This window comes from Heterocephalus glaber, unplaced genomic scaffold, assembly GCF_053883595.1.
Source record: "Heterocephalus glaber isolate CG9 unplaced genomic scaffold, H.glaber_assembly_v1.0 deba00001733, whole genome shotgun sequence".
NCBI lineage: Eukaryota > Metazoa > Chordata > Mammalia > Rodentia > Bathyergidae > Heterocephalus > Heterocephalus glaber.
Window position 1 is genome coordinate 7,691,985 of NW_028258444.1, and position 72,089 is coordinate 7,764,073.

At 35.9% G+C, this 72,089-nt stretch overlaps 1 pseudogene; it reads right to left on the reverse strand.

The window, feature by feature from the left end:
* Nucleotides 1–29,782: 29,782 nt before the first annotated feature.
* Nucleotides 29,783–30,138, reverse strand: LOC101710611 (V-type proton ATPase subunit G 1 pseudogene; annotated as a pseudogene).
* Between the last annotated feature and the right edge of the window lie 41,951 nt (nt 30,139–72,089).

Genomic DNA, 72,089 nt, shown 5'->3' on the forward strand with positions numbered 1-72,089 from the left:
TGAAACCTAGCTTCTTTAAATATACTGTATTCATCAGAGACTAGAGTAAGCAGGTATCATTCAACTCTTTTAAGGAAAGGCTTTTCTATAGTTTGCTCTCCCACAAAATCAGATTAAAGGAGAAAATAGGGAGAAATAATAGAGAAATTAAAAAACCAAACACTGATAGTAGGCATTAGCCACCAAGGCTTTTACCTGTTTTTGGAGGTCAAACCCTCCCTTACTCTTTCCTGGGGTCCAATTATTGTAGATTGATAAGTTAAGTAGATATCTTGTAGGCAGTTAGACAGGGCCACCTTCAAGGAATCAGTCCTCAAGGAGCCAACATGAAAAACAACTGAGGTAGATTCACTGGTTAAGATTATCTATAAAAAGAGGCACTACTTCCCCTAGAGATAAATAGCAGTGATTGATAGTCTAAATAAAAAATTCCTTATATGTGACTTGTTTTCCCATTTGATCCCCATTTAATCAATATTACCTGGGTGACTGTACTTGTAATCTCATTGGTTGGTCATGGTTTTGTCCCACCTCATACCCACCTTATAAATTCCATTGGGTCTTATAGTTTTGTCCCACTTTGTACCCGCCTCACCACATGGCTTTGCTCTATAAAACATCTTTTAAAAGTGGGGTGGGTAAGCAACCCACTTTCTGGTCCCCCTTCTGTCTCTCTTAGACAGAAGCTTTCTTTCTCTCAATAAATTTTTCCTACTCTTAACCTCTGTTGTTCCTAAAATTCATTCTTCAATTTTAAAAAACACAAACTTACATTTCGGATACCTAACAGGTTTGGGAGTTACATCTCTTCCCCTATATCACAATCTCCTCACCATACAATCTCAGAAGTTCCTTCCTCCAGCCTAACAATCATCTACCAACCAACTTATTACAATTTTCCATTGACAGTTCTACTTCTTAACACTGGTGTCTTCGTTTCTCTGAAAGTAAGAATTTATTTGCCAAAAAAAATTTATTTTCACATACTAATAAGATAGAGAAATGCTGTTTCCTCTCAGATAACCATAGTGTATTTGGTTAGCAGCTTCCTGGAGATAATAGTCTCACCTGTGTTTCCTTACTCAGAGAAGTGGCCAGCCCAAGAAAGATTTTCCATTCCTGGACAAGAATTTTGGGGAAAGCAGACTATGGCTAGGCTGTTCATTGCATTATACTTACCTTGTTGGTCTAGATCACCGGTCTTGAAAGTTAAGTCAAGTCATATTGAAATCTGGAACACTTGGACTATTGTGCATGTTGATCTGCTTACTAATAGAATTGCCATCACCCCAGAAAAGAGAGCCAAATGCATCTCCTCACTCATAAAGAGCAATTATGAAGTAGGATTCAGACAGCTGTAAAAAGTGAAAATTGATATTTTCTTTCATAGACATCTACCTACAGGATTAGAAGAACCTTACATTAACCATTTCATAACACTCGCTAGGAAACAGTTGACTCCTTTCTTAAATATCTTAACCAAATGTTCACTTGTTTATGTGTGAATACTTCCAGTGATAGGAAACTTAAAATATCTTTAAACAGCCTATTTTTGCTTCTGAACAGAAAATCTGGGGAAAAATTGATACAAACAGTACAGATATCTCATATGCAATTGTCAAAGTGTCTTTCACTGGAAAAAAGTAAAGACTTTTATGATTAATAAAATAATACATTTATTGTATCATACTAATTGAAGGTGTGCTTCTGAATCTCTTTGGCTTACCTACAACAAAGAGAAAACTATAACAAAAGTAATTGGATTAAGGATCTTCGGAACTGATTTTATAAACTATGACCAACAAGATGCCAGGGAAAATGAGACTTGAACAATAATTTGAAGATTACACAGCCAGAAGCTACATTAGTATCTCAGCAGCAAGGACGAGAGAAGTCCATATACCCCATTTTTATGATTTCACCACAGAGACAAGACTCAAGAATTTTATCCTAACCACCTGGCAAGAAAAACATTGCATACTGAGGAAAGAACGACATAACACAAATGATTTTTAAAAACCTTATTTTTGGAGAAGTTGAGTTACAGTGAAAATTCCCTAAGGAAAATGTTTGATGTGACATAAAATACAATTGCATCAGTATATATTTTTTGCTAAAATGAAAAGTTAAATATAAAACCCTTTCTTCCTTCTTGACAATGAACAGAATAATTAATGAAATTTTAATAAAACTATTATTCAATTTAGTGCTTAGAAACTATAGGTCTAGTACATAGTTCTGGTGTTCTCAGGGCCCTTTAGATATTTTAAAAATATCTATCCAAAACTTCCTAATTTTTATTCATATATAGTATATAACATAGAATGTATTTTTAGCTGATTTTATTTTCAATTAATGCTGATTAGAAGTTGTGATTTACTGTTGTACATCTTTGATGTAAAATAGATATATGAACTATTAATTCTTGAAAATCTCTTTGCTGGACAAAAACTTTGGTAAGATGTTATCTATGGATGAAAATGATTAATTAAACTGAAAATATGTTCCAGGAACTAAGTCTTCCTATAAAAACCAGAAGAGAATTCATGTATGAGAAATCGATAGCTGTTATTAAAATAATAATAAGATATTTAGGGAAAGATAGGTAGAGACAGGATCGAATGCTCAAGCAGAATATCATCTATTAATCCCCTCACTTTCTTCTTACTCTTCCTTTCCCTCCTTTTTTCTCTTTCCCCCATTTGTGCTCCAGCGTGCACACACACACACATACACACACACACACCATTAACACACGTACAGAAGTATACATGTACAAACAGACATATAGACATCTACTTGCACTACTGGTTGTACTAATGGCCGCTAGTCTCCCATCACTGGACTTTGTTCTGGCAGGAGACTGGGTAGGAGGAGCTTATGCTGCACCAATGAAAACAGTATATACAGAGGAGTAGGCACTTTGACAGACTTCTTTCTGCCAAGAAAGTGGTACTTGATCCTCCAGCATAGAACAAAATCCATTAAAAGCTCTAATTACATAACTAGTAAAAGTAATACTTTTCAGGAGACAAGAGAAGTTGAAATTCAAACTTCTGTTTCAAGTCAGCAAAACATCAGTGGAATTCACTCACAGTAAAGATGACTTAAAATGTGTAGTTCATTATTTAAAAAAGAAAACTTATATAAACTCCAATTTATAAAAACACATAAAATCAGAACACATATTTATTAGTAAATATTTATTTCAAAAGATCAATCATGAAATCACATTTACTTACTAAATAAAAGTGGTAAAATTTGATAAAACACTTTTGTGTGAACATTTTTCTTTTAATTTTTTTCAAGTTTGATTTTATTAAAAAATTGAAAATAATGCAAATATTTTTGGAAACTTATGTAGTACCTCAGCAGAATATAGTCTGAAAATCACTAATTTAATTGTTTAAGATACTTTAAGATTATGACCACCAGACTCTTAGTATTGAAATAGCTATCATCATACAAACTGAGCCCGTGGATTCACAAAGTAAAACAATGAAATCGTGGACAGAAAGCAGGTTTAACGGGAATGTTTATTGGGAATATAAGAAGAGGAAAAAGACCCTGGTTGGGAGGGGTCCCATAAAGTTGGGTGCCAGGGTGCTTTCTTTGTTTTTGTTTTGGTCTTTTATGGATAAGCAGAGCTAAGAATTTGTTTAATATCCAGTTATTACCTATTACAGGTAGCCCTATGAATTTAGAATAACCAATTGGGTTTTAGGCTTCGTAATGTAGAGTTTAAAGAAAATGAGTTACTCAGCTGGCAGAGTTCAAAGAAAATCTGTTACTCTGCATTTATAAATATCTCCAAACTCAGCCCAAAGGTAGAGAGCAGTTATTAGCTGTCTAAGAAATTTTATTTCCTGTGAGTTAGTGTTCTTAACTCTTTATCATTTTCCCCTGTGTTTGTTTTTACATTTCTAACCTTAACTAGCTGCATGGCTTGAATTATTTCTTAATTTGGTGCCTGTGCTATTTTCTTTGTAATCAGTTAACTCTAATTGGGTCTTGTTCCTTGCTTAGTTAATTAGCTTATAAGTAGGTAGTTGGTGGTTGGTAATGGACTGAAGAAAAATAATTTCAGATATTGTGGCTTCAGCACCATACTGTATAGGTAAGTGTTATTTCTGGGGTGTGACATGTAGGGCATGGAGAATCCTGGTTGTAAGAAGGCATGTGCAGCCTTTACAGGTGAATGGCACATTTCTATATCTCAATTTGTGTTGCAGTATTAACAATATTATTCATTTGGTTATCTCTAGTTTTTGCTTCATTTTAAAATAATTTTTATAGCCATTGTAAGAAATGTTTTCATGCCAAGAGAAAAATACTTTTCAGAAAATTTAGTTACGTTAGACAAAGAATCTTCTATAATAGGGTCATTATTGAGGAAGTGAAAGATATTTGGAAATGGAAAAATTTTATTTGATAACGAGGTAGCAACAGATTAGTAGGATTTGTAAAATCAATAAAGTGGCTTGACAAAGATATTCCGGAATTTTTTGTAAGCTGTCAATATTAAAGGTATAAAGAAGTATTAAGTTGAGTCAGATATCAGGAGTCCCAGCCTTTGTTCATCCATAAACACATCAATTTAACAATAATATAGAAACCAAAGACATCTTTATGAGAGGTCTAGAAGCTAGGTGAGCACAAAAACAACAACAGCTGCCTTGAAGCAGGTAAGAAGAATACTTTCAGTTTACCAGAGTCAACCTACCTACAGAAGGTGGCAGAGTAAGCACCCAGAGAGATCATCTCAGCCCACAATTTCTCCCTGGAGGCAAATATTGCTCTCTATATTTTATTCTAAAAAGTGATTGGGATATGCAACATCTGGTATAATAAAATTTTCTGATTTGTTACCATAGCAGCAACTTCTTCAATAGCTAAATTCTTTGTCACTAGGGTTCAGATAATAAGGAGTATATGTTTGCATGCTTCGGGTGTTCCCTGGTTCAATATCACTTCCTCCCTTCATAGGAGATGAGGACATTTCCAGAGTGAACTTTTTACCGCCCTTCTAAATCATCTGTACCTTCTTTTTATCCTTTTTAATTATGAAACATATGTTAATAGGTTCCAGAGGAGTCATGATGAGAGCAAGGATAGAAGTGAATGACAGAGGAAATAAGCTATTCCAGTTTGTGGGAGACTGCCCTGTTGATTATGCTCAAAGCAGACTGTAAGCAGTGCAGGCTGTAAAGAGTGAAGCCCACAACTGGCTTGTTTTAAGAAGTGAGTCCAGCCAAAGCCTACGTGACTAATAGAAGCATTGTGGTTGGCGCACAAATCAGTACCATCCCTCTGACAATGGCCACAACAGAGGCCAGAGAAACAGTCCATGAAGTTGTGGGGCTCTGACATGAGATAACATGGCAGCTGAGGTCAGAGTGACTGTTACCGAAATTCCATTCCCAGAATTAAGACCTTCTTAACTGAAAAGACAAAGCTGTTAACCACAACCTATATCTGGTCTGGTCTGTTCCTAACACAACAATGCTTTGTCTCTTCTTTTACAAACCTTGCCTGCCTGCATCTGCAACTTATCCTTAGCAATCACATGTACACCCTCACCCCAACCTTACAATGACTGGGTCACCAATAAATATCAGCAGTTCTGGCTATTCAGGGTCTTTGCTTGTTCAGCACTGACCTTCCCAGTTCCCCATTTCACTTTCATTCTGTCTTGAGTCTTTCTTCTCTCCTTGCATTGTAGCACTGACCAGATCAGGATCCTTTGCCGGGCTCAACATTACCAATTCGCCATTACCAGTTACCATTTCCTGTTTGTCTTAGTGACTAAAGACAAAAAGGAAAAAAGTAATGAAGAAAGATACGATATCCCTGAGATCTACATGGGGAAGTGAATTTCTATGGTGACAAAATGAACTGTATTATTTACAATGTCCTGAAAATAACTTGTGTATTTTATCATATACAAGCAGATTTTGCACATGCAGATATTGATCAACATATAAACCTAAAGGTTTAATGACTGCTTAATTGTGAAACTTACACATGGAATTCAGAGAGATCAATCCTAACATTGTAATGTTGCCATACTCATCTTTTCGATGTGAAAACTTTGCCAAGGCCAATGTACTACCCACTCCCAATATATACTTTCTTGTAGCATTCTGATAAGAACTGAAGAATATATTTTTTAAAAAATCTTTCTTTAGTATTAGTCTAAAAAGATTCTATATTTTTTACCCTTCAAAACAACCCCAATGGCTTTAAAGTATATACTGTAAATAGTTCTCAATATTCATGTAATTTAAAATTTTATCAAAGGTATAAATTTGTGTCAAGATGGAGGGAATGAAGCAAGTAAAAACAAGAAATAACTATACATTAACTGTTGTGCATTTTTTTAAAAAGCTATAAATAAACAACTAAATCAAATTTTCTCACACCTTCTTGTGGGTTATCCTGTTTTACAGGGTTTCTCAACCATAGCAGTATATTAGAAATTTCTGGACATTTTATAAACAAAACAATGTAAAGTCCCTATCCCTCAATCAATGAAATCAGACTGTCTAAAGTTGAGGACCTGGACATGAACATTTCTTAAAAATTCTATGTTATTCAAATATAGCAGCCATAGTTGCTTTTATACTAACATTGAAAATGCTGGTAATTTTCTCTTGATAAGTGATTACATTTCCCTACTGAAACTTTATATGTATATGAAAAAGAATACTTGTAAAGATTTTAGTAGCTTTTATTATATGTTTTTGATTTGTTTGTTTATTTAAATTTATGTATGTTTAACTTTTTAAATCAAGCTACTAATCAAAAATAAGCTGAAATGAACAGTCAATCAAACAAATGGAATTTAAATTTCATCCAGGTCTTCTATGTAAAATATATGTAACTTTTAGCCTGTCCCTTAGCTACTATAAAATGAAGCCAATAATAAAACATAGCTTCACAGGGGGTTTGCAACATTTAAAAGAATTTACATTCCTTTTGTACCAGCACATAAAGGTAAATTGTACTGAACAGTTACAGCTGCAAATCTGCTTCACTCCAGTTCAACAATTTGAGTTTCAGTTTTAGCCCAAAATTCCAAGACCAATCATTTTTGTCTCTCAAGAGTATAATAACATGGGCTAAAAGGTTTGAATTCCTTGATAGACTAAATCAAAAGATAAAAGCTACACTAATAAATTCAATAAACACTCATCACCTTGTCAAGGTGAATTTTGTTAAAGCTTCCACTTAATTATTTTTATATGGAAGCAATTTTTATTGTTTGAATTTCATTAAGTTCACATTTGGAAGGCATGCTCGCTTGATCTCTGAGACATGAAAAGTGTTCAGAAGTACAATCCTCAACACTGCAAAGGAGTACATGTCTAGCTCTACTCATTCTCCACTTCTACCTACTCTCTTCCTCCTCCTTCTCCTCCTCCTCTCCTTCTTCTTCTCCTTCTTGTCCCCCTCCTCCTCCTCCTCCACCTCCTCTTTTTCCTTCTCCTCCTCCTCCTTTTCCTTTCGAGCTACTAGCAGTTTCTCAGGTAACCTAGGTGTAAGTGGCACATTCTAAAATCTAAAGAAATTTGAAGCCCTTATTAAACTAAGATAAATAAACCTGTTATTAACCACTCAATCAACACATGAGTTCATTTTTTATGTGTTGATTGAAAAATATGATGAATACTTAAGTTAAATTATCATTATAGTAGAGACTACATTGCTGTTAATCCCCCTCAAGATATTCCCCTTCTTCAAACACTTGTCCCATTATTCTTCATTCTTCTCACTTTCTGAAGCAGTTCTGCAAGTCCTCTTTTGTGTCTCCAAGGTGTGATCAAAGGTACAGAGAATGCTGTTGTCATGTGCTTTCCAATGGAAAGGCAGCCTTGTGAAAACATTACACTGTATTATCATCCATCTTTCACCAGATCTGATACTGCGATTTTTGACTCTTCCCCAAAGTCATACTAACCACGAAAGGTAAATGTTCTTAATCAATTTAGCGCATCAAGGCAACATCAAAGCAAAAGTAAGAACAAGAGAAAGGACTTCCAGAACTGCTTCAGAAAGTGGTAAGAACAATGGGATGAGTATGTTCAAAGTGAGGGGGAGTATTTTGAGGAGCATTAATGGCACTATATCTTTTATTAAGATAAAATTTTTATTTAAACTCTCACTGTTTTTTTCTACTACCTTGCATTAAAGATTTTTTCATATCTAAAAAGTGACTAAGTATGAGTCATTTTTGGAAAAATATATAATTAGTCATATTTAAGAATATATATGCACAAAGTTTTGTCTATCAAGTTTAGTACACAGTATATTCACTTTTTTCAGTCAAACAAAAACCTTATGATTTTACAGCCTAGTTAAATAAATCTTACATTCATCTTCAGCTGTATAATTATCTATATTATCCATTAAATAAAATTTCATTACATATCCTAAGCTCATAGCTCTATAAAAATGCCACATTTCAAAATATAAAAATGGAAAATACTCATATGTGACAGATTAATTAATTCTGTTTTGATCATCAAACCTTAAAACCAGTAAGTATTTATGTGAGCTTACTTTATACATCAAACAGATTTGAACCATACATATTTCACTCATATTTCTGACAACTTGTTACAGCAATATAACAAACTTGAAAGAATTAAAGCCTATTTTAGGCAGACAAAAATGAAGTACATAGAAATAATGAGCCCATAAACCTAGCTCTACTAATGCAGGCTAGGAGTCTTCTAATACAAACACATAGGAAAAAAAAATAGAAGTGGTGAAATACGGTAAAATCTCATTAGAGGAGCAAGATGAGTCAGGTGGTCACTAAGAATGTACTTAAAGGTCTGGAATTGTTAACTCCAGAGTAGAACAGGTTTGTCTGCTGATCTTGTGGTACACTGCTCTTAAATATAATGGCTTGTACTGTCCTGACATGGGACACTACTGGTTGGACATTACACATCCATATTTCACCAGCCTTTGAAATGACTCTAATCAGAGGTGATGGTATAAAAGTTCACTTGCGTATTAGTGGAAATACTCCCTAAAAGCTATAATGTTTGTTAACAATTACATTCTGCAGTACAAAATTGTGTCCAACATTCTATTTTCTCTAACATGTATTTGAAATCAAAGTTTTTCGTTTTGGCTACCTTACACAAGTTTTTAAAACTTCCATTACAGTCATTCTAAATTTATTTTGTGCCACTGTAACCAGTTGTTAAAAATATTTATAAAATCAATGAGAACATTTAATAAAAAGAATAAATCAGCAATATAAACCTTAGAAGTAAAGATTATTTACTAGTCCTTAAAAATATTAAATAACAATTAATAAAATTCAGCTATAAATAGATTTTCCCTATTTCTTAAAAGATATTTTAGTAATAATTTCTGGGTATTAAAACAGAATATTTCAAGAAGATTTTCAAACTGCTCACTAGAAAGTAGGTACTTCTTGTATATCCCAGATAAATTGTGGGATTGGTGTAATGTTTTCTCAGCTAAAAGTCTACCCATAATATTGGTGGGTGAAATAAAACAAATGTCCATCCTTAGCATAATTTATGTATCTGCATTGTATTTTATTTGTCTGTGTACATATTGGCCACCCTCACTGTTCTAGGACCTCTTTGAGAACATTGAGCATCTTTTCATATACTGAGGAAAGTGTTTTATTGAAATGAAAAATTCTCAAATTGTATTTGCATTTGAGCATAGATACATATTAATATTCAAACCCAGGTGTATTTGCCTGAGAAACACAAAATTAATTTATCATCAAAAAAATTAGCCAACATAATTCATTTGTTAACATACTTTAAAATATGCTAACATACTTAAAACGTAAGAATCATGTAATCATCTCAATAGAAGTTAAAAATAGTAAAATTCAACTTCTTCATTACTGATGAAATCTCTTCGTTAAATGGTAATAAAATGAAATTTACTTAGCCTTATTAAGATTACAAAAATCCACAGAGCTAACCAATTGCATATACAGTTGTGAAATATTAAGAACGTTTTATTGAGATTAGGAACAAGTTGATAACAACTATTGTGATTCCTATTCAATCTTTAACTAGAATTTACACATGGAAATAAGTAAAGGAAAAAATAAATTTAAAAAAAAGGATTTGAATGGGAATAAACACTATGAATAGCTTACACATGATAAAATTATCCACATAGCAAATCCTAAAATAACCAGATGTAAACTATGAGAATCAATGACAGTATAACAAGTTTTATGGATTAAAATATCAATACACAAAATCAATCAATTACATTCTATAAATAAGCAACAAGAAGAAAGTAAAATGATTAGAAAAATAACATTTAAGATAGCATCAAAAATATAGAGAAACTACAATTAAGATTAACCAAGTAAATCCAAAATTTCATAGATATTTTATAAATTTTATGAAAAGTAATTTTAAAACACAAATAAAGGGAAAATTACCATACAGCTGGGACTTCTGTATTAAAAAGATATCAGTTCTTTCCAAATTAACCTATGGATTTAATGGCAACAGTTTAAACACACTCAAAGAAGGCCAAGATGAGAATATCTATTTCCTGTCTAATTTCAAGTCATTTCAAAAAAGAAGCAAAAAGAGTACAAGACTGGCAATGGAAAAGAATAAGGAACCAATGGAACAAGAACACAGGAGTCTGGAAGCAATACAGCACACACAGATATTTATAAGTATAAGAGGAAGTCTGATGTGGGGTAACGGAGTCTTCACTGGTTCTGGGACAATACCTTCTTTATATTATCTTATGCCTCTCAAAATCAACTTCAAGCAGACTAAAGATTTAAATGTGAAAGACAAACCTATAAAACATTTTTAAAATGATAGATCTTTATAGCAGAAATTTAAAGATTTTTATGTTATAAATTAATACAGAAAAGGATCAATAAATTTGACAATAACTTAGATAAAAACTTATGTTCAACAAAAGCTACTAAACAGAGAGGGAAAAGATTAACCAGGAACTATTACAAGTATTTTTAATACACATAACTGAAAAATCAATACAGTAAAATCAGATCCCAATAGAAAAATGAAGAGACATCTTGAACAGGTCAATAAAATTGAAAAGTCAATGATGAGGAAAAATGCTTAGTTGGATTGATAGTCAGAGACATGAAAGAAAATACAGAATGAATTAACATTTCCTACTCACTAGATTGGCAGTTAAGAGGGTGAGAAACTGGCTTTATTTTCTGGTGAGCCCTGGCCAGTTCAGTACAGTGCCACCTTACACTGGCTTTGCTCTCCTGCCTGCCTGCTGCATTTCCTTTTGGTCCTTACCCTTCCTGCCTTAGGGCTCATTCTCTCTATGGCCCCAACAAACCCTTTTCCAGATGAACTATGCTTTACCTCAGCATGATTTTCTAGGCAGTGTAGGCAAGGACAGGATAATGGCATAAGACAGAAATTCTTTTCTTTGATAGCTACTGACAAATTTTTGTTTTTTGCTAATTTTCTCCACTGTGTTAATTACTGGGGATGGAAAATTCTGGGATTAGCTTAATTTTGCCATCATCGTCTAGAAGTCCCTGATTGTATTTGACTTTATGTTTGCATGTAGGTCAGCCTCATTAAAGTGTCAGCTGCTTAGGGACAGTGGTCTTCTAGGTATCCTGACAAGCCCTTTGGACAGACAGAGTAGAGGTAGGTGTCCAGCATTTTTCACTGTGCATAACAGAGTGAATGATCAATAGAGATTTGCTGAATGAATGACACATAAGCAAGCATATAAAGGAGTATCACACAGAATACACTAACAAGGAAATTCTCCTCCACTTCTAATAATAAAATATGAAGAAATAGGTTTTAAAGTACATAGAGATTAGATAAAATATAAGGAAAATTGCCAGGTTAAATAATAACTTTCTTCCTGAAGACTTTTTTTTAAAACAAGATTTTGCAAGTCTTTGTAGGAGAAAATTTGAGCATTGTCATATTTAAGTAGAAAAAAGACCAAGCCTCACTAATGTTCCCTACTGGCTGTGAGAATCTTTGTTTCTGCATTCACAGAGGGAATACAGATCTCATGTGCTGATGGCAGAAACTTCTGAAACTCAGAAACTCTGAAAGAAAGATTTCTGTAGAAAGGGATTTTTCTCTCCAAATTAACTCAGTGTGGAAACATCATAAGAGAAATAAAGATAAATTCTTATTTTCTGAAAGCTATGTGCAGTAGGTATTAGTTCATCCTCTTTTGCTTAAGCAAGAATACTGCTTCCCATCCTATAGGCATCCGCCTAAATATATTTTTATTACCATAACAACTGGTAAAAAAAAATCATCTCTGAAATACATGTGGATTACATAGCCGAAGCAAGATTGATAAGGAAAAATTGCTGCATAAAAGCTTAAATTTGAAAAGTAGGAGAAAAACTCAGAAAGGTTATTAAAAGATATGTCCTCTAAGAATACACTCTTCAAAGTGCTAAGAGATTTTTCTTTAATGTAACAACTTTTATCATTTTATTTAAGTTTGGAGAAAAATTTGCCTTTGATTGAAAAAATATTTTCCCCATGTCTTGGGCTATACAGAATATTAACTCAACAATAGTAAAGCAAAGGGATATATGAAAGGGAGTTGCCTTTTTGTCCAGCTTTATAATCTTCTGCATTGAGAAAACTAAAATGGCAAAGAATTTTAGAGATTTTCATGGTTGCAGGAGATTACAGATTTGAACAAGACTGGTACTGCTGTGGGCACCCGTATTCCTACTTGAATTGGATTCTGTCATACAAACTCCAATAAAAAAAGGAAAACTCAGTTTCTAGTGCCAACTACAAACCTGGACTCTTACTTATGTGACAATTTTTCACAGCTTTAGCTTCTGGATAGAAATTTATGTGTGGGTGCAATTTCACTGTGAGCAACGTAGCATGAAGGAAAAGAGCCAGATCTGGACTCAGATAAACCTGGGGTAAAGTCTTGACACTGTCTCTTACCACCACTATGAGCCGGACTAAGCTACTCCACTACTCCTTTTGCTCTGTTTATCATGATTTCCTTTCATTTTTTACATTTTAGTTTATCAGTACATATGTGTACTACATAATATGGACATACTTTGTGGGAAGTTGCTATAAGTACATAGAACATTTTAATCCCCTTTATCATTCCCTTTCCCTTCTCTCCCTCCCCCCTGCACCCATCCCTTGGTCCCTTCCCTCATTTTTTCTGTTTTTGTTTTTTGTACACGTTTTTCTTACATTCCTTGGGTGGAGTTGGTCTATGTACTCCACTACTCTAAACTTCAGTTTTTGCATTGGTATGTTGTGAGAAGTAAATAAGAATAAATACTAGGTCTTTTATGTTAATATTTAATTTTATGTTAAATATTTAATTATGAAATAATTAAATATTGAATCAGTAGGGGGTGGTTATGCTAGTGATTGAACCCAGGACTGTGCACATGCTAGATGAATGCTGTACCACTGAGCTACATTTTCAGCCTAATTTAGATCTGCTAAGCCCCAATTTACTTATTAGGACTCTAGGGGTATTTGTTAAGCTTAAAGTTAGAATACCTAATCTCAAGACATTTATTGCAACTCAGGGTGAACCTGCTGTGCACATATAGCCAGCAAACTAATAAGATTAGCTCTGGGGTAATATAAATCTGCAATACCAGGTAAATATAGCACGTAGAAATCATTTCTGATTTATTAACTTGTGTTCTGTTGTAGCAATATTTTCCTCCCTATTTTTTTTGGCTGGGGGGGGTGGCGGTACCAGAGATTGAACTCAAGATTTTCCGCTTGCAAGGCAAGCGGGCAAACCACTGAGCTAAATCCCGGGTCCTTCTCCCTATTGTCTTTAAGATGTCTCAAGTTGCCTCCTTTATTTCAGTAGATGTTTGTGAAGGCTTTCTAAAAAGCAGTAGTTCTCAGCAGACTATTTCCAAATTTTGCCTCTAGAAATCAAATATTTTCAAGAAATTCATGTGAAGAGGTAAGAGAAAGAAGTATTCGTATGAGAAAGCAGTAAGGAAAAGAGGCAGATAAGGGATACCAAACATAAGGCATAGGAAGAGAACAGAGATTAGAGGTCCTGCATTTGGTGCTCTATCTAGGGTATCTACTGTACCCCAGAGAAGAAAAAGGACAACGGAGGGGAAAGGGTATGTGGAGGCCTTCAGCAATTTCTTTGTTCCTGTAGAATTCAAGTTTGCTCAACTCAGCAGACCTCCCATATTAAGGCAGAGAAATAACAGAACTGGACTGGAGGTAAACATTTGCCCTGGACAAATAGGTTTGCATCTCAGCAGAAACTAATAGACTGAAAGGAAATTCTGAAATCATTTTTCTCTGCTTAAAACAATTAAGATTTTTGCATGACACCGAGAGAAGGCAGATGAATATTCTAGTAGTTACTGAGAAAGATTATTTTCCACCTGGAAGGGGAGAATGTGGGTTGAGAAACATATGACTTGTTTTAAAGAAAATAGAGTAATGTTAGACTTCCCCTATAGCTATGGTTTAGATTAGGATGAAGTATTACAAAACCCAGAAAATTCAATTGGCAAAAAAGTTATCAGGATTATGTGGGAAAAAAGGGGAGTTCTGTAAAAATGACAAAGTTCAAGAGATATAAAGATCTGGTTGACTAAAAGTTTGTTCAGAGATTAAGGATAAAGTCTACTGAAGCTAAATATAAAAAGGAAGACTCGATAGTAGGAAAATTTAGCATCATAGTGTAATAGACAGATTAATTGCCAATAAAATCATTCAATTACTAATCCTCAGGAGCAGTGAACAGGTTGCATTATGTGGTAAAGGGTTTTTTGAGATATGACTGAGGTTAAGAACTTGAGAGAGAGAGACCATCTTGGCTTATTTAGGTGGATCCAGGCCATCAACATGGATCGTTAAAGAGGGAAGATCTTTCCTGTTGTCTTGAGAAAGCTGAGGAAATGGATCAAAGAAAATGCAATGTTGCTGCCTTTGAAGATAAAAGAAAGAGGCTATAAGTTCAAGAACTGTTACTCTACAATGTAGAGATATTATCAGAACATCATTTTGTACACCATAAATGTCAGGTAAAAAACCCCCAAACCATGAGCAGACTAGGCACAACAAGCCTTTATTGCAGGGACGATCTGCCGGGCTGTCTCCGAACAAAGGAGAGACAAAAGCAATATGGCCAGGATGGGGAGCCCTTCTTATAGGAGCTGGGGTGGGGTTAAGTGAGGTAGTGGCTAGGGACCCGAGGAGCCTGTGACGTCACTAGTTGCTAGGAGGAGAGCAAGTATTAGGTTACTCTTTTGATGGGAGTAGGGGCGTGTTGGAAAGAAGGTAGCTATTATATACAGCAGCCCCCCTAAATTGGAGGGAAATCTATCCATAAACATATACAACTTTTAGTCGACAGTAAAGACAAGTTTTTAAAAAAAGAAATATATTTTCCTTCAGTATTACTTCTTCTAAAACCGTTTGTTAAACAAACATGTGCTACTCCCTCTGGTACTTAGTCCTATTGCTTTATGTTTCATTAAGTGTATCTTACTATATGTCCTGTCTCTCCCTCTGCTGTATCTTTTAAATTTGACATTCAATTGCTCCTCATAATAACTCTCCAATCCCTGATTCCATCACTATACTAAACACCTACAATAAGTGAATTAGATGTGAATTTGATTATATTGGGCTAAACCATATTCTCTATGAACTTTATTACACTAACATTATCTTACCATAACATGATGTCCTAAGAAAGATTTTTCTTGTCATTTATTCTTAATAGTTTTCCAGAATTATATGGGTACTCTCTCTGACAGTATATGGGAGAGACTGTTGAAAGATCAGGCTAAACAGCAGTGTTATTTGCTGAAACTCTATAATATATGACATTGATGCAAAAGCCCCAAAGCTAGTCAAACTCTTGTCTTTCAGGAGACTCATTCTGACCCTTGCAGTGGAAGAGGTTAAGGGGCATGGTTGGCTAGAGATGAAGTGCCAATAGTAGAGATGCTGCTGTGAAAGCATGAGGCATGAACATGTTCCCAATATTCAAACAAGAATGTCAGAATGGCAAAAGCCTCTCATCTAGATATCCCTTGGGTTAGTCAGCTTTCTTTCACTGTAAAAAAAAATACCTGATATAATTAACTTATAAAGCAAAATGGTTTATTTGTGTTCACTGTTGTGGAAGTCCCAGCCCATGAGCAACTGATGCATTAGCATTGGGCCTGGGATGAGGCAGCATGTCATGGTGGGAAACACATGGAGGAACAAAACTGTTCCTGGCCACTTCATGGCCAAGAAGCAAAAGGGGTGGGGCTAGGGCTCCACACTCTCCTTCCAGGGCACACCCTCAATGACTTAAAGCCTTCTTCTTAGGACCTACCTCTTAAAATTGTACTACCTCTCAATAGCATCCCACTGGGATGCTTTTGACATATGGCCTTTGGGATACATTGCAGATTCAAAACAGCTCTTTCATGAAGAGATTTCCAAAGTTACTTTGTATCTCTCAAAATATATCTAAAGTATATCTCAAAAGCTTGGCCTAAGACAAGTCTACTTGAAGACAGCTTTTTTAAAAAAATTAATTTTATTGGTACATTTTAGGTTTACAATATAATGACATTTATCATTGGAGATTTGTATCTTTACATAATCTCTCTTGGTTCTTATTTTTTTCCCCATTCCCCTGCCCTCTCTTCAACCCCTCTACCCCTCCCTATTTGTGATACCAGTTTTAATGTGTTACCTTGTAAACTGCCCTTATGCTTATTTTTCTGTAGCTTTTCCCCTTGGAATCATAAATTTAAACTTTTATGAGTTTTTAAAATGCATTTTGTTCCACACAGCAGCAAGGGTTGAAGGAGTCTAATACACAAGGAAATCTAATTCTAGTCTGGGTTCAGCTCCCTTTAAATGTTTGCCTCTCTATTAAATAGACAATATTGCAATATTAATATCATTTTAAAGCTTTGTTTATGATACATTTTGAAGAGAGAGAAGATCATAAGTACTAAAAGCTTTGGTCTCCCTGGAAATGGAGGGAGGGAGAATCTTGCCCATTGAAAGCATTACTGTTTCTTCTATAAACTTTCCCCCCAACCTAATGTTGCTTGAAGAGAATATTATTTAAAAGAGCTGCAGAATCTACTAACATTGAATTCCAAATCTACACACTGTAAGAACAAGTTTAATGAAACTTTTAATAAAGTTTTTCTTTGTAAAGTATAGGTGAATCACTTTACTTTGGCTATCAGTTATGGCTTAAGTGTAATCATATACTTAGCTCATGTTGAGGCCATTTGTAGCATTGTAAAACAATGATATTGGACGCCATGTAATAATCTTCTTAGCTTCTTTGAATGAAGGCAGCCATCTCATCAAATTCTTTCACTTCTAAGAGAGCATTTTAGGCATCAACTATATTGTAACAGAGCCAGACAACTCAGCCACAAAGAAAAAAAATGCAACAAATATTGATAATTACCTACTGGAATGCAGTGGATAATTATAGGACTCATGTAGTCCTAATTATCTCAAAAGCCTAACTTTATACAATCAGAAACAGTTAGCAATCAAAGGTATTACACAAAATCATAAATCCTTAGATTGGTGAATTGTAAAAGAGATAAAAAGAAATTTAATCTTGGTTAAAAATAGCACAGGTAATAAGAATATTTACCTGGTGCTTTATCGGGTTTCTACAGTCTGTAGACTCAATATCTTGATAACACTCACCCTGACGGTAGCCGATTTCTTGTGGTCATGAATTTCTTTATATATGCAGCAGATTTCTACAAGACTTTATACAAGGTTCTGATTTAGAAACTATGTATCTGAGAGATTCACTGGCCTTATTCTTTCTTTCATACTCCAAGTTGGCAGGAACAGTCTCTTTCTTCTCTGATTTATCTCTTTCTTTTCATTTTTTCTGAAGTTCTGTAGGGGGTTAAGAGGTTGGGAGGAACAGTTTCTAGTAGAAACAAGGATGCTTTAAATGGGCAAGATTCTCCCTCCCTCTCTTTTGGGGAGGCCAAAGCTTTATTACTTATTATCTTTTGCATCTTTAAAATGTATCATAAAGAGAAAATAAAATATTAATATTGCAATATTAATATATTAAAACAATATAAACCAGAGATAAGTTTGGTAAGAATTAGGGCCTTGCTTGAGAAAGAATTATTCCTGTAAGCATCATGAGGACACTCAGCCAATTCTGGCTTCATATTTTAGAGTACATATGATAAAGGAAAATTGTAGTGATAATTATCAGCTATATTAGTTGCTCATCTGTGGTCTGGCAAAGCTTTTGGAGTTAAATTTAAATCCTCTGAAATTGTTTGTAATTGATACAATAGTAGCTGTTATTTATACACCTCCTATATGTCATTCTTCTGCTTTATATCCAATACTTTTAATCATTCTCTTGCAAAATAGTATTTATATTCTCATTTTACAGTCAAAAACAAGCTAACAAGCCTGCAAAGGGCTTGCACCAGGATTTGAAACCAGGGTGACCCTGGAGTCCGTGCTTGTTCCTTGTGTCACGTGCCTGTTGTGCAGGAAGCTGCCATGGGGACAACTGCTCCCATCCCACTTTGTACTAGGCCTCAGGGATCTTATTGCTGAAGTTAATGTGCATGGTTTTATCGACTCTTCGACATTTTCATCTAATAAATTTCAGAGAGCAATACTGACATTTTCATCTCAAAGAACCCAACTTCCATCCCTCTGTTCTGGGTCATCCTTTCAAGAGGGCACCACAAATGCCTTCTCAGCCCTGAGGAGCTCACCACACTCCCTCTGTGACTCCACTTGGCTGTGCTCTGCTGTGACCCTGGAAGATCACCTTCAGACTCTTCCCCTCTCTTCATTCTTACTTTCGAATTTCAATCACATGCCTTGCTTCACCCCTACTAGTGAACAAATCTTTAAGAAGTTTGCCTAATGGCAAGATCTTCCTCCTTCCACTACTTAATCCTTAAATGTAGGTACAATTCCTTCCTTTTCCTCCAGCAAAAATAAAAATGTGTTCCTGCTGCTGCAGGTTCTCTCCTCACAACGGATGCTAGCACGTACTTTCCTTTCTGTGATACCACTCCTACTTTCACATTATTTATCTTATCTACCCAGTCTAGTCTGTTATCTCATTCTCAAAAGCAAACAAGCATGCTTTAGTATCTTCCATTTTTTTCATTTTTCAGTACTGAGCCCTGAACTTGGGCCTTCCCACTTGGCTCTATCTCCAGCCCTTTTTATTTTTTGTTTTGATATAGCATCTTGCTAAGTTTCTAAATTTCCCAAGCTAGGCTCAAACTTGCCATCCTCCTGCCTCAGCCTCCTAGAGTGCTGGGATAACTTAGTCATTAGACACCACATCTGGCTCCAGTATCTCCCATTTCTTAGAAAACAAGGCAATGAAACATCTTCTTTTAATAACATTCTTTTTGGCTACAGCTCCATTCCTCTCCTCTCCAGAACTAAACGCTTACTACAGATCTATTTACTTATCCATCTCTATTCTTGATCTCCCTTTCAGACTCTTACTTTAGTTTAGTGTCCATCCCCACTACTTTCCTGAGACTAGCAGTGATTTTGCCAGTATCTCTGTTACTGCACTCTAAACACATTCTGCACTCTAAACACATTCTGCACTCATCTTATTTGACTTTCTGTAGCATCTGACAGAAATGGTCATGCAGTCTCTTCAGCTGAGAAACAAATGATTCACTGTCTTTCTTCCTCCTTATCCAACTACTCCCATCTGTTTTTCTTAGCTCTGTCTTTTCTCTCTAAAGCCAAATTGTTGAGTGCAGGTTCACTCAGGGCTTAGGGTTGGAGTGCCCATTTGTACATTTCTTTTTTTATACCCTGTTATTCTCATTACATTAAATCACCCATTCCTGTGAGTTTAAATACCATTTTTATGAACAGAATTCCCAGTTTTTCATCTCAAGCCCAGATTGTTTCTCTCCAGACTTACATATCTTGCTGCCTACTTGATGTTTTCATTGAGATATTTTATAAAACAATGAAAGGGAGTAATTTTTGCACAGCATTTCTTCTGCTTAACAAGGCAAATGTGGAGAGAGGTAGTAGCTTAGGATTCAAAGAAGGTGAGTAAGACTTTATGGTTTACCAGTTCTCTGAATTGGATTTATTCAATTTTTCTTTCCCCTTTGTTCAGATTTCTCTGGGAACTGAAACACTGCACATGCAAATGGCTGTAATTGCAAAGGAAATGCAAATGAAGAGCTATAATCACTCAAACTAAATGTTTGGAGCAAGTTTAAGCCTTTCTTAGTTTGAGGGCAAACTCAACTTCTGAAATCATCACAACATTTCCTTCTTGAATTCTTTTCTGATTGTATAAGTTAAACAGAATTTGTAGCCAAAGTGAAGAACTCAGTCATCTAAGAGTCAGCTGCAACACTACCAACACATTTAGCTCCCTGCCTTCTTGGAAGGATAGCAAGGGAAGAGAATGTCTGGTTCTTCCCTAAACAAATGAAGACACACTTCTTACCAAAGGAAGTACACATTCTGAGTCCCTAGACTGGTGAAACCACAAAATTATTATTGCTAGATTGGTAAGTCCATAGTTTCCTAAGAAGCTGATAGCATTCAAGTCTTTTCTCCCATGAGATACAAACATGCTTTAAAATCATTTGGCATTTCCAGTTTACTTACCAAGCACATAGGGTAGAGAGTTTATAGACTATTCTCTTCACATCCTGATTGTTCTAAAACTGGCCATTTCATACATATTCTTACATAAAAACTGTAGTAATAACAGTTTCTAACTTCCCATTAAGAAAACAAAGTACCTAGGATCATTCATTCAACAGACATATTTTGAGTAGCTAAATATCTACAATGGGAGCTGTATGAAGCATAGAAATGAACAAGATAGTGTCCATGGTCTCAAAGAGCATATGGTATCAAATTAGTGGCACTTCTACAAATATAAATGTTGTTGTACAGGAGTGGATACCATCCATTTCTGTTCTGTGAATGGCAATTGCAATCTTCTAGTGGTTGTAAATATAGATCAACCTTAGTTGCTTTCATTTTGTATTAGTCAGCTTTCTCATCACTGACACACAATACCCAGCATATACAACTTGAAGGAAGAGAGGTTTAATTTGTTCACAATATCAAAGTCTTTCAGACCAGAGTTGGTTGGCTCCAAGGTGGGAATGTCATGGAAGAAGTGTGTGGTGGAGCAAAACTCTTTAGTTCATGGCAGCTGGGAAGCAGAGCACCCAAACAGTGCCAGAGTGAAAGGGGGAAGGGACAAGGCATAGACCTCAAGACCTCAACAACTCACCCTAGAAGGGTGCTCCACTAATCCCCAGGCATGGATCCTGAAGCTAATTAGCTTGAAACTCTACCCTAATTGCCACACCTTTGAATTCACATCTAATTTGTCAGCCATTTTGTTAAACCTACCTTTAAAGTATATGCAGAGCCTGACCCTGTCTCACTCTATTACCACTAACCCATTATAGTCCACCATTGTATCTTACCTGAATTATTTATTGCATTAGTGTTATAATTTGTCTCTCTCTTCAACAGGAACCTGAGGTGGATTTATTTGGAAGGTAGTATGTAATTTTCTACTTGTAGTTTTAAATTTTTTTTTAAAAAAGAGAGTTGCCCAAATTACATAAGTCATAAAATCAGTACTACCTGAATCATTTTTTTCTTCCCTATGGTGTATTTTCAATATAGCTGCCAAGGTGACCATTTTAAGACCTCTGCTTAAAATCCTCCAGTGATACAACATCCCATTCAGAGTAGAAGCCCAATATCCTACACAGTCTATGATGCCTTTTGTGATACTTCCTCTGTGCCCCTGGCTTCTCCCTCTACAAATGCCCACCTTGATTACTCTGCTTTAGCCACACTGCCCTTCTTGCCATTTCTGGGAAATATCAGGTACATTTTGCTTTTATATTTGTTTTTCTCCCATCTGAATGTTCTTCCCTAAGCCCCCCATCTTTGTTATCAATTACTACATTCTTTGACCATCCTATTTAACTTTAAATCTCTTTTAAGTTCCCAAATTTCCTGCCCTACTCTCCACATTCATTTTCCTCTGTAGAAATCACTGTGATCCTGTGTGCTCTTTATTTTACTTATTTTTCTTGGTTATTATTTGTATTTCCCACTAAGATGTTAGCTCCATGAATGAACGCCTTTTTCTAAATGTGTTCCAATGTCTCCTGCATAGAATAGGTGCTCAGTGACTAGTCTGCTGAACTAAGAGAAAAGAGAATCACCTCTAGTAAGAGAGCTGATGAAGCATCCATGGAGAAGTGTATATGGAGGCTGAGTGTTGATGGGCTCATACAATCTGAATATATGTGTGATGGTTAATTTTGATTGTCAACTTACCAGATTGAGAAACACCAAGAAAATTAGCTTCCAGGTGTGTCTTTGAGGATGTTCCCAGAGATCACTAGAAGCGAACTGAGGGGAGAGACTCAACCTGCATGCAGGCAGTGCTGTACAATAAGCTGGGGGCTCAGATGGAACAAAAGCAAAAGAAAGAGCAAGCCAGTCAGTGCAGGTTCTTGCTCTCTCTGCTTCCTAGCCCATGAAGGGAACAGCTTTGCTCCAAAACATATTCCCCTCAATGACATTCTATCTCACAATGGCAGACAAACAAGGAAAGCAGGTGACCATGGACTGAAACCTGTGAAACCATTAGCAAAAATACATATTTTGAGGTCGCCAGGAGCCCTGCTCCATCCAGCCCATGCCAAGCACACTGGCAGAGGCCAGCCAGAAGGTGAAGACCCCTCGCTGCTGGCCACGCCCATGGAAGCAATCCATTTAGCTACATGGGCACCTTCAGGACAACCCCCCCCCCCCCCGCTGGCCTCTTGGCTGTACCACTACCTGGTTCCACACTACAAAGACACAGGGGACACCAGACCACCGTACTGGATAAGTTGGAGGGATCATCACCTCCCATTGGAACCTGGACTATCTTCAAGGGAAGGGCAACTGGAACCTGCAGTACAACCTTGCAGAGTTCAACCCTACAGGAAGACAGGGAGCTCAACTAGAGACTTGTCCCCAGAACTCTGACTGAATCCCATGGGTCTGTGACTGGCTTGCTGAAACTCATTGACTTATATCTGCAAACTGCTGCCCATGTTGTCCATTTTGACAGCAGAGACATACTCTGAAGGAGGTCCTTCATTTTCATTTTTATTTTTTATTTCCAAAATTGTTATTATTAGTTCATTTTTGCTTTTATTTTTAATTTTTTTCCCCACTCTTTTCAAATTTTTATTTTTCTCTTCTTTTTTCTTTCTTTTCTCTTTCCTTTCTCTCTCACACTCACTCTCTTGCTGTCCCACATTGTTCTTCATCTCCCTTTTTGTTCCTGTTCTGGCCCTAATTCAGATTTCTTCTTTATTTTGCTTTTCTTCTCTTTTTCCTTATCTCACCTGTGTCCTCCAGCCTCACTGCTAACCTTCCCCTATCCTTCTACCTATCTATCCCTCCCTCCACAACTCCTTCTAACTCCCCATCCCGAAGGGTAAAGTTCCTATATTGAAGAGTTTATTCACTATAAACATATGTTGGGTTGGTCCTCAACTTTGATTTAATTCACACAGTTAAAAGTGATAGACTAATAACTACCACAAATTGTCATTTTCTAAGATATACTTGATGCTATGGTGTTGCTGATTGTATCACTTGGGCTAAGGTGTTGTGATTGATCTAATCAGTTGTCCTTCCTGGTATAATGAAAATGAGCTAGCCTCAGAGTCATTAGAGACTCAAAATCTAAAGACCAGCTATATCTGGAAGACACCTCTGAGAAGCAATCATTCCATAAGGGTTCTAACTACAAGCAACAAAGATACTTACAATAAGCAATTTTGAAGTATCAACCCAGGAATTAAATGAAGGACAGTACCAAAAACAAAACTGAGAAGACATTTAAGCAAGGCACAAACCCAGAGTTCCACCCTACCTAGGGTAAATTCTGGAGGAAATGAGGTGGAAAACTCTGATAATCAACCACCTGGACATCCTGAACTGATAGCACAGGAAGTAACAAAACAGATGAATGAGGCTCTACAAAAATTCAAAACAGAAATAATCTCCCAGATAACTAAAGATATGGTGAGCAGAGTGACAGACATGATTAGAGGCTCTAGATCAGAAACTGATAAAAAATAAAGATGAGCTCAGAAACATGCTGGAAGCCATGAATGCCCAGCATAAGAAAGAAATGGAAACCATGATCACCCAACATAGGAAAGAAATGGAATCCATGAAACAGATTCAAATAGATATTCAGGAGATTTAAAATTCCACTTAAAGTATGCACAGCAGATTAAGGGAATCTGAAGATAGAATAACAGATATAGAAGACAGGATTGCAGTTGAGGACCATGAAAACATAGATTTTTTAAAAACAGTAAGAGACCACGAGAAATCAATCCAGCAGTTGCTAGATGATGCAAAGAAGAATAACATAAGACTGATAGGAGTCCATGAAAAAACAGGAGAAAGTACAATTGACATAAAAAAAACTGTTCACAGAAGTAATAGTTGAAAACATCCCAGACAGAGGTAGAGTATTGCACATTCAGATAAGTGAGGCATATAGAACTCCAACTAGCCATGATCAAAAAAAAATCTACACCTTGACATTTAATAGTCAAGCTCCCAGAAACCCAATAGAAGAACAAAATCCTACAAGCAGTTAGAAAAAGAAACAAATCACCTACAAAGGAAAGCCCATCAGAATCATAGCAGACTTCTCAACAAAAACCCTCAAATCAAGGAGAGCCTGGTATGAAGCATTTCTAGCCCTAAAAGAAAATAACTTCCAACCTAGACTGTTGTATCCTGCAAAATTACCTTTCAAAATCAATGGGAAATTAGATACTTCCACGACAAAGCACACCTGAGAAATTCCATGAAAACCAAAGCAGCACTACAAGCAATTCTAAACAATATCCTAGAAAAAAACAATGAAGGTCACAATTCCATGAGGCCAAACAGAGGGAAGCCACCAGACAAGGTAAGAAACTAAAGGGAAAGGGGAAAAAATAAGAAATAAAAGAGCCAACAAAAGTGAAACATCATGACAAGGATGAGTCAATATCTATCAATTATAACCATCAATGTTAATGGCCTCAATTCACCAATCAAAAGAAAGAGACTGGAAGAATGGATTAAGAAGCAAAATCCAACAGTATGGTGTGTACAAGAAACACATCTAACTCAAAAAGAAATTCTTAGACTGAAAGTTAAAGGATGGAAAACATTTCTCCACACCAGTGGAACCCAGAAAAAAAGCAGGAGTAGCAATCTTATTTGCAAAGTAGATTTCAAGCCAAAACTAATTAAGAGAGACAAAGTTGGTAACTACATTCTTGTGAAGGGAACAATCCAAGAGGAAGAGATGACAATCATAAATATATATGTACCAAATAAAAATGCCCCCAACTATACAAAACAAATGTTAATGGACATGAAAAATCAAATAAGCACTAATACATATGTAGCGGGGGACCTCAATACCCCACTATCACAAATAAACAGATCATCTAGAAAAAAATTAACCATGAAATTCTAGAACTGAACCAAGCTATTGAACAAATGGACTTAATAGATGTTTACAGAGTGTTCCACCCCACAAAATCAGAATGCACATTCTTTTTGGCTGCACATGGGTCATTCTCCAAAATAGTCCACATGCTAGCTCATAGGACATGTCTAAGTAAATGTAAAAGAATTGAAGTTACCCCCTGTATATTATCAGACCATAGTGCAATAAAATTGGAGATCAATAACATAAGAAACTGCAAAACCCCCACAAACACATGGAAACTGAATAACACCCTGCTGAGCAACCAGTGGGTCACATAGGAAATTAAAGAAGAAATTAGACAGTTTCTACAAGTAAATGCTAATGCCAGTACAACAAACAGGAATCTATGGGACACAATGAAAGCAGTTCTACACAGGAAATTCACAGCAGTGAATGCCCATATTAGGAAAACAGAGAACTCAAGTAAATAACCTAATGCAGAACCTCAAGCTCCTAGAAAAACAAAGCATAGCAAACCCAAATTCTCTTACAAGAGAGGAAGTTATAAAGATCCGAGCAGAAATCAATGCAATGGAGACTAAGAGAATGATACAAAAAAATCAATGAATCAAAGAGTTGGTTTTTTGAAAGAATAAATAAAATTGATAACCCTTTAGCCAACCTTATCAAAAAAAGGGAAAGAAAAGGCTCAAATCCATACAATTAAGAACGAAAAAGGTGAAGTCACAACAGACCCAGCAGAAATCCAGAGGATCATCAATACCTTCTTCAAGAACCTGTGCTCTAATAAAATGGAAAACACAGAAGAAATAGGCAGATTACTAGATACATATGAATTGCCAAAGTTAAATGAAGAAGATATAGAAATTCTAAACATTCCAATAACAATGAGTGAAATTGGAAATATAATAAAAAATTTACCAACAAAGAAAAGCCCAGGTCCTGATGGCTTCACTGCTGAATTCTATAAGATATTTAAAGAAGAACTATCACCATTACTCTTTAAACTCATCAAGGAAATTGAAAGGGAAGCAAGGCTTCCAAATTCATTCCTGGAAGCATTACTTTGATTCCAAAACCAGGGAAAGACCCAACCCAAAAAGAGAACTACAGGCCAAACTCCCTAATGAATATAGATGCAAAAATTCTCAACAAGATACTGGCAAACAGAATACAGAGGGTCATGAAAAAGATCATACACCCTGACCAAGTTGGATTTATCCCAGGGATGCAAGGATCATTCACCATTTGTAAATCAATTAATGTAATACACTATATTAATAGAACCAAGGACAAAAACCATATGAACATCTCAATAGATGGAGAAAAAGCATTCGACAAAATCCAACACCCATTCATGATAAAAATCCTACAGAAAATTGAAATAGAAGGTCTTTATCTCAACCTGATTAAGGCTATCTATGAAAAACCAACAGCCAACATCATACTAAAAGGTAAAAAACTGAAAATTTTCATGCTAAAATCAGGAACAAGACAAGGATGCCCACTATAACCACTCCTGTTCAATATAGTTCTGGAAACATTAGCCACAGCAATTAGACAAGAGAAAGAAATAAAAGGAATAAAGATAGGAAAGGAAGAAGTTAAACTGTCATTATTTGCTGATGATATGTTACTTTACATAGAAGACCCAAAAAATTCTGCCAAAAAACTTCTAGACTTAATTGACAAATTCAGCAGAGTAGCTGGTTATAAGGTCAACACTCAAAAAACAATAGCCTTCTTGTACACAAATAACAGACTCACTGAGAGAGAAATTTGGGAAACAATTCCTTTTACTATAGCATCCAAAAAATGAATTATCTAAGAATCAATCTAACAAAGGAAGCAAGAGACCTCTACACTGAAAACTACAGCACTCCGAAAAAAGAGATAAAAAAGGATATAAGCAAATGGAAAGACATCTCTTGCTCCTGGGTAGAAAGAACCAATATATAGAAAATGGCCATATTTTCAAAACCACTATATAAATTTAATGCAATGCCAATTGCAGTTCCAGCAATATACATCACAGAGCTAGAGAAAACAATCAAAAAATTCATTTGGAACCAGAAGAGACCTAGAATAGCTAAAGCAATTCTAAGCAACAGAGATGTGGTAGGGGGTATCACAACCCCCAGCTTGATAACTACAAAGCTACTGTGATAAAGACAGCATGGTACTGGCAAAAAAAACCAGACCTGAGGATCAGTGGAATAGATTAGAAGATGTGGAAACAACTCGAGACATACTCAGCCACCTCATTTTTGACAAAGGAGCCAACCACCCTCATTGGAGGAAAGATAGCCTATTTAATAAATGATGTTGGAAAAACTGGGTTTCAACCTGCTGAACATTAAAACTAGACCCATATCTATCACCATGCAGTAAACTAAGATGAAAGTGGATTAAAGATCTAAATATTAAAACACAAACACTAAACTTGCTGGAAGATAAGTTAGCTAGAACTCTTGAAGACATTGGCAGAGGAAAAGACTTTATGAACAAAACCTCAGTAGCATGGGAACTAGCAGAAAGAATCAACAACTGGGATCTCATCTTATTAAAAAGCTTCTGCACTGCAAGAGAAACCAACAGAGCTAAGAGATAACCTACAGTCTGGGAAAATACTTTAAGCAGCTGTACCTCAGACAAAGAACTACTATCTAGAATATATAAAGAACTGAAAAAAATCAGATCTCCCAAATTCAAAGACCCAATTCAAAAATGGGCATCTGAAATGAACAGATATTTCTCAGACAAAGAAGTAAAAGCAGCAAATAAATACATGAAAAAATGTTCAACATCACTGGTCATTTGAGAGATGCAGACGAAAACAACACTGAGATTCCACCTCACCCCAGAAAGAATAGCTGCTATCATGAAATCAACCAATAACAAATGCTGGTGGGGGTGCAGGGAGAAAGGAAACCTTCTCCATTGTTGGTGGAAGTGCAGACTGGTGCAACCACTGTGGAAATCAGTGTGGAGATACCTCAAAGAACTAGGGCTGGAGGTCCTATTTGACCTAGCTATTCCCCTGCTGGGTACCTTCCCAAAAGAATTAAAAGAATCATACCACAGTGATATATATGCACCCATGTTTATAGTGGCTCAATTTGTAATAGCTAAAGCTTGGAGATATCCCAAGTGCCCATCAACTGGAAACTGGATAAAGAAGATGTGTTTCTTTTGATAAAATGGAGTACTACTCAGCCATAAAGAATGAGAAACTAGTGACATTTATAGCTAAATGGATGCATACTGAGGTCACACTCTTTTTTTTTTGAAAATGCATGACAAAGTCTTTACTTTTACTAGTAAATGATTATCAATACACCAAATAATAAGTAACAAGTTCTTGAGTCCTATCATCTAGTAAACTTTTTTGTTTTGTTTTGATTTGAGACAACGTCTCACTATATAGTCCAAGCAGGCCCGGATCTTACTATGTAGCCCAGGCTGACCTCAAACTTGTGATTCTCCTGCCTCAGCCTCCTGAGTGCTGGGGTTACAGGTGTGCACCACCACACCCAGCTCATCTAGTAATTTTGGTTAAAATAAACTAAGAGCAGCTCAAGCATGTATACCAGTATTAGCTGTTCTAATCCTTCCTCCAAATATACTACTTTGAATCTGGCTGCTGCGTCATACAAGTTACAAATAACTATTTACTTCTTTTTCATAGATAAAGCTCCTGACCTTTACGAAAGTATAAGGGAAAAAGAGTTATTTAATCCCTTCCTTTCTTTAAAGAACTGTTTTTTCTTTTTCTTACTAAATCTAAGAATGAAAAAGTCAACACTGATATACATGTTGTTTGAGCTAAAAGGCGTAAGAAAACAGACAACATATACTCATTAAATTTCTAAGAAATACAAGGTAGGGGCTGGAGATTTAGCTCAGTGGTTTCGCCGCCTGCTGCGCAAGCGCAAGGACCCGAGTTTAATCTCCGGTACCTAAAAAAAAGAAAAAAGAAAAAAAGAAATACAAGGTAAAAAGATGACATCTTTGGAGAAAGTACTAAGTTTGTCTAAAGAAGCTAGATATGCTACTCTCCAAAAAGTGAAGGGAACTATTTATTACACAACATAAGAAATAATTTAATGCATTTCTTAAGAACAGAAATCGACTTTGCTAAAGCTTCATATTCCATGAGAGCATCCACAATGCTAAGCCACAGAACAGGTGTTTCTTTCTTTTATCCGTTGGTGCAGTAGTTTTCATGGATTTCTGGACGGATGTCACAGAGAAAGGCCAGGAGGTTATCCAAGAGGTTATTCTTCTCTGTTCTGCTGGAAGTAGGTCTGGACCCACCCTCTCCTGGGTCTCCCCCTCCACTTCACTGCTGCAGCTGCCATGGGGCACTAAGGCCGCAGCTTCTTTGGCCTTGAACTCTTCCTTCCTCTGCAGGCGGTACTGTTCAACCTCAGCCTGAGCTTCTTCTGTGGCCTGCTTCAGCCTCTGGTTCTTTCACTTGTAGGCCGTGGACACCTTCTCTGCAGACTGCTTCTGGCGCTGCAGCAGCTGCTGGATTCCCTGAGACTGGCTGGCCATGGCTGCTCGAGGCGACATGCTTAGGTTAAATATATAGGACACACACGTGTCAATACCGAATAGTTTCTCTAGTGTGAGAAACAGAAAGTGTAAATAAGGGTTAAAATGATTTAAATGAATAATTGATAGTTTGGAAATAGGAAGAAAAAAAGGTCCAAAGAGATAGAGGTGGTTGGAGGGGAAGGGGAAAGGAAAGAAGGGAAAGGAAAAATGATGAGAAAAGAAAAAAAAATGGAAATGAAGCCTATGCAAATAGGGAAGGGTGGAGGGGGTGAAGGGTGCACAGGTAATGGGAAAAAAATAAGAAGGAAGATGCATCATGTACAGGTACAAGCACCCAATGAGAAATGTAAACGTATTGTATACCTAAAATGTACCAATAAAAGAATTTAAGGAAAAAATAATACATATTTTCTCCTTTAAGTTGACTTCCTCAGGTATTTTGTCTCAATAATGGAAAACTGAGGATACAATGTGGAAATGAGGAAAAATGGGAAGGAGAGCTCAGGCAAGGCAAAAGATAATACTGTGCCCTATTCTAAAAAAGGGGCATTTTGTGGAAGTTGAGGATAAAGGACTTTTGCTTTCCACTTTGTCAAAATCAATATCATATAATCCTTATAATTTTAAAGTACTTTTATAATCAATAAAAGCATTAAAGACATTTCTGTTTTATAAAAGAGAAAAAAGTGAGGAATGTGTATAACATATTTTGAAACAGCAGTTTTTATAGCTGTGAGGAAATTATAGATGTCAGTTGAGATTATATTGGAAAAATTAAGTTTGTGTAGATGGAAGAATCCTTAATTTTCCAATTAAATCACAACCAACCATATCTATAATTTTATAAATTTAAAAGATTGCTGTTTCAAACTATGCTACATTTTGTATTATTAATACATCCTTTGAGCTTCTCATCATCACTCTCAGACTCAAATGATTTAAGTCTTAATGTTAACAAAATGCTGGGGTCATGCCTCACAATGACAAAGAATATAATCATGGATTGAGGAGGTAAAATATAAGCAAATTTATTTAAAACATATAAACATAAGGAAGGAAAACATATAAAGGCAAACAAGTAGAACTCCTGATAGCCGGGAGGAGGTCCCGAGCAGAAACCTACTAGTGATATAGGGGGAAGAGATGTAACTCCCAAACCTACTGAAATGAGAGTTCGTACCCCCTAAAATCAAAGAATGAATTCTAGGAACAACAGAGGTTAAGAGTAGGAAAAATTTATTGGGAGACAGAAAGCTTCTGCCTAAGAGGGACAGAAGGGGGACCAGACAGCGAGTTGCTCACTCACGCCACTTTTCAAAGATGTTTTATAGAGCAAAGCCATGTGGTGAGGGGGGTACAAAGTGGGACAAAACTATAAGGCCCAATGGAAATTTACAAGGTGGGCACGAGGTGGGACAAAAGCGTGACAAACCATTAAGATTATAAGCACAGTCACCCAGATAATATTAATAAATGGGGGTCAAATTGGGGAGCAAGTCACATAGCAAGCATAAAAGGATTTTCTTTTTTAAAAAATTCTTTTATTGGTACATTTTAGGTATAAAATATAGTTACACTCATCATGAGTATCTTGGTTCTTATTTTTTTCCCCTTCCCCTGCCCTCCCTTCACCCACTACACCCTTCCCTATTTGCAAAGACTTTGTTTCCATTTTTTTCCTTTTCTCATATTTTTTCTTTTCCCTTTTTTCCTTTTCCCTACCCTCCCACTTCCTCCATTCCTTTAGACCTTTTCTTCCTGTTACACAATATCAATTATACATTTTTAAAATTACAGTATCAAGATCTAGGAGACATTACCACAGATTTTACAGAATTTTAAAGGATATAGAAAGCATATTTCCAAAATCTGTTTTGAAATAAATTTGGCAACTTCTAAGAAGTATCTTGGAAGACAAATTAATGAAACTAACTCTGGAGGAAATATAAAATTTGAATAGCACCTATTAAAGAAAGTATATTCCTAGCTTGAAAACCTACCTATATGACAACAGCAGGCTCATATACATTTTAACTGATAAATTATATCAAACATTCAAAGCAGAAAAAAGAAGGAACACTTCTCCCCTCATTTTAGGAACTCAACATTGTGCTAATCCTAAAACTGGATAAAGATAATAGAAGAAAAAAGTATGAACATAGATAGAAATTTGTTTAACAAAACAAACTATTGGAAGTCAGATCTGGCAGGATGTAGAAAGTGGTTTTGTTATAGGGATGGCAGTGTTGGTTCAGGATTGGAAGATCCACCCCCAAAAGTCATCATTTTAACAGAGGAAAGGAAAAAACCATATGATCCTGTCACTATTTGGAAAAAAAGTATTGGATTAAATTCTATAGCTGTTCATGGTAAAAGCTATCAGGAGACTAGAAGTAGAACAGAAACTTCTCAACAGATTAAAGACATGTACTCCATACTTCCAGCGAGAACATCTTATATGAATGGGGAAGATACAATGCTTTCTCCTTAAGGTGGGGAGCAAGGGCAGATATGCTTACTCTTCATTTGTCCATTAAACTTTGAAACCTAGGCCCCACCAAAATAGTCTGGCAATAAAATGACACAATTAGGATAGGATTGGCAAGGTAGAAGCAAAATCTTTATATGTAGATGAAATGATCATCTACAGAGAAAATACTAAGAAATCTCTAGGAGCCCCTAGAACTTGTATTTGAATTTAGCAGGACTAGAAAACACAAACTATATATAAAAATTCAAGTCTGTGTATACTTGCTATAAATGAAGAATTGGATATTGAAATTTAAAAGTTATGTAGGAGTACAAAGGACCTAGAAAAGTTAAAAAAAAAAACTTAAAAAAAAAAAACAGTGTTGGAAGATGTTTAGTACCTAATTTTAAGACTTCTTCTAAAGCTACAGTAATCAAGGCAGTGTTGGTGTAAGGAAAGACACATGGATCATTGGAATAAAACAGAGAATCTAGAAATAGAACCACACATATATGGTCCACTGAGTTTTGAAAGATTATTTAACATTAGCATTTTATTTTATTTTTTTTATTAAATTCTTTTATTGGTACATTGCAGGTATACAACACAATTACATTTCTCATTGGGAATTGTACCTTTACATAATGCATCTTGGTTCTTATTTTTTCCCCATTCCTAGCCCTACCTTCACCCCCTCCACCCTTCCCTATTTACAAAGACTTTATTTCCATTTTTTCCATTTCTCATCATTTTTCCTTTCCCTTCTTTCCTTTCCCCTGCCCCTCCCACTACTCCTACCCCTTTGGACCTTTTCTTCCTATTTTACATTGTCGATTATTCATTCTAATCATTGATGCATTTTAGGTATACAATATAATGACATTCATCAATGGAAATTTGCACCTTTACATAGTCTCTCTTGGTTCTTATTTTTCACCCTTGCCCAGCCCTCTCTTCAACCCCTCCATTCCTCCCTATTTACAAAGATTTTGTTCCTATTTTTCCATTTTCTCATATTAATCCCATTCCTTTCTATCCTTTCCCCTAGCCCTCTCATTTCCTTCCCCTTTGCCCCTTTTCTTCCTATTTCACATTACCAATTATACATTTAGTCCTTATTTACACTTTCAGTTTCTCACATCAGAGAAACTATTTAGTATTTATACATGTGTATCCTATTTATTTCACTTAAGAGTATGGCCTCAATGTGCATCCACTTAACTATAAATGTCTCTAATTTCTCATTTTTGATGGCTGAGTAGTACTCCATTTTATTAAAAAACCACACTTTCTTTATCCAGTCTCCAGTTGATGGGCATTTGGGTTGTTTCCAAGTTTTAGCTATTACAAACTGTGCTGCTATGAACATGGGCACCTATATATCACTGTGGTATGATTCTTTTTATTCTTTGGGGAAGATCCCCAGCACTGGAATAGCAGGGTCAAATGGGACTTCCAGTCCTAGTTCTTTGAGGTATCTCCATACTGATTTCCACAGTGCTTGCACCAGTCTACACTCCCACCAGCAGTGAAGCAGGGTTCCTCTTTCCCCACAGCCCCACCAGCATTTGTTATTGGTGGATTTCATGATAGCAGCCATTCTTTCTGGAGTGAAGTGGAATCTCAGTGTTGTTTTCATTTGCATCTCTTGAATAACCAGTGATGTTGAACATTTTTTCATGTATTTATTTGCTATTTCTACTTCTTTGTCTGAGAATGTCTGTTCATTTCAGATGCCCATTTTTGGATTGGGTCTTTAAATTTGGGAGGTCTGATCTTTTTAAGCTCTTTATAGATTCGAGATAGTAGACCTTTGTCTGAGGAAGAGCAGGTGAAGATTTCTTCCCACATTGTGGGTTGTCTCTTCACACTGCTGGTGGTTTCTCTTGCTGTGCAGAAGCCTTTTAATAAGAAGGGATCTCATTTGTTGATTGTTTGTGCTAGTTCACGGGCAACTGAGGTTTTGTTCATAAAATCTTTTCCTACACCGATGTCTTCAAGGGTTCTACCTAACCTCTGTTCCAACTGGTTCAGAGTTTCTATTTTAATATTTAGATCTTTAATCCATTTTGATTTTAGTTTAGTGCATGGTGAGAGATATAGGTCTAGTTTTAATCTTTGGCAAGTTGAAGCCCAATTTTTCCAGCACCATTTATTAAAGAGGCTATCTTTCCTCCAGTGAGGGTGTTTGGCTCCTTTGTAGAAGATGAGATGGCTGAGTGTGTCTGGCGTTGTTTCTGCATCTTCTAATCTATTCCACTGGTCCTCAGGTCTGTTTCTTTGCCAGTACCATGCTGTTTTTATCACAGTAGCTTTGTAGTAGAGTTGCAGGTTGGGGATTGTGATACCCCCTGCCATGTCTCTGTTACCTAGAATTGCTTTTGCTATTCTGGGTCTCTTCTTGTTCCAAATGAATTTTTGGATTGTTTTCTCGAGGTCTATGAAGTATGCTGCTGGGATCTCAATTGGAATTGCATTAAATCTATATAGCAGTTTTGGAAGTATGGCCATTTTCACTATATTAATCCTTCCTGCCCAGGAGCAGGGGATGTCTGCCCATTTTCTGATATCATCTTCAATCTGTCTTTTCAGAGTGCCATAGTTTTCAGAGAAGAGGTCTTTGATTTCTTTCATTAGGATGATTCCTAGGCATTTCAATTTTTTGGATGCTATTGTGAAAGGAATTATTTGCCCTATTTCTGTCTCAGTGAGTCTGTCATTGGTGTAGAAGAAAGCTATTGATTTTTGTGTGTTGACCTTGTAACCAGCTACATGACTGAATTTGGTTATTAAGTCTAGAAGACTTTTGGTTGGGAAGTCCAGGGGTGGAATATTATTGTTTAAATCTACCCCCCCATGTGTTCTCTCTCTCTCTCTCTGTCTCTCTCTCTCTCTGTTTCCTAGCTTCCATGGGTTGAGCAGCTTTCCTCTGTCATGCCCTTCCACTATGATGTTTCTGCCTTGGAGCCAGCACACTGTGGACTAAACTGTCTAAGACCATGAGCCAAAATAAACTTTCCCTTTAAGTAGTGGGTTTCAGCTATTTTGTCATAGGGACAAAACAGGTAATTAATAAATGGTCCTTTTTTTTTTTGAGACAGGGACTTGTCATCTAGTCCAGGCTTCCCTTGAACTTATGATGCTCTTTTCTCAGCCTCTGTGCTGGCATTACAGGCATGTGTCAACATACCTGATTTGCTTATTATTCTTTGTAACATTTGTTTGTCAGTTTTCCTAGTTTCCTAATTGATGAATATTCAGTCTGGTGATAATAACTGTGTGGAACACCATGAGGACTTCAGATAGGATGATGCTAACTTTACTTTCCTGTCCAAATACATTAAGGATCTGAAAAACTGTGGAATATTTTATGTCATTCATTTAGTATATATATTTTGAAGCTCAGACATAAAATATTTTAATTCATATTTTAAAAATTTTATAAAAATATATATTACAAATAATTTATCCAAAAGTAGAATTCTCAGAACTAATGTATATATAAAGAATACAGTTTTATGTAATATTTAGTGATGAATTTTATATTTTATTAAAGGATAAGCAAGTTTCGTAGTATTCCGTGACATAGATATGTTATCAAGTGATGAAGGATTTCAGTGTTTTTTAAAACCCATTATCCTTTCTAAAAGAAACTGACTTTTAGAGAGAAAGAAACACAATTTTCCACAGTTGGTCCTGATTTGTAGAATTTGAAGACTTGGCTATAAAAATCCTAAACAAATGATTATGTAGTTATTGAATAAATGAAATGATTCATAGATTGAATGAATTTTTTTCTCAATGTTAGGACACAATGTTATCTTTTATTTAACATATTTATGACATAAAAAATTCATCTTTATAATTACTTCTGGGAATATGGTGTTACTAAAACTTGGTTAAAAATGAAATGTTTCTCTCATTGTACATTAGAGAGATTTAAAATTCATCAAATAATTTTTTCTATTACCTTAATATAATGATCAAAAGATCCCTGTATGCTACAACTCCTTTATAACTTAGTTAATAGTACTTGAAGTTTACAGGCAAAACCTGCTTTACAATGAAATCACATGACTTTAAATTATAGTTCAAAGGAGTTTCTGAACCCTTAATTTTAATCACTGTTTCATTGGTTGCTACTTGTGGCAACTTGCAGTGTTGGCAGTTCAATACAACATAGAAGGTTTAAACCGCTTGGAGACTAAAAACAAAAAAAAAGAAACATGTATTTATTACTAAACTGAAATTATTTAAATAGTAAAATTTTAGTGGGGGAAAGAGATTTAGAGAAGAGTCAATAAAATATTTGTGGAATCACAGACAATTACCCTCTTGAATCATTGACCTTTAAAGGAGCCTGTGAATTTAAAAGTTTGCCTACCACACTACTTCATTTTGTTTAAAAAAGAAACTTGAGCTCCCATAAAATTTTGTGACTTAGCCTGGAATAGTGGCACATGCCTATAATCCCAGAAACCTGGAAGACAGAGGCAGGAGGATTTTTATAGGTTTAAATCAAGCTGAGCAACTTAAGAGATTTAGCAAGAACCTACCTCAAATTAAAAAATAGAAAAAGTCTAGGGATGTAGCTCAGTGCAATGACCCTGGTTTTATTCCCCTATACTGTAAAAAAAAAAGAAGAAGAGTGGCTTATTCATGGTTTTTGTAGCAGCATCAAGAGTAGAATCCAAATACTTTGATTTCCCCAACCAGGAATTTTCTTACTATTTTACATATACTCATAAAAGATAAAAACCAAAAAAAGAGGAAAATATTGTATGTCAAAGTAGCAGCAGCATTGGGTTTATCTACTCTTGACTTTTGAAGTAAAGAAAACTAGAGAGTTTTAATTAAAAGGAGCTGATTGGATTGATCAATTAAATTGACATTGCTTGGGTTCACACTTTGGAGCACTTAACAATTCATAGAAATAAGAAGTTCTTATATCTGTAACTATACTTAAAAGTGGGGACAACTTACAGTATATAGTATAAAACTCATTTGCTTACATGAATTAGAGATCCTTATTTTTAAAATTATTAGAAAATTTACACTTACATTATTGGTTAAAAGATTATTAGCATTTACAACGTTCTTGGGAATTTGATTTCCTTTTTTGATAAAAGATAAACTTACTTATAAGGTACTTACTTATAAGCCTCATTAGCTTGGACAGGAAATGGGAATTTCGGTCAATAACTCTGATGGAGTCATGCTGGCTATTGGCAAGGCAAGCACGTTAGAGAGGAATAGATGACAGCCTCTTTCTGTATTACTGATACATGCAATTCGCATGACACCAGTGAATGGATATTGCCCTGAGTTTAGTTCAAGGAAATTATATATAGCCTCTGACTTTGCTCACGCCTGAATGTTTGGAGCACTGGCCTGAGTGATAAGCAGTGGCCCCCTTTTTTGAGACAGGATCTTGCTCCATAGTCTCGGCTGGCCTCACACTTTCAATCCTCCTACCTCAGCCTCACAAGTGCTGGGATTACAGGTATGTTCCACCACATTCAGCTAATAAGACAGGAATGAATAAAGCAGGAATTAGGATTCTATTAGGCAGTAAGGACCAAGGCTCGGAAATAGAGTTGGGAAGTCTGAAATAGATTCTGCTGAGTCACCATCCTCCAGGGATCACACAAAAACCTGAGTAAGGTGCCCTGCAGCTGTCTGGGACCTGATCAGAGCATGATCAGGTAGGCCATTGCCCACTGCATGGGCATTGTGTGAGCATTGCAGATTCAACCCTAAAAAGTATGTAGTCTCCTACAGGGTAGAGATCTTATCACTTACACAATGTCCTGAGCTCTCTTCTAAACCCCTCAAAAACCTCTAGACAATCCTAGTATTGCAGATAGGTAAGTTAATTAGATATCTTGTAGGGAGTTAGACAGGTCCAGCCCACAAGGAATCAACATGGAGGACAGTGAAGACACATTCACTGAAGGCCAGCATTGTAAAAGGAGAGAAATTACCATATCCACATAGGATGAATAACAGTGCTAACCGTTTTAGCAACTACATTTTCCTTGGCCACAACTATGCATTCACTTCCTTTCTGGTCAAATTGCAAAATTTTCATATCATTCAGCTCTACGTTTTGTTCCTGATTCTTACTGTACATCTGGGTAAAAGCAGCTAGCAGCCCCATTCTACAGGCTTAATATGGGGTTATCTTGAAATTTCGTCTACCAGATTAATAAGTCTACCACATTCAAATTTAGCTCATACGGTCTTAGGACAGTAGTAAGATGAAAACTAGTTTTCTTTGTTTGTTGCCAGAATCCAATACCCATGAGAATCCATTTTTAAATACAATCCTCGTTCTCATCTGAAACCTCATGAGCCTGGCTTTTATTGTTCACATACATATAAGTATTTTTGTCTTCTCAGCTCCCACCACAAGTACTCATTAAACTGTTACAGGCTTTTATGCTTTTTCTACCTTGATTCTCCAAGTATTTTAAAACTCCTCCTACAAATCAGTTCTAAAGGCTTATGAAGCACATGATCTGGTAAAAGTTTTCTATATTAGTTATTTTTTTGTCAATAAGACAAAATACCCAACATTTGTACTTGAAAGGAGGAGAGGTTTATTTTAGCTTATGATTTTAGAGGGTTCATTTCATGGTATGCTGGATCCAAGGCAAAAACAGCATTGTGGAAGAGCAGGGTGAAGGAAAGCTGCTTAGCCTATGGCAGCCAGTAAGCAGAAAAAGAGAGGGAGGGAGGGAGAGAATGAGGAGGAAGAAGAAGAAGAGGAGGAGGAGGAAGGGGAGGGGGAGGGGGAGGGGAGGGGAGGAGAGGAGAGGAGAGAAGAAAGAAGAACCTCAGACGAGAATACACCCTTCCTTCTAGGTCACACACTAAGTGACCTACCTCTGAGCAGATGACATTTTTGGAGAACATTTTAAATTATAACATATCATAAGCAGTTCGTAAATGCCTATATTCAGTCAGAAATTTAAATGTTGGTGTGAATTTCAGATTACTTTAAGGAAAAGAGAATTCTTTTATTGGAAACTAGAATGCATGAGGTTTTAGGGGGATAGCTAGGTACAAGTCATAACAAAGTGTAAGTTTTTAATTGTCTTTTTTCAACTATATATTATGAAAAATGTCAAGCATATATGAATCCCCATGGATCCAGAAGGAACAATTATCGTTTTGATACACATCTTTATCCTCACCCCCCCTTTTTATTCTTGTTTTGGAGGGTGTAGGGTAAGGTGACATTTTAAAGAAAATTCCTAAACAATGTTTTATCCTTAAATGTATCCCTAGAAATAAGAGCAATCTCTTATATAACTAACATACTATTACTCCACCTAATAAAATGAACCCTAATCCCTTAACATCATCAGCTGTCAATTAAAATTTCATGAATTTCCTAAAAAAAGTCTTTGATAGTCAATTTATTTGAAACAAGATAGGCTATATTCAAATTGCAATGGAAGCTATTAAAGTGAATAATGTAATCTATTTTTTAGAACTGTCAGTCCAGTAACTCTGGAAAATAAACTCCAAAAAAGCAAAAGTAATAACAAAGAAACCACTTAGAAGCCTGAGTGTTGTCCAGGAAGAGATAAGAGTGGCTTGCACCCAAGAGACCAAGTGCTAATGTTACAAAGGGCTAAGACTGAAATGCAGTTTGCAGATTTTGCTAACAGAAACTCCTGCTAGCTCTGATGTGGGAGAATAAAGAGAAGAAGTGAAAGGTGGCATTTAAGTTACAGAGTGCAGGGGCAACTTATTATAGTTGAGGTGGGAAAGGATAAAGAAAGACCAAGAATAAGTTTGTGAGGGAGATCACAAGGGATAATGAAAGTAGACATCAACTTTTATTGGTCATGCCTAAGTGGATAAACCATATTGAAAGTCATAGAACCCCAAGATATCACAAGAAAGAATTCAGATGTAGACCAAAGGAGGCCCTACAGATTTCAAAGACCTGGCTAGATTACATTATATTGCCTAGGAATAACAATAAGGCATACACATGTGATTTATATTCATATGTGGTTTATGGATCATCATTTTAAGAGGCAATATATTGTTCGGCAAATGTTATGGTGTTTTCTAATTTGGAGTATTTATAGTTTTAATGACTGACATAAAATCACATATTACAAGATCCAATGCAAGAAGCTTGAGGTAGACTGGTACATTTTACATTTTAGGGTTTTTTTAATATCCAAAGGCTTAAAGAAAATATTTATATCTCAAAATACGGTGCCACTTGTCAACTTAGCTAAATGAGTATTTCTCCACACTCCTTTTTCCAAGGTTTCTGGTTAGGGTCAAACATTCTTACAGGGTATTTGGAGGCCTCACAACTCACACATATGGTAAGGTCAAACTCTGTAACAATGTGCAGCTTCCAGTGTTCTGCCCTTCCAGTAGAATCTTAATTGATACAGTAAAATTACATGAACACAATGAGTTAAATTCCTATGGTTATATATTTCTATAGAAGAGTTAGTATTCTATTACCAGTTTACATTTCATTCTAATAAGGATGACTCATACTTATAACAAAAAATAATTTTTCCCCGTGGACCTTACATTTGTCAGGCAGGTGCAACACCACTAAGCTACATCCCCAACCCCTTATACCAAAATTTGAATGAATAAATCTAAATGGTCAATCAGGGGGAGAGAATATATAAGTCTTTTTTCAATTAGTTATGTTAATTTTATCATATACTCAGAGCATGAAAGGGTTTGGTTAAGGCTGCTGACAAAATTTAAACAATTTTCCCTTACTGAGGAAAAATTGACCACTTACTGAAGTTTAAAATAAACAAATTCTTTGCTTTAAATATATGAACATCTGAAATGTTTTCCATTACTAAAATATACCATGCTTTATTTCTTTCATTCCTGGGTTAGAACCCAAGTCCTTGCATGTGCTGAGCACATACTCCATCACCAAGCTATGAGCTGTAACCCCACCCCGGTTTAGCATCAATGCAATTATAAATAATTGCAGGAATTAACCTAACAACTAAATAGCAATACTTGTCTTCTAGAATGGCCATACCTTTATCATTGACTGTACACTAAGTGACAACAGGACAATCTTTGCTTTACAGGATTTTAGAAATAATTTTCAATAAAATTAATATTCCTACTTTTCCCTTTTGAGTGTATTCAGGAAAAAGTTTTAAGAAACAATACAGTGGGGGTGAGAAATACAAATTCTGAATTTATTTGTGATACAGGATTATGAAAAACAGATTATGAACATTATTCTCTGTATTTCTTAATCTGAACTCCCACCAGTTTTTCTTGAAATAGAACATCACTAACTTGATAAAGACTTATAAAATAAATAAGATGATGGGGAAAAGTTTAAATTGGGGATGTGATGTAAGGGGAAAAATTGAGATGTGTTAGGTATATATATCAACTCCTCACAATGAATACAATCATTTTGTACTGCAAACATATGCTAACAACATTTTAAAAAATATATACCAAAAAAAGAGAGAAAAGAGGATCCCAGTGGAGGAGCAGCCTCTAACCTTTCAATCACAGTCACAAGGCCCTGGCTATTCAGGGTGTACTTAGTCACAGCTGGATACCATAAAGTCCATGTAATACTGCTCGACACCTATTTTCAAGAACTTTATTTCTAGAAAATGAGCTGCTTTGTGCTAAATTAATTCAGAAGGGCATGAGGGAACAGAGGATGTACTAAAGAATTGCCATTGCTATAGCAACTGAAAGAAGAATTATAATTATTTTTATCCCATATGTATATTTTATAGGAACTTTGAAAGGAAGGAAGTAGAATTCAGGAAGCTAAGCAATGGACTGGAAATCTCATATAACTTTAAACTTTTTTTTAACTGTGTTACTAATGTAATAAAACTCTACAGTCACATCCAGACCAATTCTTCCTTCTGACCAACTTCATGGGCTACTTCATGGCATTTCTTGGAGAGTTACAGTATCAATGACTATAAAAGAACACTTGATTCAGACTGAGATCTCCCACAAAATGTTTAATGGTAAAAATAGGCCTAATTCTCATACACTCTAAACTCATCAAGCTCTTAAATTTGATGGCAAACCATCCTCTAAGCTATTTTAAGACATTCTTAGGAGAAAAACAAAAGTTCTTAATAAATGCCAAATTCTAAGGGAACTGAGGACTGGAGCTTGAAATGCGGATTCCCACACTCCCTAATAGATGCCATCACCCTGACCCAGTTAGGGCCAATCAAGACTTAATGAAACACTTCATCCATTAATGGCAGAAAGAAGTAAAAGGGAAATACTAATCTTGAATTAATTCATTATGACTGTTTATGAACACTGAAGAAAACTGTCTTTTCCAGACCCATCCTACAGGTTATCCTGTCCAGTACTTACAGTGCTATTTTAATTGCAATCATTTATTCACATCCCTTAGATCAGGTTCTCTTTAAAAAAATCATTCACAAGTAACTAATAATATTGCTGATCCAATACGTATGTCCAACTTTTAAGCAGACACTGAAAACTAGTGATGGTTCACACTTGAAATTACCATGTAAATCCCATGAATAAAAAGACAGACACTTGCTTTCCATAAGTTTTGTACAACATATAAACTCAAATAAGTGTCATTCTCTGATATGTAAATATATATTGATTCACTCAAGAAGAAACAGTCATTGTAAGTTATGTACATACCTGAGAGCAAACTAATTTTCTCCACTGTACTATGTATGGAAAACTTCCAGCCAGTTAGATGGCAATAGCAGTGTATGTAGCAATTGTATCTAGAACCAAGATGTCAAGATTATACAAATTGTCTGCTTCCATTTCGTGATGCTACTCGCTCCCCCTGCAGATGCATTCCATCTCTCTGCTCTCCTAATAGAGAAAGGTTGAGCCAACCGTAACCTTGTTCTTACGGGGGTGACCTACTGGATCCAAACCACCGTAATAGCTTGAGCATCCTTTGGACAAGGATAGAGCATTCAAACCCACAAGACAACTATTGGGCCATCACAGACACCCACTTTGAGATTCTTCTGCCCCTACCCCCAGAAAATTTGGGGTGTGGGTGTTAGGTTATACAGTTTTATATAGGCTATCATTTTATGATACTGAATAATTTTATAAGAATTAAGTAACTTGAAATAAGTATTAATTGTATAAGAAATAAGTAATTACTCAAAGTTAATGAAAAAATATAAAATGGCTCACAGTAATCTCAAGAACCCACCTCTGCCCTACCCCATAGATTGTCTTATATACTAAATTCACTTTTTTAATTATTCTCTTCAGATCAGGTACAGTCCTAAAGGTAAACAGATACCATTAGTGAAAAATATACATGACTAATCATAATAACTTGACCAACAATTCAGTGGTCCTGAATCACTTGCCTTCCTAACATTGATTCTTCCATTTCTTTTGTACTAAAGCAAGTGGCCCAATTCGAAAGACAAAGCCAGTGGTGATCTTGGAAGGCAAAACCCATGTTCCATATTTATTCCATTTGCTTATGTAAAAGGAGAAAATAACTGTGTATGCTTAGTTCTATGACTGTAAAATATCCACAGGCAACCTAGAAGCTTCAGACTGTGTCTCATGCCTAAAAAAGGAAGTCTAGGACAAGCCAGCATCCAACTTAAGAGACCATTAGCGTTATTTTCTTTATCACTTTAAGGATCTACAAGTGTTATTTGGAATTACTTTCCCTTACATTTTGGCTTCTTGTTGAGTAAATGTCTCCAAGAGGGGTAATAGACCTACATCTTCCTGAGAGAAGTAACTGGTCTGGGGCTGTTTGCAAAGAAGCTTTAAGCAACAAGGCCATTTGCATGGACTATGCTGAGGTAAAGTCTTCAAGACACTCAAGTCAAAATCCATAAAAAACTTCCAGAAGGATTAAGAAGGTCTGTGCCTTACAAGAGTCTCTGTCCATGAGTCTGGAAAGTTCCACTGTATTTAATTGTCTCCTTTCTATATCCTGTATCAGTTACTACACTCCACAGTTTTTCACCAATTTCCTGTCTCGATATTCCTAAACACAAAGCTTCTTTTCCTCATCAGTGTATCCAAACACCTTGCATCTTTTAAAGCCCAAGTTGTACTCAACTTCCTTTGCAGAACCTTCCCTGTCCCTCTTCCTCATCTTTCCCTCCTACACTAGACTATAACTTTCTATGGCACTGCCACTATACTTTGTCTTAAATTTATGTAGATAATTCGTCACTTTTAGGTGATTCTCTTTTTAAGGCAGAGACCATATTTAGTATATTTCAGATAATCCTTACCAAACAGACTTCTACTTAGTATATTTCAGATAAGCCTTACCAAACAGACTTTTAAGAATCATTTATACCATAGTATGTATTTCAACATACACTTACAAAAGCCACCCTTCTTAATGAAAAGAATGAATCATCCATGGTATGATTTTACACAAAACGTGGAAAATTGTACAAGATCAGCCTCCTAGCTTGGCATGGTGTCCTTTAATCCCAGAACTCAGGAGGGTGAGGCAGAAGGATTAACTGCTACAAGTTTGAGGCCATCTGGACTACACAGTAAGTTCAAAGTCAGCCTGAACTACATAGGGAGACCCTGTCTCAAACAAAAACAACAAGATTAGCCTCCTTTTTCAACATATATCAAAGGCAGGCTGCAGAGCCCTTTCTAACTTTTACAAAGACAATCCACTCCTGATTAGTAATTTCTTAGTCAGCTGCAATCTTTAATTCTCCCTTTGGTGATAATTTGCTCACTTCTCTACCCATTGAGCAAGACATCTCCCTTATATCTAAAACTGAAGTATCTCTGGGAAGTAATATTACCAATAATGTTTATCCATGGTCTGGAAAATTGTAACTTTTTAACTATTTTACAATAGCTTTGTTAAACTTAGCATTTTAACTGTAAGGTTCAGAGGTTCCTAGGAAATCTATAATTTTGAAAGCCTAAACTAATATTATTTTTGCTCCTAAGACCCTTTGATTATCTGATAAAAGTCATTGGCTCAGCCTTCCAGAAAGTGAAAATAAATACAGGATGTTTTAATACATGTATACGTTGTATAGTAATCAGAATAATTAGCATAATCATCACCTTAAATGGGTATCATTTCTTTATGGTAAGAACATTTAAAATACTCTCTTCTAGTTTTGAAATATGTGATATTTTATTGTTAACTATAGTCATCTGACTGTGTAAGAGAACATCAGAACTTATTCCTGCTAACTGTATCTTTGCACCTGTTAGCAAATCTCTCCCCAGCACTATCTCCCCCCTAATCTCCATAGCTTCTGATAACTAGCATTCTACTCTCAACTTCTATAAGATCAACTTTTTCTTTTTTCGTTCTTTTTTTTTTTTTGGTCCTGGGAATCGAACTCGGGACCTTGCTCTTGCAAGGCAGTTGGCGGCACCACTGAGCTAAATCCCTGACTGCTTTTTCTTTTTTAAATATTCCACATCTGAGTAAAATTGTGTGGTATTTGTGCCTTGTTTTTTCATTTTACATAATGTCCTCCAAGTTCATCTCAGTAGCCATAAATGACAGGATTTCATTAATTTTATGCCTGAATAATTCCATTGTAAAGCATACCACATTTTTTTTATCAATTCATCCATTGATGGGTGCTTAAATTGATCTGTATCTCAGCTACTGTAAATAGTGCTACAGTAAACATAGGAATATAGATGTGTCTTTAGTATACTGATTTAGTTTCCTTTGAATATATACTTGTCGGTGGGATTGTTAGGTCACATGGTAGTTCTACTTTTAGTTTTTTAAGGAAACTCCATACTGTTTTTTATAATGGCTATACTAATTTACATCCCCAATAAAGGTGTATGGTTCTTTTTTCTCCATGTATTCTCAAATACTTTTTAAAAAGTAGCTATTCTAAGTAGAGTGATGTGGCATCTCACTGTGGTTTTGATTTGCATTTCCCTAATGAGTAGTGATGCTGAACAGTTTTTCATATACCTCTTGTCTATTTGTATGTTTCCTTTTGAGAAATGTCTATTTGGGTAATCTGCCCATTTTTCAATTGGGATATTTATTATTTTACTATTGAGTTGTTTGAGTTCCTTATATATTTTGGATATTATCCCCTTATCAGATGTATAGTTTGCAAATATATTATCCCATTCTGTAGATTGTCTAGTTACTTTGTTGTGCAGAAATTTTTTAATCCGACATAAACCTATCCATCTACTTTTGCTTTTGTTGCCTGAGTTCTCAAACTTAAAATCAGTGATGACTTCCATGTGAGTTAGCCATAATTGTGAAATTGGTTTGAAGATCTAAAAGCCAAAATTATCTCACCTCCTCAAATTCAAATACTTCATAAGAATAGATATTTTTAAAGACTAGAATTAAAAATCAATATAATATTTGAAAAACAAGGAGAAAATGAATTATTTATCTTATATTTTAAGTTCACTTTGACCTGTCTATGTTTTAATAGAATTTGAAGATAGAAAAATGAGCATGCTGTGTCTACAGGGTGTTTCCTTAGTAGAAGCATGAGTAATTTTACCTTTTCTCTCAGCATGCAGCATCTGATTTTATAGAATGATGTTGCTGCTTCTCTGTATGCAAAATACTAAATCTTACTATAGTTAACTGATACAAATTAAAAATCAGAAATTTCTCTGTAATTTTAAAATAATCATGAAAAAATAATACAGTCTATCTCATTCCCAGGGCAATGTTCCTACTGCTTTGTGATGGTGTTCATTTATCTTTCACTAAAAGATCATTTAAGCAAGAAAGACTAAATCGGATAACTATATATTATAGATTAGAAATCCAAGGAATGACATAATCTTATGTAATCCTCCCATAAACTTGTAAGATATGGCTTTCATTTTTCAAAGGAAGCAATCAAGGTTCAGGGAATGTTAGAGATTTGTTGAAGTTATGTGAAAAATGGATAAAATAAGGGGAGTAGGCATATAAATTGCTCATTAAGTGGCTGGTACAAAGTAGTGAGCAATAAATATCATGTAACAGATGGAAAAGAGAAGACAAAAGGGAAAGAATCAGAAAGAAGAGACAAAGCCAACATAAAACCTTCATCGTTTCATAATATAATTTGTTCTAATAAGATATAAGATGATTTTTATTTCCAGATTCTGACAAAATCTATTATTGCAGATCGACACGTTTTCAAATGTTGAAACTTTTAGAAATAAATAAGAATATAAATGCAATAATAAATATCCAGATTTGGAGGGTATAAGTGTTTATGTAGTTCAATAAAAATAATTTAATAAGAATTTATTAAATATCAAACATGAATTCCTGCCCTTAAGGTACTTGCTGGTGAGAAAAAAATTATATAGACACACAAATAGCAAATACCAGTCTGAAGATAGTCCTGTCCAAAGTGTTGAAAGTGCCCTAGGGAGCATTAAGAGAGGGCTGGAATAAAAGCTAGAGTAAACCAAAAATGATCAAAAAAGAAAGAGGAAGTGTAAATTTTTGCAGGTAGATGGGAAGTAAACAGAAACAAAGAGAAACTGGCAAATATGAGTAAGACCCATGCCAGAAGAAAACTTGGACAGGTGTAGAGATTTTATGGGCATTTTGGTATCCATGTTTATAATTGATCCATTAAGGGAAGAAGCATTTAAAACTCATATTACCAGAGCGTATGCAGCACATATGGGACAGGGCACCCGCTGATGTACCGAAATACTGCCCACAAAGCATCCTTGATTGTGGCAGATCAGCTTTTCATATGAGCTGAGTTGTACCAATGCTGGTTTTATTTCTTCTGAGTAATTTTCAAATTTTCTTTTAAATAAGCAAAATTCCTTGTATAACATTCACTTCTAAATATCTATTTTTATGTTTGCTTTGAATTGGATCTTAGAATTTGATCATTGTTCCTAATCATGTACACTCGAACAAGACTTGAGTTGAATGATCTTCATTTCTTACTCTAGCTCTGAATCAATTGTATGCCTTCCATTTTGATCTTCTCAGTAGTCATCGCTCTTAAGGCCAACACATTTAATTAAAGCTGAAATTTAATAGATACTAGCTTGGATATGGAAAAATAATTACACTATGAATTTTAACCTTTTATTGCTTCATTACAACAGAATATTAAGCTATTCTCCAAATAAGAAGGTAAGTCGAAAGCTTGCCATCGCTACCTACTCGATTTTGGTCATGTTTTTCTAACTTTCTGATTTACATGTTAACTTTGTACATCAAATTACATTTTTATGTTAGAAATAATTTTTATGTATGCACCTGGTCCTATTACAGCTTTCAAAAGCCTCCTCTCAACCAATAATATGAGCACTTTTGCACAATCAGAACTTTGCCTCTGTTTGCCAGATAAGGAATTGAAATTTAACAAACATAGGTACCTTTCTAAAGTTCTCCGTCAATGAGAACTGGAACCAGCTGCTCTGGTTCTAAATCCATTACTTTTTTTCCAGCTTTTATTTTTTATTAGTACATGTTTGTAATACATTATGATTGTATTTCTCGTGGGGCATTGGCTTGTGTACATAACACATCACAATTTTATCCCCTTCCCTTCTCCTCTTTCTCTCTCCTTCTATCTTCTAATTCCATTTTCATTTGAAAGAAATCTTCCTACTTCCCATTATTTTATGTTTGTATTTTCCAATTTATAATTAGGGTTGCTCATATAAGATAAATATGCAATATTTAATCTCATGTGTCTGATTTATTTTGTTTAATATTATGATCTCAAGGTACATACATTTTCCTACAAATGATTGAAGTTTATCCTTCTTTATGGCAGAGTTGTACTCCATTGTGTATAAATACTACCTTTTCTTTATCCATTCATCTGATGATGGACATATAGACCACTTACCAGATTTAGATATTATGAATTTTGCTGCTATAAACTTGGGTACAAATGAATCACTATAATATGATGACTTTGGCTATTTCAGGAAGATACCTAGAAGGAGAACAGTGAGTTGAATGAAATTTCTAGTTTTAGTTTTTTGAGAAATCTCCATACTGATTCCATTTGCGATTGTACTGGTTTACATTCCCACCAACCACCAATGCCGGGTGTAGTGGTGGATGCCTTTAATCTCACCATTCAGGAGGCTGTGGCAGGAGGATCACAGTGAATTCCAGTCCAGCCAGGACTACATCACAAGACCCTGTCACAAAAAAAAGTAAAAAGAAAGAGAGAGAGAGAGGAAGATGATATTCCCATCAACAATTACACTTCCAGCTTTTTTCCCCTCAGACTCACAAGCATTTGTTATTATTTGATTTCTTAATAGTGGCTATTCTTTCTGGAGTAAGATAGAATCTCAGTGTTGTTTTAATTTGCATTTCTCCAATGGCCAGAGTTGTTGAACATTTTCTCAAATATTTATTAGCCATTTGTAATTCTTCTGAGAAGTGTCTCTTCATTTGCCATGATATTTCTGTCTCATCAGATCATAATGGGATTTAAAATTCATTATTAGTTACCCTCAAGCAATTTAATATTTATCTTTAAACTAGAGCCACATCTCTATACTATCTAGAAAGAACTAAAAATTACCTTTCCAATAATGCTCCAACATGTTTAGAAAAAAATTCATATGACCAAATTTCTGTGGGCCAGATACAAAAATAAGTGGTAAATAAGGGCTTGACAACTACTGATGGTGGTAACATATGAACTGCTCAGCAGTCACTGATCATTTTCTATCATCTGAGTTTCTTAGTAAAAACGAGGCAAGGACTTGGCTAATTCTTCTTACTCTTAGCTTCTTAACAAATCACCAGATTCTGTATTCTACCCAAAGGTATTCATTCAGTAAGATAAAATGCACTTAATACACAGGTTAAGCAGTCAGTTCTGAGAAGCAGAAATAATTCATTTGCTCTTCATAAATTACATTTAATTTCAAGTTGGGACTTCTCAACAGAGTTGTTCCTTGAGGTTAATTTGTTTTCTTTTCCCTTGATTCAATTTGACAACAATTTGAAAAGTTTGATTACATTTCTTCATTTGTATTTGGACTCCAAAAAGCCTAAGTCTCATAGTGAGATGCAGATATAATCACATCTTCACTGATCAACCTTTCCACAGTAATCTGGTAAAACAGACTGTGATGGGAAAATAAGTATTCAAACATCAAAATCCTTGTATTCCTTCTTTCTTCAGCTGACACAGAGTGGCAGAGAACACAAGTAAGCTCCGTGAAGTAGTGGAAGGAGCATTGCTCTTTGCCAGAGATGCATTCTGTTCATCTCTGCATCCAAGGTCAGCCGTGTAATTTTAAGGAAACCAGCCAGTCTCTGCAGAACTCCACTTCCACATTTCATCCCCAACATGGCTGGACAGGATCATCTATGATTGGCTATAGTGAGCTTCCTGGAAATTGTGTGTAGACCTTGGCAAAGAAATGCCTTTTAATTCAAAGATCAAAACCTGAGTGTCTTTCACTGTTTTAGCCTAATAAATTCCAGGAATGGTTGTATACATGGTTTTACTCTGAAGTTTCCTTTAAAATTCCAGGACTCCTAATGATACACATAATTCATGACTCAGGATGTGATGTTTGCCTAAATTTTTTTCTTAGTAACAATGTAGGAGGGAGCTATAAAAATCTGAGTGGGAAAAAGATTCTTAAATTAGCTGCTGTAGTGGTATTGGTTAGTCAGTCACAAGAGACCTAAATTATATAGAAGCTTGAAGCAACACTGCATGCATTTGTCAAAACTGGACAGAGCAGATATAACAGCCTAATTCTTTCTCACCACATAGTGAGAGCCACAAGTTCAACATCTAACAGTTAAACTTAAAGAAAACTAGAATTTAGCACCAGAAAATAAGTATCTATGAGAAAACAATGAGTGTAAAATGTGTCAAGAGTTTCAGACTAAATTGATGTATGTGAAGAACTTCATTTCTACTGATATCAGAATGCTGCATATTTCCCAGCACTGCTAAGCTTATGAAATCAATTGGCCAATAATGGAAGAAACTGGGATTACAGAGAATCAGTTTCTTGCAGACATTTCTGTTTAGCTCTAGCTGAGATAACAAACAATACAGCCAGATTAACTTGCAAGGGAAAACACCTATATAAGGTAATAGTTTATCTGACACAAAACTAACAAATCTTTTTACTGTCAGGTTTTAAGACAAAGGTATGAAAGCACAACTGGTGCCTCATATTCAGAGGTTATTTATTTTCTCAGGAGGTGCTCACAGGATCTCCACGACTAGCCAGGCCTGGTGCCATCATCTCTTTTGACACACAAGAAATCTAAATCCAAGAAGGGTTAAAGGACTTGGCCAAGTTTGTCCTATTAGTGAGGGGGCAGAAGTGGGCTACATTCAACCCTCTCCCTGGAGAGGAAGCTTTCTGTTATAATTCCTGAAAATGATTTGGTTAGCATATATCCTTTAAAATCCACTCTTACCGGCGCCGTATTTTACTTATTTATATGGGTGTAATTAGCTATATAATTTTCCAAGATTCAAACCTGGTGCTACTTTTTTTCTAATTTCTTTATTGAAAGTACAATAAAACACCAGATAAAAAATATAAATGTTCTTTTCCACTTAAAATTACACAGCACTTTTCTTCAAAAAGACCTATCAGTTAAGAGGATGTGTTTTGGGGGTTTTTTTGCTTAAATTCTTTTATTGTTACATTTTAAGTAAACAATACATTTACATCTATCATTGGGTGCTTGTACCTGTACATGATGTATCTTGGTTCTTATTTTCTCCCCATTACCTGTGTGCCCTTCACCCTCTCCACCCTTCCATATTTACAAAGACTTTGTTTCCATTTTTTCCTTCTCTCATAATTTTTCCTTTCCCTTCTTTCCTTTCCCCTTCCCCTACCCCTTTGGACCTTTTCTTCCTATTTCAAATTATCAATTATTCATTTTAATCATTTTAATCCTTATTTACACTTGCAGTTTGTCTCACACACACAAGAGAAACTATTTGGTATTTACATATGTGTGTCCTATTTATTTCACTTAAGAGGATGTCCTCAATATGCATCCATTTAGCTATAAATGTCACTAGTTCCTCGTTCTTTATGGCTGAGTAATGCTCCATTTTATTAAAAAAACCACATCTTCTTTATCCAGTTTCCAGTTCATGGGCATTTGGGCTGTTTCCAAGCTTTAGCTATTACAAACTGTGCTGCTATAAACATGGGTGCACATATATTGCTGTGGTATGATTCTTTTAATTCTTTGAGGAAGATACCTAGCAGGGGAATAGCTGGGTCAAATGGGACCTCTAGTCCTAGTTCTTTGAGGTATCTCCATACTGATTTCCACTGTCTTTGCACCAGTCTGCACTCCCACCAACAGTGGAGAAGGGTTCCTTTCTCCCCACACCCCCGCCAGCATTTGTTATTGGTTGATTTCTTGATAGCAGCCATTCTTTCTGGGGTGAGGTGGAATCTCATCTGCATTTCTCTAATGAATCCTGGTGCTATTTTAAAAGGTTTTTATAGTGGCCCAAAGTACAAAATTTCTCCGATCAGCTTCTCTGTCTTTCAGGTGACATCATTTTCCTTTCATCCATTCACAAAGACACCATTAGAGTATATGATCCTGCAATCAATTTGATGTTTTATAAGCCTTTCTTTTCCTTAACCATTCACTCAGTTGTTCCTGCAGGGTCTCTGTATGACTGATGATGTTATCATTTTAAAGAATTTGCCTTCATGGGATAAATTTCCCAGTTCAGATACTGAAATTAAATTATCTACTAGTAGCACTGCTATGTGTAATGCCTGTTCGAGGAAGCAGGAGGCAAAAAGATAAAGCTGCTGATGTGGTTCCAGCTGCGTCACAGGCAGCTTATTTCCTAGGAAACTCCCAGGCAAGAAAGGAAGCAGCTTATTAGACATGGGCAAAAGCTTGTTGTATAAATGAGAGTTTTCTAACCCACTCCCCTTCTCCCACTCACTCCTAATTTCGGAAGCACTGGTAAGCATTGGTTATAAAATGTCACTGGAACTTTGCTGCTGATTTGTTTGATAATGTCTATTTGGGGCACCTGAATTCAAATATTTCAGGGTAAGTGCATGACTAATTTTTAAAATATCTTACTTAGAATCTGAAAGGGAGACTAAAAAGAGCAAAATTCAACACTGAAGAGGATAAAAGTCCCCTTACATAGATAATAGATACATATTTTGCCATGCTCTGATTTATCTGAATAACCCCACAACTCTTGGGACTTGACTGGCAGAACCAATTCACTGCCACACAGCAGGATCAGGCAAGAACTCTGAGTGTATTTTAACAGTGATCTTGATAAAGCAAGGCTCACTTTCAAACAAGATCAGGCACATTCTGGGTGGTCTGGCCATAGACAAGGCTCACTTTCAAACAGATGACAACGTTCCACTCCGAAGTTCTTCCCCCATTAAACACCCAAAAACCTACCAAGAACATAAAAGGATAAATAGAATTCAGGACCTATTTTTCCAATTTCAACTGAGTCAATAGGAAAAAAAAGGGGGGTAAAAATTTGTGGATCAAAATGCCATATTAAATATGCATATATCTCTTTCTTCCACATTCAAATTCCATTAATATTGCATTACAAATTAAAAATGTATCTATTTACTGAGAAACAGGTGACACCTCAGCAAGCCCATCATTTCAAACATTCATGCAATGCCGAAAAGCAGATTTTATTCTGAAGTAACAGGGTTGAGGAGGTGTCACTCATAAAGGACACATGAGAACCTAGCAGCAGGGAGAGATTTTCTCCTGGCTGAGTGCTCAACTGTCAATTTCAAGGTAGGCAGTTATAGAAATGGAAGAATGTACTAGAAGAAAAATCACAGTATTTAATTAAGTAGAGATTATGGAAAAATGATTTAATTTTAGCAGTTCTCTACCTCATCTTCCTTTCATGGGCATCAGTAGAATTTGCACATAGGCTAACTAGAATTTTTTTCTAAACAACAGGAATTACCCTGAAAAAGATCCTTGGGACTCCCCAACCATATTGGGCCATGAATGTGTTATGTATAGGTTGACCACTGACTTATTGTTCAAACCCAGAGTTTTTAGAGTGAAAGTGAGGGCTGCTAATAATTATCCTGGGGAAACAGAATAACAAACTGGGACTGTCTAGAGTGAGCAGACCACTATGGTCACTCTAGCTATGTGTGTCCCTGAGATACTGATCCTTCTACTCTTAGGGAAGCAAAATGGGGTCTGAGGCAATGAGAGGGTCTGGATAGACTGAGCCATTCAGTCTGTAACCATAATGGGCTATCAAAAATTATCACTCTCTGCATGTAATGTGAAAAAAGTGGGAGTTCTGTGTAGAAGCAGAAGTCACAGGCCCAGGACCGTGACTGTTTGATGACAGTTCTGTTTGGCTACAGAGTGTTTACAAGAGATTTGGCTTAATATTTAATAATCAGGATGTTGCATATAAAAACATGTGTTTGTTATTCCAAAGGACATCTGTGCCTACTACATCTATATTATGTCCTGGAAATAATCCAATGAGGCTAAGTTGCCACAAAATTCTCTCAATGGCAAATATCCATTCTTTATCCTACCTCTTGTCTCAGATAGTCCACTAAATGTGTTCTACTGAGAGGAGGTATCTCAGAGTAAATCCCTACCCATTTTGGCCTAGTGACTTGGAAGGTACAGCTAACCCCTGCCTTTCAACTGGAGAGCGCAAATGAAGCTGCTTGCCTCCCACCTTCCTGAAGCCATTTCTCTGTGAGCAATGGTGAGAGGCCACCTCCACTAATCTACCTGGCCCTTCGGTAAAAACAGGATTAGCCACCCAAAGATGACAGATGTTTGAGAAAAACCAATAGCGAAAAAGAGAAGACCTAAACTTTCAAGAAGAGAAAATAAATCTACTGAATTCCTCTCCTAACCTTCCAACATCATTCCTCAATGACTCCTTATTGTTCTCTTCATGACAATTTCCACTCTGAAATCACCCAGTGTGTTTGTGAGATGACTGTCTTCTCGCTACGGAGTTATCACCACAAGAATAATGATTTCAGCTCTCGTTTATATCTATATACTTTACACCTAAAATAGAGCCTGGGGCAAAAGCAGCACTTTATCAATGTTACTTAGTTCTATGGAAATAATCACTATGAGAAATACAGGCGAAAATGTTTTAAAATGCTCCAGTAAGCAGAGCAGAAACAGCGACAAAGAATGCTATTTTCTCTGTTAATTTTAAACACTTTATATAATATTGATTTTATATTGCTGTATATGCATATATTATTTTTATAAAAATTTGATAAAAAAGAATAGAAAAAACAACACATTCAGTTAAAATAACCATTCATTTCTGAGGTTGGAATTCTTTAACACTATAACTAAAATGAACATCTCCAAGGAAACCAGCAATGTAATCTGAATGATACATGTAATTAACTTCTTTTCTTTACAAAATTGGTACTAAGCTTCTCAGTCTGGCTGAAAAACAGACTGTTTACAAGTATGGATTGGAAAGTCACAGCCTTGATTTCAAATCCTCTCCCTACCATGTGTTATCTGTGTGTCCTCAGCAGTTTATGCAGCAGGTAGTTCCTGTCCATAAAATGAAAACAAAGAATAAAGAATAACATGGAAAAATAATTAACAATGCCTGGCACATTAAGTACTTGATAAATAACTACTCTAGTAATTACATATTTGTGTGCTTTTATATGTTCAAATGATTTAAATTTCTGAAGTAGAGGATAGTGCATCATCTTTCTAGGATAATAAAGCACCAATTACATGCAGTAACTAAAATGAACCCTGGGAAGGTTTATTTTAGAACAAAGACAGAGATACAAACTGTAAAAATAAGTTGTTTAGCTCTGTGTTCTTCATGATCTCAGACTCTAAAGGTGGAAATTAAAAGTAGCAAATAACTACAATTTATTTCAGTAGAAATTTGTCACTTCCACACAACTCTTGAATTTTGCTCATATCTTTGCACTTATTTTGTGTGTATACATTAAGGTTAGTCACTCAATTTTTGCATATAGGCATAAAATACTTTTAAAATATTAGTCTCTCACTCGAATTCTGTCAGATATCAGGAAGCTAGGAAAAGTTTAGGAGAAAAGAATCAAAAGAGAAATTGCTGGCAGGCATTGTAAGATGTGCAGCCCCAGGAAGAGCAATTAAAAGAAAAGGTCAACTGAAAAATTAGAAATTTCTTATAAGACAATTGTGTGTGTGTCTGTGACTGTGTGTGTGTGTGTACATGCTACACCAAAACAAAATAGTCTATAGGCATCAGCTAAGAAAAATATAAGTAATGGTTATTTCAAAATGATGCTATTCCTACATTTAACATATTTTTTTGTTCTTTAACGATTTGACTATCTTCTGTAAAATAGAAATGGTGAGTTCTGATATGTCAAACTTCCTGCAGCCTTTAGCTCCCACCCTACATCTTTAGAAATCAAAATTGTTTTTTTAAATTGAATTTGTCAACTGGAAAACTACAAGATGTCTGCCTAGTGAGCAATTACCAAAGAGAAATCCAGGAAGAGAGAAAGCAGGGGGATTCAATTCAAGAAGAAAATACACAGCAGGAGCCTCCTGAAAAAAAGTAGCAAAGGCTCTTCTGAGCATGCATGGGTCAGATATCAATGCTTTGGCACCTGCAACAGTGGGACTAGGTGGATAGTTCAGTGAGAGCAGCAAGGCAAATTGGCTTCTCATGTCTCCTGCTATCAACACAACCAGATATCAGCAACACAACCATTTATTCCTAGATGGGAACACTCGCAGGAGAAGTAAGTCAGGTTCCAGGTGACTAGGGACATAGAGAAGGAATGGGGAACTCAAACACCTAATAGAAGAGTAAAAGTGACTGACAGAATATCCCTTTCAGATCTTCTTTATCCAGTCTCCAGTTGATGGGCAATTGTTCTTTCCAAGCTTTAGCTATTACAAACTGTGCTGCTATGAACGTGGGTACACACATGTCACTGTGGTATGATTCTTTTAATTCTTTGGGGAAGATACCTAGCAGGGAATAGTTGGGTCAAATGGGACCTCTAGCCCTAGTTTTCTGAGGTAGCTCCACACTGATTTCCACAGCGGTTGCACCAGTCTGCTCTAAGACAGCTCCTGCCCCCATCCCATCTTCCCATTCTTGGCACTACTTATTATCTGGCTGGCTACAGTTCCTACCAACCACTGTACTTGTTTATTTAAGCAGTCCAGCCCTATAAATATTTGAATTGTGCCCCCTAAAATGGAGGACCAGAGGGCATTCTTACAAGTTGTGGAAAACTGAAGTGAGTTCTCACAAAACCATCTCATGTTATTGTGATCAACTGGCAGGCTGGACTGTGATGAGCTCCACTAGTTTAAATAATCAACTTAACAGAGCTTTTCTAAATCAATGATTTTTTTTTTTGCTACTTCTAAAAATAACTGTGCAGACCATCTAGCAATAGATAGAAAGCATTATACAGTAGGACTCTCAGTGCTTCTGCAAAGATGTGCTGATCCATCTCCTGAAGAAGCTTAGAGGGGAGGGCAGCAGACATTATTAATCTGAAAGAACTTGAACTTATGGAAATAAGGTCTGGGTTATTTCAAAATTCTTTAAGTCCACTATATTTCTGTGTTTGTGTGGTGTCTGCACAGTTATTTATCAACTGAAACGTGACCTTTCAAGGAATCATTATAAATTGTCACTTGTATGAGAAGACTCTATCTCAAACTCACATAGCAACACAAGATCAGGGAGCCCCTGCCGTCTGACTGCACAGGACCAATGTTAGGAGTTTAGACTACAGGAGTCAAATATTCTGTGACAAATTCATGATAAATAAAATAATACTCTGAAATAGTGCCCAAATTAGACTACTACTCCAGCAATACACTAAATATCTGATTTTGTTATATGCACTTAAAGGGTCCACACCTAACCTAAAGACCACAAAGCTTTAAAAGGAATACTTTCAATAAAATTATGTAATGATTTTCTCCTTTTTTCATAAGGTGGAAATAATACTAATACAATTTCTACATAACTGTGAACCATGAACTAATGGTAAAAACTAAGTTGCATTGATGTTGTACAAAACTGTCGTTATCACTGAGGTCAATGTGGCATCAAAAGAAAAAATAATCTTGCAATTTAGAGTTTAGAAGTACCTCAAATGTATCAACATCCCAGTTACCTCAAGATTTTTTTAAATGCCTACTCCCAAGAGCTTTGCTTAATAAAAATATTCTAAAGTTAATCAAGGTAGAGTGCTATACTTCTGAAGAATTAATACTTTCTTACAATATTTTCAGAGTTAATCAGTACAGGTTGTGTATATATGAATATGTTTCTCTGAGAAAAAGTCTCCCTGAAGTAGATTCTTTCAGAAAACATTAAAGCAGTGAAGTTAAATGAACATTTAGAAAATCTAAAAAATATTTCTGGCCATTTACCAACATCATTTCAGTATATAGACAAGGTGATGTAATGATAACAGTGACCAAAATTGACAGACAAATGTTAGGATTTTGTGGCTCATCCTCTGTTTTGTGTTTCTGGGCAAATGGATTCAATTCCTTCAATATCTAGTTTCTTCACTTTTAAAATGGTGGTGCTAATACAGTGGACCCTCAAGTTATGACTGGCCTGACATACAAACAACTCAGAATTTTAGCTTTAACTTATGAACAAAATCTTGAGTTATGAACCAAATGCCAGTTGCTTGTGCTTCCAGGTGGTCTTAAATACAGATTTAACCCTTGAAGAGTTCTGGAAGGAACATTACAGCATCCTTTCTGGTGTGGGTTTAATTGAGAAATCCTGGGCCAACGTCTCTCTAAGGATAGTGAGATCTGCCTGCATACAGGAGAGAGACTTTGAAGGCAATTGACCAACTTGAGTTACAAATATCCCTTGGGAATGAATTGAGTTTGTAAGTCAAGGGTGCACTCTATCTGTTCTAACTCTCTCACAGGTTCTCATAAGAAACAACCAATAAAATTCATGTAAAAGTCTCTGGAAATTGCAAGTTGGATTATTTCCATAATTTTGACAACACATACTCATCCTTCTGATCCATGTATCATAACTTAGTTAATTTTGATATTGGGAAATTCAATAGTATTTCTTTTCTTTCCCAAACTACTGCTCCCACCTGAGAGCTGTCTTTGACAGTGATGTAGTTATATACATTTACTGCATACCCCAAATGTACCAGGACAAATGTACTTAGGTAACTTTTCCATACATCGGGAGTCATATTCTAGGGTCTTTGTAGATATTAACCCAATGACTGTCTACTATCATCTTATAAAGTGGGTACTAGGAAGGAGTCATTGTAACAGTGAGGATACTGGGGACAAGAGATAAAACACCTTGCCCAATGCCTTATGAAGAGGAGGAGACCAAAATGGGATTTGTTTTGAGAGCTCGGGCACTACATTAGCCCACCTCTATGGTGCAGTGTCATTTGGACAAAAATAGCAGTATCTCCTGTGTTCCTCACAGAATTTATCTCATAATAAAAATGAGAGTTACCACTCACTGACCTGTTATACACAAAACCATAGGAAGGTATGGTAATTACCTTTAATCCTGAGAGGGACTATGTAAGTGAGAATTATACCCAGAGAAAAGTTGAAGCCTAGAACATTTGCGTAAACACTTGTGAGTCATACAATGAAAATGAAGACTGAACAGTCAGTCTTTTTGAGCCCAACATTTTCCTTCTCAGAACATTCTGGATACTCATGCAAGCTCATGCAAAACCGAGGAAGTGGGAAACCAGAATCTTTCCAAGTTAAACATACCAAGTAATGAAGAAATCACGAAACTTTAGAGCAGAAACTGTAAATATATCAAAAAACGTTACTCCCTAGTAGGTATATGCAGGACTTTAAAATTTTCTATGAAGCATTACATCCCTTTTAAAGCAAACTTCAAAAGGATTTTTTTTTTTGGCTTGGCTGGGCCTCATACATGCTAGCCAAGTGCTATACACTGAACCAACTCATCAGCTTTCAAAAGGAATTTTTGAAGTCTAACTTAATTGAAACTCTAAGACCTTTGAACACTAAAACCTCCAAAGGTTTAATTGTATTAGGAGAAAAAGACCTCAAATCAAATGCTCCAAATCGATGTATTGTCATTTTTAACTTTAAGTTTTTCGAAATCTGCACATTGTCCTTAAGGATTATTAATTTCCTCAGTGATCATTGAGTAAAGTGGATTATTTTGAGCAAAGTATATTATTTCAATAAGTCCTTCAAGTCACAATATTCAGCAACTTCATGGCCCTTCAAGTCTGGACAGAAATGCGAATTAGAACTTCCTTTTTATAATGATAGGCAACATTTAGCACTGAGCAGTTGGTAATAATGGATAATCACGAAAATCCTCCACCAAAACTACAGTAGTGCCCCCTTATTTCTGCAGTTTCACTTACCTACACTCAACTAAGTTCTGAAAATATTACACAGAAAGTTTCAAAAATATACAGCTCCTAAATTTTAAATTCGGCACAATTTGAATAATGTGATTGACTCTCCTGCTGCCTCAGCTATCCTATCGGGGACGGAAATCTGCCTTCACCCACCATGTCCGCTCTGCATGCATCACCACTCACCAGTCCCTTGGAATCTGTCTGTTATTACATCAACTGTGGGTGCATAATGGTGCTTATGTTCGAAAAGCTCCTATTTGACTCAATAATCATCTCAAAGTTCAAGAGGAGGGATGCTGACAGTTCAGCTACAGGCAAGAAAAACTATGTTTTTTCTTTAAATGAAAAGGTGAAAAATTTCTTTCTCTACAGAAAGAAAAAAATCCTATACTAAGGTTAAGATCTATGAAACTGTGAAGCATGACAAAGAAATTCATGCTAGTTTTGCTTTAATATCTTAAAATGGAAAAAAAGGCAACAGTGCATGATAAAATATGTATGTTTCAGACAAAACATGACTGTAAAGTACTTGCTGCTAGCTTCAGTTGGAGGCATCCACTAAGGAACATCATCCCTGCTGATAGAAGACTACTGTATCTGCTTTGTGTTTTTTCTCATTCCCAGGTAAAAAATATAGACGGAAGGATGAAATATAGCACATAGGAAATACAAAGGGAAGAGAACGTACACCTGTTTTCCTGTCTCCTGGTGTGCTTTGGCTCTTAAATCCCCCTCAGAGGCCCATTGTGCTCAAAGATCAGCCATCACCCTATGGCACTAAGGTGGTAAGACCATCAGAAGGCGGAGGCTAGGAGGAATTGGATCATTGGTTACACACCACTGAAGGAAATATTGGGACCACAGGCCCCCTTCTCTCTGTTTCCCAGCCACCATGAGTTGAACAGGCCACCCCCACCATGCACTCCAGCTGCCCCAGCGCACTGTGCTGCCATAGGCCCTGTGACAGGGGACCAGCAACTATGACTGACATCCCTGAAACCGTGATCCCAGAGAAACTTTTTTCTTTAAGTTTATTTTCTCAGATATACCACCACAGTGACAGAAAAGTGACTACCATTTCCTCAGACAACAGCTAAGAAGGCACAGATTTTAAAAAAAAGATATATGTGCACCTACATTTAGAGCAGCACAGTTTGTGATAGCTAAAGCTTGGAATCAGCCCAAGTGCCCATCAACTGGAAACTGGATAAAGAAGATGTGTTTTTTTTTTATACAATGGAGTACTACTCAGCCATAAAGAATGAGATACTAGAGATATTTATAGTTAAATGAATGCACATTGAGGCCATGCTCTCTTTTTTTAAGCTTGTGTGTATGATTTATTACACTTAACATGGTAGTCTCAAGATGCATCCATTTTCCTACAAATGACTCCTTCTTTATGGTAGAGTAGGACTCCACTGTGTATAAATACCACATTTTTTTTGGTACTGGGGATTGAACTCGGGACTTTGTGCTTGCAGCGCAGGTGGTGGAACCACTGAGCTAAATCTCCGGCCCATCGCGTTTTCTTTATCCATTCTCCTTTTTTTTTCTTAAATTCTTTTATTGGTACATTTTAGGTATACAATACATTTACATTTATCATTGGGTGCTTGTACCTGTACATGATGTATCTTGGTTCTTATTTTTTCCCCATTCCCTGTGCTCCCTTCACCCTCTCCACCCTTCCGTATTTACATAGACTTTGTTTCCATTTTTTTCCTTTTCATACTCTTAAGTGAAATAAATAGGACACACATGTGTAAATACCAAATTGTTTCTCTGGTGTGAGAAACTGAAAGTGTAAATAAGGATCAAAAAGTATAATAGATTATGTGAAATAGGAAGGAAAGGTACAAAGGGGAAGGGAAAGTGGGAGGGGTAGGGGAAAGGAAAGAGGGGAATGGAATTAACACGAGAAAATGAAAAAACGCAAACAAAGTCTTTGTAAATAGGGAGGGGTGGAGGGGTTGAAGGGAGGGCAGGGGAATGGGGAAAAATAAGAATTAAGATATATTATGTAGTGATACAAATCTGCAATGATGAATGTCATTATATTGTATACCTAAAATGTACCAATAAAATTAATGAAAAAGCCTTGTCATTAATATAAAAATTATTAAAACAAAATTTTATGTAGTAAGTCTCAATTAAGAGTATGAAATCCTACTAAATCGTATATTTCTGATATTTTTATAGTTTCTACTCTGAAGTTCTCAATACTTCTTCATTCTTTTCATTATCTGGTGTGTATAACTCAAGGTAGGTTTAATCCACAGGTTTCTTTGCCAGATTAATTTGGGATAAATCCTACGTCCATGTAAATTTGTTCTTAAGAAATGTGGTCTTCTGGGTCCCCAAAGCTAGAAAATAGGACAGACTACCAAGAAAAATGGTGAATTCAAATTTCCTAGCAGATTTTTAAAATATTGACTATTGTTATACCTCTCACATTCTCCCCTGGTATAATTTTTTTAAGAAATAAGCTATCTGATGCACCAGGATTCAAATCATATGATTCTTTCCCCCCTCTTTGGAGAAGCCAGTGAATTCCCTGTCACACTGATTACATTTCCCACAGAGGAAGCCAGTTATTTTACAGACAGCTTTAGGTATAGGAGACAACTATTTGAGAATAAATATGCTTCCTTGTAAATTTTAACCTTACTTTAAAAAATAAAAAATATCCAATGAATTTATCTTTACATTACAACAAGGGGAGGAAGATATCACAGATGATATTAGCTTGACAATTATGTTTCAAAGATGCTAACTATATCTTACGGGGAAAAATTTCCTATGATCATGAGAAATGGAAATGGTCCTAGAGAAACCTCAAACTTGAAGAACCTATCCCTGCCTTTAATGAGAATCTTGATAAGTTACTGCACGGGTATAACTGGGGTTCTTGCCTGACCTTATAGTATACAGCGTTGTTTGACAAAAGCATAGAGCAAGCCACAAATGTAAGCCATATGCGTAATGCTACATTTTCTAGTACCACATTTAAAAAAGCAAAAAGAAACACAAAAAATATCCAAAGAATTATCATTTTAACATGTAACTCACAAAAATAATATTTTGTTATTAATACACAAGTTAATATAATAATATAGATAATTCCTCATTTAATAATGACAGAATTACATTCTTGTGGCCAACTCATTAACTGAATTGGTCACTAAGTGAGGAATTGTATGTAGTATGTACATTACAATATTCAGAATGAAGAAATGGTCAAAGCAAACTCCAACTTGATGGCTTTGCTTTTATTTTCATAACTCTCACATGCACTGTAATGTATAGCAGAACATAAAACTAGAGTACTGTACTGAGTAGTACAATCAGCAGAAATTACAGTGTTGTATAAACAAGGTGCACTCTACAAAAGAAGACACTGAGGCTTTATAAACAAGATGTACAGAACTACACAAAGATCAGTTGTAAGTCTGAGCAGCATGTCATAAGTCTGAACAGTGTCCAAACAATCATTCATCAGGTAGGTAATTAAATGAGGAATATCTGCATTTTTATTAATGTATGACATATTATTATTGTATTATTATATTTCTGTTTTTGTGCAGAAACTTTGGAATCTATGTTGTCTTTGAGAATGTTTTAAATGGATCTGAGAACATGGCAAGTGTTCAGTGGGTGCTTATGGCTGTTGGCTACCATATTGGATGATATGGGGCTAGGACGCTGCTTCTCCAACTGTCCTGCTGGGGATCTTCCCCAAACAAATGAAAGAATCATACCACAGTGATATATACACACCCATGTTCATAGCAGCACAGTTTGTAATAGCTAAAACTTGGAAATAGCCCAATTGCCCACCAACGAGAGACTGGATAAAGAAAATGTGGAGGTTTTTTTGTTATTTTGTTATTTTGTTTTTCTAACTGTCCTGTGCATTAGATTCACCTTCTAGGGAGCTTTTTAAAATCTTGATGTCAGGCTGCCACCTAATCAATAAAATCATAATTTCTGGGAACACTCCTTTCCCCATTCCTTTCCCAGTGTTTTTCAACACCAGGTGAAACCAAAGTACAGCAACTGTGAAGAGCCAAGTGGACCAGAAAATAGCTACTGCAAGACCTCCATCACTTAGCAATTTCCCTCTGGGTTTCAAAATCCTGGCTTGAGCATCCTTTCATTGTTTTTCCCTTTGCAATGCATATTTGAAAGGGAAAAACCAGTAAGTGTAGCTCACCCTGTAATCACTTTCTTACTTTTGCAGCAAGACCTGGAATTGGGCTCACCTAGCAGCTGATTGTATCTCCACTACCTCACAGTGCTGTTTTATTTAAGCCACTTACAGGGGCAATAGAAATGTTGGCAAAAGACAATGCCAACCTAAGATACTGGCTGAATGTTGTTCTGGCACCAGCTTGGGAAATGAGAACCTGTTATGTGGATTATCTCCCCGTGTGAATACTGAGAACAGGTTAGACTGGCAACACAGCATTATTGTTTTCTTTTTTGCAGAATGCTTGCAGATGGATTGGTGCTATGCCTTTATCCCCACCCTCAGGCCCCACTCCTGGCCTTCTTACTGACTGTCTGGTCTGGGAGTCACTCCAGGACTTAGACATCTAGGTAAAACCGGGTCTCTGAGTCCGAGTAGCCTACAAACAGTCACATACTAAATGCGGGGCTGGTTTCCAAGAGCCTGAGGTCTTAACTATTCTGAGTTTGACTTCATTCTAAAGGAATTTAGGGAAACAGAAGATTCACCAGATTGATATTGAAATACAGTTTTCACAAGCTGCTTATTATACATGTTAAATTCTGTGACATACTTGAAAGCCAAGACTTCATACTGCATCTGTTAGCATTTTTGAGAGGTAGCATGTTAAAAAGGAGCCAGGGAAGCAGGGAAGTTAAGTGAATCAAACCGTGTCACTGAGCTAATTACAGCGTCAGAAAGGAGGATAGGAACCGGTTCTACCAACACCTGATCCAGTGCTATTGCCACCAACAAATTAGATTGTTTTTAAAGTCCAGTCTCTATCCTTTATTCTAAATGCAAATGGAAATTGATAGTCTTTTTTGTGGAGGGAAAGCATTAGCACTATCTATCACAAATGTAAATTGACACACTGTTCACTCATCTATTGACACATTCATTTTACCTCTAAAAATGTGCCTTACAGAAACACAGGTGCACAAAGGCATTTGAATGAGCACGTTTGTTACTGTATTTTTATGGTAATAAAACATTAAAATCAAGTTAAATGTCACTTGCAACAGCTTTTTAAAAGAATGATATAGATATATATGAATTGATATGGAAAGATCTTCTGAACACAGGTAAGTTAAAAATTCAAGGAACAAAACACTTCTCATATAATTTTATATATAAAAAAGAGTAAAAAACAAATATATGTGTATAAGTTCATAGTAGATAACTGGAGGGATATTAGGAAAACTATTTAAAAGGTTTATTTCTTCTGGATAAAGAAGATGTGGGTTTTTTTATAAAATGGAGTACTACTCAGCCATAAAGAATGAGAAACTAGAGTCATTTATAGATATATGTATGCATATAGTGGCCATACTCTTAAGTGAAATAAATAGGACACGCTTGTGTAAATACCGAATAGTTTCACTAGTGTGAGAAACTGATAGTGCAAACAAGGGTTAAAATGATTAAAATGAATAATTGATAATTTGAAATAGGAAAAAAGGTCCAAAGACGAAGGAGTGAAGGGAGGGGAAGGGGGAAGGAAAGGAGGGAAAGGAAAAACTATGAGAAAAGGAAAAACATGGAAATGATGTAAAATAAGAACCAACGTACACCATGTACAGGTACAAACACCCAATGATAAATGTAAACGAATTGTATACCTAAAATGTACCAATAAAAATCTTCATTAACTGAGAAAATAAAAAATAAAGAAAAATAAAAGGTTTGTTTCTTGAGAATACACTTCTACAGCACATAAAACTGTTCTGTGGAGAACAAATTTTCACAGTATATGTGTAATTAAAAATAAACATTCAAAAAATTCCCAAACCTCCTTGTAAACAACCCAGAATATCCACAAAGGCCATGCTTACAATGTAAATGTTATTTTTAATAATAACAAAATGGAGATTTGTTTTGAAAGTCCCATTATGCTAGAACTTTGGCTATAGGTCATTTGTGTTATAATATAGCTAAGCACCAATTAAATAATGATTAGCACATTAATTAATCAGAAATTTGCATGGTCAAGATGAATTCTGTTAGGTTTTTAGTCTTATAAAATAGAAAACAACTAAGAATAATATAATTCTGTAAGATTTTTTATGCTTACATTAAAAAGTGTAGGTTTATAACTTACAACAACAGTAGCTAAAACAAGTGGCTCCAAATGTGGGTAAAAGTGAGGAAGTAGAAAGCAGATTGCAATATGGCTCCTCTTTACATAAGCCAGCGACAAATTTCACAGTCTCTGGTTTCACGGAAATGGAGGGAGGACTTTGCACTCTCCAGTGTGTGCTTGGAAAGGGGGGACCAGAAAGGCACAGAAGAAAGAAGACTTTCATTCTTCGTACTGTTCATGAAGTAGAGTGAGTGCAGGAAAGTGGTACCTGCATCTTCATCAGTGAGGAAGGTGGGGTGAAGTATGAGGCAATTCCCAGACGAGGTGGTATTCTCTTCCAAAGGGAATAATATCAGTGAAAACACAAATGCCGAGAACTAGCATAGCCTGAGAAATTTTTACCAGAGCTGGGCACAGAGTTGTAGAGAAGTCGCTGCAGGAGATGATGGTGCAGGAGGGGACAGGAGCTGGTAGTATAGGGCAGCCAAGCACAGGAATTGGGATATTTCACCTTTTAGTTCTCTGCAGACCAGCCTGATAACCACTAGCCACGTGTGAATCTGAGCATTTAAAATTTGACAATCTCAAATTAAGATGTGTATTAAGTGTAAAATACTGTCCTTCAGATTTTAAAATCTTAATATAAAAATGCATTTTTATGCTGATTACAGGTTGAAGTGATAATTGTTTGGATATATTGGGCTAAATAAAATCTGTTATTTAAAACAATTTTATCTGTCTCTACTTTTCTTAAACTGGCAACTAAAAAATTTAAAACTACATATTTGATTTGAATTACATTACGACTTGAAATGTTGTGCTTAGATGTTTAACAAAGTAGTAAATAATGATATTCACATTTTAGAACTATCTTTCTGGTAAAAGTGTGAAGGTAAGCTCATGGGAAAACTGGTTGTCAGCTATTGTATCAATCCAAGAAGAGAAGATAAAGTTCAAGTGCTGGAAATAACATAAAAGAATAGATTCAAACCATGGATTTTAGAGAACAAAGGATTGAAAAGACAGTAAGTTTTATGTTTGTTTCTGATGATTCCATTAAATCTGAAGATAATGATAGCAGGAAGAGGTAGTTCAAATAAGGCATTTAGGAAAAGAGGATTAATACTTCTTAGAATTGTGTGAAACTTGTGAGACCGAAAGTATACATATTCAATGCACAAAGAGGAACATGCTAGATCTGGAAATGCTTTGGATCAGAGACAGGGATGTGCAAGTCTTCAGTACATGCCTACTGAATCATGTCATAAATATAAATAACATGTCTAAGTCACTGTCTTTTTTGAAAAGAACACAAAACTCTTAGGAATATCAACATCTGTGGGGTGAGTAAAATATCTGTGAAGAGATTAGGAAAAAGAAGTTACAGTGACCAGAAGAGAACATGGAAATACTGCTCTAAACTCCTAGCAAGTGCAGTCAGGAGAGAGCAGTCCTCAACCTATAGAAAGATCTACTGAGCCAAAAAATGTCCTGTGCTCAGAATTTATTGAAGCCTAACAGGTGAGTTTTACATATATTTTGCCTATTGTCTCATTTAATTCTCACAGCAACTTTATGAGACAGGCGCTATAATTATCCCTATTTTACGGATGAGGAAAATGAGAAGCACTAGAAAGTTAAGTATTTCCCTCAAGATCACATGCTAAATAAACAATAGCAACAGAATTCGAAGGCAGGCTCCGTAGTTTGTGTACTTTTTACTTGGAATCTCAATTATACAATTGTGTATAACCATCTTATCATCTCCCCTGAAATACTAAGTGAACTCAAGGAACTTAATATAGTCAATGAGATGAAAACATGATGAAATAACATAGTTTATTTTCTTTAACTGCCATCTTTGTTAGTTCTTCCATGAAATGAGAGACTGCTGGGGTTGGAGATAAAAGGGGATAACTTTTGTTTGATTTTTTTATCACTTTTTGCTAGGTATTCATAAGGCTTTTCAGATCAAACTTAGCTTGTTGTAGGCAGAAGTGCTGGGTAAGTGAGGTCATCATTACAAATCCCAGCCTCTCTGCTGTAGGTATCAACAGACGCAAGAGGCTGGAAGCAACAAGAGAAAGGAGGACAGCTGTCCGAACAGCCCTCTCTAAATCCCCTCATGTCCCACTCTACTGCCATCTTTTCTAAACCCCTTCTAGAAGTTTCTGTAGACTTTGGGAGAGTGAAGTGATACACTCATTCTACAAATCTTGTTTTCCCTCAGATGTCCTCCATCACCTGTCCCTCTGATCCCTGAGAGAACTGAGATTCTTCTGGTAGGAAGACTCCTTTCTCTTCCCATGATTATCATAGCAAAGGCTTTCATCATTGTTTCGAATTACTGCCTGGTCAGATTTCCTGACAATGGTAACAAAAGGCATTCTTTCTAGTAATTAGTATTTAAGCAGCTCTGCTAAGGCCCCCTCTGGCCCAAAATATATTTGATCCTCAAGTTTAATTTGGTTATATAGTTATTCATTTGATTTACTGTAGGAACCAGCTGACAAGCTGAGCTTGAACCTGACCAAGGGGTGTTGAGGATGAAAAATAAAGAGACACAGAAACAAGTTAAAATCTGGGGGGCCAGGGGACTCATGTCTCCCTTCAACATAGAGCTCCAAATGACTGGAGCACTTTGGCTTTATTCACTCAGACATGGGCACAAGCAATCATAGTTCCACCGGATTCATCTGCATGTTAGCACACTTGCATGCCCTCTTAGTGCTTCTGGAGGAGACCAATTAGGCCTCATTCTTCTCATTTGATCTCCACAAGTTACCATTTTGAATGCAAACACATGCCAGTATGCATGTATGTACACACATGTGGGCACCCCCCCCATACACACACATGGGACAGAGACATAGTTAGTTTAAACCCCAAGCATACAGTTAAAGAAGGCCACAGCAGAAACAATCCATTTCAAATATTCCTAGCAAATGTAATGCAGGCCTCTAAGGAAAAGTGGCCTTTACAATGTTTGCATGTCTGAAATGGTACAGCAGGACCAGGGCACTGCATTACCATGCAGTTTGTAACATGGCTTGTTCACATGGCTCCTGATTTCTCAAGCTCTGTGTCTGTACCATTATACATTTTAATAGCATTTTACAATATGTTGGGATGATGATATATATTTTACTAAAATAATTTTCAATTATGAAGTAAAATATTAAATTCTACACCATCTCTCACTCTATTTAGTTCTAATTATTAAGTGTTTCTTTAAAGGGAGAAAAGACAAAATTAACATTCAAATTGTCATCTGCTTCTTTATAATATAACCAGACAATCACATTACTTTAGGCATTGGAATCCAGGAAAACACATGTAAAAAACACACCTATAAAAAAAGATGAACTCCATAGAGATTTCTGAATGACTGTAAGAGCAAGAAGAAATATTTTGTTTTTTGATGGTTTATTATCATTTTATTATGCTACCTCACAAAGGACCATAGTAATTAATGCCATGTCAAAAATGTGCAGTTTACATTGTGAGTATAAAAGGAAACATGTGACCATGTGGGTGGAGATGAAGGTGGACTTACTTTTTTGGCTAAGTGTAGCCCATGTGTTTTCTGAGTAAATTTGTAGTACCACATAGAAAATTGTTCTATTATTCAGAGCCTCTTTTGTTTTCAATGAACAGATTTCTAATGTTAAGAATCTGTATTCACATATTGCCACTGGTTATTGATCTCTAGAAAGCTTTCCATATTTAAGAAAATTCATGTTGTTTTTGAAAAGGTAGATGTTCATTCATGTTCATCAAAACCATAGATTCAAGTAGATGAGACAGTGGTCATCATTTGTAAAAACTAGCTGGAAAAAGTCTGGACTCACAGAAATATTTTCTACCTGTTCCAGACATGAAGCCAAAAGAACGACTGGGGGCCTTTATCAGGCACTCTTGTCTTTGAAATTGTGGCTTCAAAATTTTCTTTAAAATTAGCTCGAAAAGGAGATGAGAAAATAAAAACATTGTGTAAGGAAATGGAAAAAATACATACTTATTGAGTATTTACTAAATACCCACCCCTAAATTGGATATATTTCTATGGTCTTTCATTTAATCCTCACAATAGCTATATGAGAAGGCATTATCATTCCATTTTATAAAGGAAGAAACTGAGATTCAGAAAGAATAAAGTTATAAAACTTGCCTAAATTGACACAGATGGTACCAGGAGGAAGTCAGTTTTACGAGCTCAAATTTTAGCAGAGCCTCTTATCTGTTGAAATGGGAGTAGGTCTGTCTTGACATAAAAGTAGCTATAGTCAAATAAAACTTGAGGGAAGCTTAGTTACACAAACCCAGCTAAGTTTCCTTCCTTTAGGACTCTTTAGAATTTTTTAATAAGGAACAATATATAATGAATCTCTAAGAGGTGATTCTCATATATGACATCTGAAAGGTAATTGACTGTAGAAACCTTTTGTCCTGCCATGCCTATTTACAATGTGGAACCCTGGATAAATCATTTCCAGGAAAGGACAAGAGCAGAGATGGGGTCCATGACAGTTACAGCAGTCACAAAAGCAGGAAGTCACTATGTTTCCTCCTGATCCACAGCTCTGGTACAGACTCTACTGCTGTCCAATCCCTTGGGCTCAACATGGGATAGACAGGTACTCCCAAGGCCATTTCTCACACCATTCGGGAAACCACTGCCACTTAACAACACTTCATATGTTCAACGGTGTTATTAATATGCTTGGTGGATATCATCATTC